The 70,394-nt window shown below is 46.6% G+C and overlaps 5 protein-coding genes and 1 long non-coding RNA gene across 9 annotated transcripts in view; 3 read left to right on the forward strand and 3 right to left on the reverse strand.

The window, feature by feature from the left end:
- Positions 1-1,261, forward strand: part of LOC128418262 (homeobox protein six1b-like) — an 8,426-nt gene extending 7,165 nt beyond the window's left edge. The window contains exon 3 of the mRNA XM_053397776.1: positions 1-1,261. This exon is cut by the window's left edge and continues 76 nt beyond it. Within this exon, the coding sequence (XP_053253751.1) occupies positions 1-195 (195 nt within the window). The 3' untranslated portion in view covers positions 196-1,261.
- Positions 1,262-2,168: 907 nt separating this feature from the next.
- Positions 2,169-22,804, reverse strand: MEIOSIN (meiosis initiator). Of its 4 annotated transcripts, none has more exons than XM_053397774.1 (14): positions 22,715-22,804; positions 20,693-20,772; positions 18,421-18,511; positions 18,112-18,211; positions 16,872-17,000; positions 16,154-16,378; positions 15,548-15,671; positions 11,988-12,091; positions 11,557-11,703; positions 9,855-9,931; positions 8,622-8,741; positions 7,185-7,441; positions 5,085-5,174; positions 2,169-3,884 (listed from the first exon to the last, which is right to left on the reverse strand). In XM_053397774.1, the coding sequence occupies exons 2-14, from the start codon at positions 20,770-20,772 to the stop codon at positions 3,713-3,715; spliced, it is 1,716 nt and encodes a 571-aa protein (XP_053253749.1). In that variant the 5' UTR covers positions 22,715-22,804; the 3' UTR covers positions 2,169-3,712. The 4 variants fall into 4 exon arrangements, with proteins under 4 accessions (XP_053253749.1, XP_053253748.1, XP_053253747.1 ...); XM_053397773.1 differs by having other exon boundaries at positions 22,660-22,761; XM_053397772.1 differs by lacking the exon at positions 22,715-22,804 and adding an exon at positions 22,610-22,645.
- Positions 22,805-22,965: 161 nt separating this feature from the next.
- Positions 22,966-25,165, forward strand: LOC128418263 (uncharacterized). Its single transcript, XR_008331687.1, has 2 exons — positions 22,966-23,806; positions 24,165-25,165. It is a non-coding gene; the product is annotated as an uncharacterized LOC128418263 (long non-coding RNA).
- Positions 25,166-36,016: 10,851 nt separating this feature from the next.
- LOC128420294 (adenosine receptor A1-like) lies at positions 36,017-37,242 on the forward strand. Its single transcript, XM_053401899.1, has one exon. The coding sequence runs from the start codon at positions 36,127-36,129 to the stop codon at positions 37,177-37,179; it is 1,053 nt and encodes a 350-aa protein (XP_053257874.1). The 5' UTR covers positions 36,017-36,126; the 3' UTR covers positions 37,180-37,242.
- An 8,255-nt stretch (positions 37,243-45,497) lies between these two features.
- On the reverse strand, positions 45,498-49,184 carry SNRPD2 (small nuclear ribonucleoprotein D2 polypeptide). The gene is made up of 3 exons (XM_053401905.1): positions 49,071-49,184; positions 46,319-46,498; positions 45,498-45,921 (listed from the first exon to the last, which is right to left on the reverse strand). Coding segments are annotated over exons 1-3 (357 nt in total). The 5' UTR covers positions 49,073-49,184; the 3' UTR covers positions 45,498-45,746.
- Positions 49,185-57,746: 8,562 nt separating this feature from the next.
- LOC128420295 (forkhead box protein G1-like) lies at positions 57,747-60,273 on the reverse strand. The gene has a single exon (XM_053401900.1). It carries the CDS (start codon positions 60,028-60,030, stop codon positions 59,008-59,010), a length of 1,023 nt encoding a protein of 340 aa, XP_053257875.1. The 5' UTR covers positions 60,031-60,273; the 3' UTR covers positions 57,747-59,007.
- Between the last annotated feature and the right edge of the window lie 10,121 nt (positions 60,274-70,394).

The raw sequence follows: 70,394 nt of genomic DNA on the forward strand, positions 1-70,394 counted from the left end.
GACGAGAGCTCTCCCATTGACAGCCCTGCAGCTCATGCATCCAGCCCCTCACTGCTCTACTCTGGTTTGCCACTTTCGGCTCCAGCGGGAAACTCCATTCATAACGTCCAGAGGGTAGATTTTCTGCAGCACCAGCCGCTCCACAATAGTCTCCTGGGGCCCCTCACTTCTACCCTTGTAGATCTGGGCTCCTGAAACTGAACAGTGGAGCACCCACTTCAGCCCCAATGGACTGTTCCTTTGTTCTCCTTCCATACTTCTAAGCACTCTCCTGCCCAGCCAGCACAGGAACTCACAAAGCATCTCCTCATCTCCTCCTGACCTTTAGGGGGCAGTCATAAGAGGAGGAGGAGGCCTATGGGCACCTGCAAGGCCATGCTATTGCCCCCACAATTCAAAATTCAGATTTTGACAAACAAACCACTCCAGAATCCCATCAGATCTCCACTTTCTGCATTGTTAAAAAAAAAAGCAGCAAAACTTTGTGTTGTTATAGAAAAGAACATATTTCTGCTAAAATCAGAAACCACTTCTGTGAGAAGGGGGGATTTCAAGCAGATGGGATTTCTGCTCTCAACACATTCCCTGATCCCACACCCCCTGGAAAAACTCCCAAATCTTGCTCCCCCCATACACTAGTTGATCATGAGGGCCCAGCCTTCCTACCTTATAAAAGAGCGGCATGTAATGCGCCTGATGGCAAAGCAAGGGGAGCTCTGTCCCCATGGGACCAAGCAAAGGTGAAGCAGTTAGCAAAGCAACAAAATCGGTACGAAGCAGAGTACAAGTGCATGCAGCAGCTTAAACTGGGAAGCGCAGGAGCATCCAATTAAGAAGGTTAATTAGGGCTTTAGCCTAGACAGCTGAGCACATGCAAACACTTACCCTCTGGAGACAGCAAGAGCAATTAAAGCACCTTGCAGAGGTTCCAACAAGCTTAATGACTTTGACAGAGGACTGTAATGAAGCACTTGATAATTTTGTGGGCATCCGTATGGGAAATAATGGCCTACTGAGCCTACATTATACTTACAGCCATTCTGGGAGAGGAATGTTAAGAGACAGAAGCTCTTTTGTAAGAAGGTTCAGCAAGAATCAATCACTGGAGTTGGGAGACAATTCTTGAATGTGATTCTTGGAGAGGGTGGGATGGGATCAAGGCCTGCTGTGGGTTGCTTGCTTCTGCTAGACCCTCTTTTTCTACCCCACTGAGCCATGTTACTCTGTATTGCCAATTTTCTAATAAATTAAAAATCGAAAAGGGTGGCGTCCTCTTGCATACTGACACAAAGCTGGCTAGCTCAGCTGGTTAGAGTATGGTGCTGATTACGCCAAGCTTGCAGGTTCAATTCCCATATGGGGCAGCTGCATATTCCTGCATTGCAGGGGCTTGGGGTAGATGACCCTTAAGGTCCCTTCCAACTTTATGATTCTACAAAGGCTTTTCTAGGGACTGTCTGGCACTCAAAATAAGAATCCACTGCCGACTTGCCTTCCTGCACAAACCTCGTGGCAGGTGTCACTTCCTTCCCTCTCCAAAGGCTCTACCAGCATCCCATAGTAGGGAAGACTCAACTTTACAAGGACACCATCCTGCTAGCCTGAGTGTTTTGTGCCCAATGGTGATTTAGTACATGCACAGCAATGCTCTACTGTGGGTTTTTGGAGGGTAGTTAAAAATGCTGACATTCTATACACACTTACTTGGGACTAAGGTCCATTTAACTCAATGGGGTTTTATTTCTGAATAGACATGACCCTATAAGAGTGACCTGAAAATCAGGAAGTCCCCAGAACAATTATCACTGCTGCCATGAACTCACTTGGCAAACCACTATTGTTTCAGATGGGAATAATAATACTACCTAAGCTACTTGAAGATTACAGAGATACCATTGTAAGTAAGAAGCAACTATAAGAAGTGTCCATAAATGTAAAGCAAAGACTTGGCTAGAGGCAAGCAGGTTGTGACATGAGCCTACAGCATGTTTTCAATTGCCCAAAAGCAACTGTTTGAAAAACACAGGTGGCTGCTTCATGCACACCAGTTGCTGCTGCACAAAAATTGATTGGGCCAATTAATTCCTGGGCCCGAACAAGAAATATTCTGGGACCAGTTCTGAAAGGACCACAGGCAGAAGAGGCACAGAGGCACCAAAATGGTTGTCTTAGTTTAAATCTAGCTTTTATTTTTAAATATAAATAGAGATGAGGACAAAACCTGCCAATAAATATATAAATACATAAATACAACTGTGGTAAAAGCCCATTCAAGCCTGCAACAGAATTTCAAACACAAACTGATTGTGAACAGGGGGAGGGATAATTTAAGAGGTGGGTTAAAGGATGGGTGACTGAGAAGGTTTCCCCCAGGCAGGATGTAAACCAACTACAAATGTTGTATAGACACTCACTTCATAAGTACAATCTTCCTGACGCCCTACTTTCTCAATGTGAAGCACCCACCCTTGTTAGCTCAGTATCAAGTGAGTCTTTCTGACTCCCTTTCAACCACAGACCAAAGATATAGAATTGTTCCTTCCTCAAGATTTCTGCTGTACAGGCCCATTGTGTCAGTGGGGACACAATGCTACCCAGAACAAACTTCAAACTCATTCATTTGCTCCAGGTAAACAGCAAAAGAGCACATGAAGCAACTCACTATGTAACAAAGCATCAAATCTGCTGTGGAGCAAACGAGTCCATGTGGACTTCAGAAATTGCATTTCATGCTGCAGCAAAATTTTCCTACAAACTTAAGGTACTAGGAACTAAACTGACTGGGCAGGATAAAACTTACTCCCTGAGCTAAACTCTGGTGAAGGGGATGGCGAGTTAAAATCTTTGGCAATAAATATGGACCTGGGGTTTTGAAAAACAGGCACCCAACTTTCGATTGTGCTAGACATGGTGCTAGTCAGGGTTAAAAAAACTTTTTTTAAAAAGCCACGCGGATCCTTTTTTCAAAATCAAACACATTCATTTCAAATGGAGTAGTGCTCCTTGGCTAGGGGCAGGGAACTTGTGGCCCTCCAGATTTTGCTGGAGTGTAACTTCCATTATTCCTGACCATTTAGACATTTGGCTAGGACTAATGGGGGTTACAGGACCTAACAACAGGAGGAGGGCCACCGGTTCCCCACCCCTGTCCTAAAACAAAGGTTAAGTCCCATGTAAACTGCCAAAACTTCAGTTGGCCAAGCATGGTCCTACCACCCAGGCCCAGGGATTCCCTTCCCCTTGCCAATGTCGCTAACATTATGTTGCAGACCACCAGAGGCCAGCTTTGGTAGCCTTAAACACAGTGGAAGCCATTGTGGGTCTCTGGTGGAGTATAACATAAAATGCATGTGGTTACTGGGAAAAGTCCACCTGTGCTTTTCCTTCTCAGGAACCACCTTCTGGAAAGCCAGAGGCACAGCAGCTGATGTGGGGTGCAAGCAGCAGAAGGGGGCAGAAAACAGGGGAGTGTTTATGTGCTACAGGTGGCAACAAAGGGACTCCTGTCTCCTCCCTTTTTTTCTACACCCCCTACATTACTGTCCCAGCCAATGGGGTGCATGGAGCCCCTGTTGTCTGGCATGTTGGTGAAAAGGGGGAGGGAGCACACACTTCATTCAGCTGGAAAATTCTGTAACCATTGATAATAGACCGGAGTAAAGGGCCATCTTTCCCATGAATGGATACGCCATTACCGTTACAGTGCGAAGAGTCAGGGGATAAGCTTGAGTAAAGAGAGGTCACCAAAGGTCTGGGAGCCATGGAGGGATTTTTCAGCGAGCAGCATGTGGAAAGGTTTGGGAGGCTCTGGGTCCTCCTCCCCACTGGAGAAGTCGTCCCTCACGATGCGATTATTCAGGCGGCTGAACCGCCGAGCTTTCATGCTGGAAGAGATGCAACATAAAATGATAAGCTTATCACTCAAGTGCTTATTTCCGGCCGACAATTCATCTGTAATCGCCAGATTGCAGTGAACGCGGCACATAACGAAGCCACCATGTGATGGCTGCCATTACAAGGTGACAAAAACAAGGCGATGTGAATTGGAACGCAAGGGAACTTCACTTATGCGGCTTGCCATGAAGCGACAGGGGGTGATAATCATAACACGACCCCTCCCCTTGCCGATTAATGAGTGCCTGCTTTTAGAAAAATCAAATATAAACAAACACTCGTTAACCTCCCTGTGTGATGGAGAGGATGCTGCACAGTGGATCATAACATGATAACAGCTCATATAACTGTTATATGCGCTCAGGTTACCAAATGACAGTAGCACTTGGAATTGGAATCCCTTTCTTTTCATGGTTAAGTTCACAGGGAGATAGAAAGGCAATAGAAAGGCAACGCTTCCTACCAAAAGGATCCAACACCGTGAGATATACATAGGAAGCTGCCTTAGACCAACCCTCACGATTTGTCTATCTAGCCCAGTCCTGTCTACTCTGACTGGCAGTGGCTCTCCAGGGTCTTTCCCATCCTCAGGGAGAATTCTCTGTGGCAGCCCCTTAAACTGGAGGATTCCCTCTCCACAGGGATTCACCCGTGCAGTTTTTGCTGGATGCTGAATCATAGAATTGTAGAGTTGGAAGGGAGCCGGAGGGTCATTCAGTCCAAACCCGCCTCCCCTCAATATGCAGGAATCACAACACACGGTCCCCCATCCAATTTGAAACCATACCAGAACCTGCTTAACTTCTGCAAATGTACTTCCAGTTTTATCACTGCACCACTAGGAGGACTTTCTGAAGACTCGCCTGCTCACCCTGGCATTTGATGCCTGAGAGTGACATTTTAGGACCCAGCTTATTCTCTTGACTGCAATCTGTTTTAACAATTTTTTAATACTGTATTTCCAAATCTTTGTAAGCTGCCCTCGGACCTCATGGTGACAGGTTGGTAAGGAAACAACAACAACAGGTCCTTTTTAAACTGCAGGTGCTGGAGATTTATCCCGGACATTTGGCCTGCAGAACAGGAGCTCTACCACATCTGTGTCCTTGAACCACAGTGGTGACCTAGAAACTGGACTACCCAAGGAACAGCCTCATGCCAGAGTGTGTTTTGATCAGCGACAGACATACCAATATGGCTTCCGCTCTTGCTTCGTCATCATACGCCACAGCTGGGCCAGCTCTCTCGTAGCAACTGTGGAGGCCATGCCTGGGCAAGCGCTGCCAAGAGAAAAGACGGTTTGGTCATCCAGATTCACAAGAGGCGGGCGCACGTGAGGCTTTGCCAATGTCCCCATGTTCCCTTGAGGTTTCAAGAGAAGCAGGTTGCCTTGGCAACCCCCTGCCAGGCTAGCCTTTTGCTCTCCATAGAGACCAGTGTTTAAAAACTAGCATGCGCACACACCTGAATGAAACCTAAACCTCCCTCCCCACCCCCGCCCAAACGCACACCTTGCCAGCCCATGGCTTGTGCAGAAGATATTCTTCCCTTGAAGCACCTAGAATTTTATCATTAAATCAGCTAGCAGGCAACAGAAGAAGTGCAACCCAATCTAGGCCCGTTTCCAGAGACAGCTTGTGATGTTGCAATTTTCTTCTCCCTGGTTACAGGTCTTGATAAAATCATTGGCATCTCAACTTTCATATAGGGGGGATTTAAAAATAAATGTATTCAGGGTGGCTGAGAAACACACAAGCACAGCCTATGCAGGTGCTGAGTCCTAGAAATTGGGCCTTTAATACAAGTCTCAAATTCTTGACTAGGGGACAGATTTGTAATTGCAACACAGAGTTGTGCAGTTGACAGATGCAAGGGTGATTGGGGTAGGAAAAAGTGTTCCCAGTAGTCACCCCAACCCAATTATGGGAATCCCTCTCACTGCACAGAACACTCTTTGGAAGCTTTGAACAGTCTACCTCTTTGCTCAGGGTTAGGCTGGGGAAATTGACATTAAAAGGTAAAGGTAAAGGGACCCCCGACCATTAGGTCCAATCGTGACCGACTCTGGGGTTGCGGCGCTCATCTCGCTTTATTGGCCAAGGGAGCCGGCGTACAGATTCCGGGTCATGTGGCCAGCATGACTAAGCCACTTCTGGAGAACCAGAGCAACGCATGGAAACGCCGTTTACCTTCCCACCGGAGCGGTACGTATTTATCTACTTGCACTTGGACGTGCTTTCGAACTGCTAGGTTGGCAGGAGCAGAGACCGAGCAACGGGAGCTCACCCCGTTGCGGGGATTTGAACCGCCAACCTTCTGATCAGCAAGTCCTAGGCTCTGTGGTTTAACCCACAGCGCCACTTGATTAAATATTATTCTGCTCTGTCGGGAAGGACAGAATCTGCACTGGGTGTTCAGAATGGGGCAGGCAAAAAAATCTAAAACTGGAACAACAATGGGATATCAGCTCCTCCCAAGGCATGACAGATGACAGCAACAACCAGGGGAAAGAAAGACACAACATCTTACAAGGTCAGGAAGAAAAACCACGGACAGAATAATTGCCACACACAGGAAGAACAAGGATATACCAGTAGTTTGAGCTTCTCACTTGTAGTTTTAAAAATCATTTAATGAGTCAACACAAATAGAAGTCATTAATATTGCAGTTGTTGTATAAGGGATTATTATTATGACCTGTGTGTAATGGAAATTAATGAGATTTTGGAACACAGAAAAAATAATAATAATCAAATCTAGCACATGGGGCGGGGGAGGCATTTTATCTAAATACAGTCATACCTCGGCTCCCAAATGCCTTGGGAGTCGAATGTTTTGGCTCCTGAACCGGAAGTGAGTGTACCGGTTTTCGAACATCCTTTCGGAAGCCGAATGTCTGATGGGACTTCTATGGCTTTCAAGTGGCTGCAGAAGGCAGGAGGCAGTTTTGAGATGAATGAGGGTGAACCAACTTAAACTTAATCCAGACAAGCCGGGGGGGGGGGCGTTGAGAAAGCTACCAGTTGAAGATGGATATCATGTGAAACTGGCTGGGACTGCACTTCCCCTAATAGACCAAGTTTGCATTCTGGGCTTCCTCCTGGATACTACATTATCTGTGGAAGTAAAGGTGGTGGCAAGGGGTGCCTTTTATGATCTTAAACTGAAAAGCCAGATGCAATCCTAACTGGATATGGTGGATCTCGCTACAGGGATTCATGCCCGGGTTCCATCCAGACCGGCCTAGATTTCAGTCTCTCCGTAAGAGTTTGTTGCCCTCCAGTTCTCACCGGATGTAGTGCTTGCGGTTCAGGCGGCAGAACATGATGAAGCCGTTCACGCACTTCTTTTTCAGCTGCAGAGGAGATGCGTTGCTACGTTTCTCACAGGCTGCTGGCCGGCGCCTTTGCCTCCTGACCACCTTCTTCATCTTCTTCTGGCAGCTGACCTGAGATGGCCTCACCCTCTTGGATGGTGGTGTCCAGGTGCTGTCGCTGTTCTCATCACTGGAAGACACTGGGAATTCAGGCCTGGCGGTGGCCGTTTCCTGACAGGAGAAGGCGGAAGGGGAGTCAGGATACTCAGGGCAGGAAGAGGCGTGTGGAATTGCACCATCTGGTCCAAATGATCTGCACACCGCTGAGAGGTTTTACTACAATCTAGCGATGTGTAAATTTTGTTAAATACAGTCGTACCTCGGAAGTCGAACAGAATCCATTCTGGAAGCTCATTTGACTTCCAAAATGTTTGACTTCCAAAGCGTGGCCTCTGATTGGCTACAGGAAGCCCCTGGAGCCAATCAGAAGCCCCGTCGGACATTCATTTTCCAAAAGAACATTCGAAAACCGGAACACTCACTTCTGGTTTTCGATTGTTCAGGAGTCAAAACGTTCGACTCCCAAGGTGTTCAGGAGCCGAGGTACGAGTATAAATAAAGACAGAGTCTTACAATTCTTGAGCCTTTTTTCTGGGTAAGAAAAATCGTACTAAATGAATTAAACCCTAGTGTTCTTGTAAAAAAAATAAATCACTTTGCTAATCTGACATCAAACACAAATAGAGTTCCCTTACCCAATTATGTCGCAGTTTTAAGAAAACTCTAAAAACACAATGAACTGTATTTGACAACTGACTTCAGTTTCCTGTAAACAGTATGAGATGGTACAGAAGTGCAGAATTATACAGGGCTAATATGTGGTGTTTGTAACAATCCCCAGTGTAAATTTCTGTAACAGGAGGTGGGAACCTTAGGTCTGGGGACCAAATGTGCCACTCAAGGTTTCTCTCTATGGACCTTGGGACTTTCCCTAGGTTACAACTCACCCACAGTCATGCCCCTCTCAAGCCCTGCTCTGTACCCTCCTTGACTGTTTTTGCCTGGTTGGAATGTGCCCTTGAACTTTGATAAAGCTTTTTGTTTGCCTGGAGGAAAGAGGAGTGCGTGTAATTAGGACTTCACTGACCCAAATGACCTTTTAGTGGAGCCTCAAATTGAAAGAAGAATACAAGGTCGAAACAACAGAGAACAACCAAGTTCCTTATTTGGGATGAATAAATAGAAGTTGATGCCTTGCAGGTGGGGTGTGTGTGTGTGTGGATTAACTATATGACCCCCAAATGTATAGGAGAATTAATGAACCAGTCAATCACGCTTCCAGTAATGGAAGAGGAGGTTCCCCTACACACACACAAAGTTAACACCCCCATCTCTACAACCTTCTTCTCACCTCTTGAAGATACTGTTTGTTCCATAAAGATGTTCTCCCATTCATTCGTGACACGGGGCTGGAATTGCTTTTACCTGTTTCGTTGTAGGAAAGGTAGCAGTGATCCAGCGTGAATGCTGACTGCAAGAGGAGAAGGAAGAAATTAGAGGTGGGGACCTTTGCAGACAGAAACTTAAAAGGAGAGGTGGTGCACAGAAAGAAAGATCATAATTAAAGCAGTTTTTCTTTGAAAACAGAGGTGTGTTTTCTATCGCTGCAATATGATCCTAGCCTAGATTCCACCAGCCCTTAATTCCTTGAAATTAAGCCGCATAGTTTGGCCCAGAGCAATGTAACTGCCCATGGGGTGCAAACACATTGGACAACTACAGAGACTGCATCACAAACCACATAAATCAGAGAGATGGGTGTATTCGGACAGAAATGAAACAAATATTTAGATTACTACACATACGTCATTTCTAGGCAGGCCAGTTTGCAAGTGTCTGCAGAGAGCTTTCACAGCAAGTCATGCAGAGGCAGGTTGCTGATCTATTGCCCATGCCCAAGAAAGTTGGGAGGAAGAGACTCTGAGATTTAGCTATAAGGAAGACAACCAAAGCCAGCCCTCCATGGACATAAGCAAATGAGCCTCCCATGACAGACAAAGGGAATGATTACTTAACTGGGCCACTGCTTTTGGATAGGCACCTAAGTGCCCATCCCCAGGGGATGTCACAAGAGGCCCCATCATCACCTTTTCCAGGAACTGCACCCTGAAAAGAAGCCATAATGACCACAGGATGAGAGAGAAGAGTTTTTCTCCCTCTCTCATAACGCTAGAACTGGGAACATCCAGTGAAGCTGCATGTTGCAAGATTCTATAAGACGCACCAGACCACAAGGCGCACCTAGTTTTTGGAGGAGGAAAACAAGAAAAAAAATATTCTGAATCTCAGAAGCCAGAACAGCAAGAGGGATCGCTGCCCAGTGAAAGCAGCAATCCCTCTTGCTGTTCTGGCTTCTGGGATAGCTGCGCAGCCTGCATTTGCTCCATAAGACGCACAGACATTTCCCCTTACTTTTTAGGAGGGAAAAAGTGAGTCTTATGGAGCAAAAAATAAAGTACTTCTTCGCACAGTGCGTGGTTAAATTTTGGAACTCACTCTCACAAGGTGTATTGATGGCACAACTTGGTATGAAAAATGGAGGAAATGGATGAATATACATAAAGCTGAGGGGCAATGCACTTACCTTTCTCAAGAGGGTTCCTGAAAGGGCCTGAGAAAAACTGCTAGACTGAGGGGACAGATACACATCTTCAAATAACACTGCAGGATAACAAACAAGGTTCCACTAAATCTCAAGCAAGCACTTTCAAAGAAGGTTATCCATGTTTCCTCATCTCAGATGAGCTTCATCCCAAACTCAAAGCAGGTGCGGAACCAATCAAGTTCCAGTTTTTTAATTTGCTCTCAGGTTTCCCTCTGCCTCTCTCTCAGTGTGTCACAATTTACCCAAATGTAAATCCCACCCCAAAGGGTAATATTGTGACTGTTGAAGCAATGAAATCTACTGTAGAGGACTGGGAAGTATCCAAGACACCGATGAGCTGCATTCTGAGAAATGCTCAGTAGTAGAATTACATACACTACGCCCATATAATTCTGTGGAGGTGCAGCTCTGCATTTCATTAACCGCCAATGCAAAACAACCTTGTAAGGTAAAGGTAAAGGGACCCCTGACCAGTCCAGTCGTGACCGACTCTGGGGTTGCGGAGCTCATCTTGCTTTACTGGCCGAGGGAGCCGGCATTTACCTTCCCGCTGGAGCTGTACCTATTTATCTACTTGCACTTTGATGTGCTTTCGAACTGCTAGGTTGGCAGGAGCAGGGACCGAGCAACAGGAGCTCACCCCGTTGCGGGGATTTGAACCGCCAACCTTCTGATTGGCAAGTCCTAGGCTCTGTGGTTTAACCCACAGCGCCACCTGCCTCCCTTAAACAACCTTGTAGCTCAGCACAATTGTTTCAGGAGAAGACAGAACCATCTCTCACCAATCAACATAATGCCTTCTTATTTGTGAAGCAACACATCTAGGGGAGAACTTGGCAAACGCCACATGTCATTTAATTACACAAAAACAGATTTCTCTGTTGCTCCTCCAGAGTATAAGAGGCAGAGGAAGAGATTGGGCCAATCAGATGCATTGGGCCAATCCTAAAGCACACAGAGATATTTATTTGGAGGAACCAGATGGAATAGTTTATTTTGTACGCTATGGTTGTAATTTGCAGTCAGGGATTTGCCTTCTATCCATGTATATATTTAATATTTAATGGAGAAGAGAAAGATGCTTTGTGTTACACATAGGTTTCATCGGAGGATTATAACTGTGCACTCTCTTCTAAAATAAGTTGATAGTGGATGGCTGCCTTAGTGGCCTGAAAACCCCAATTTGCCCCCAGTAAAATGTTCAGCCCTTATAGCTGCAGAGATAAGCTTATAAAATGGAAAGTAGTACTCTTAAAAATACTGTATATATATTGGAAACTAGAAAATGGGGAGGGGAATGATTAAGACTTCCAGAGAGCGGCGGGTGGGGGGTGGGATAGGATTAAGGGTTCTCCATTGCTCAAGAAACAATGTCATGCAAAATATATGAGCAAAGGACTTAAATAATATATTCTGTTTGTTTAAATGGGTTTTCATTGGCACAGACTTTGGATTCTCCCCTGCCTCATTTATTTATTTTTTGTAAATAACACGAAGCATTTTCTTGCATTTCTGGCTAAAGCAATTTATTCTAGGAGCTACCCTGCCTTTGAAAAATACTGTGTATAAAACTGATTTCACAGGGAAGGTGATGTGCCTACTAACCCCTCCTTGCAGGGACAGGAAGAGGAGACACTTGGAGCAAGAGGCACAACTCGGCCACTCCTTCCTGCAACTTTACCTGGGGAAAGCTCATCCTGGCTGCCGTGGAGGATATGCCTAGGAAGCAGCCGCGCAGGAGAGGTGAAAAGGGAAGGGCTCAGCCCCAAATCCGAGCAAGTGTTGCTTTGGGCCTCAATCCGAGGGGAACATAGCTGCATGCTTCCTGCTAAGGAAAGAGAGTGAGATTTTGTGCCCCGTTTCTGGAAGACTGTTGAATATTGGAAGACGGCAACCACAATGCAAAGCATGTCAGTGGCATTTCAGTTGCAATCCTAAACATGCTCACTGGGGAAGTAAATCCCATTGGATTTAGTGGGGCTGGTTCCAAGCAGACACACTCAGGAGCACACAGCATTTTGCAGCCTACAGCTTCCCTGCATCAAAGCCCCAGCACCCTGCCCTCCAGCAATGCCTTTTCCTGGGCCTTTCACAGCTTTGCTTGCAGCTTACCATGGGAACTGTTCACTGGGGACTGGGTGGAGAGCCAAGGGCTGTCTCTGGATGCTTCTTCCTCTTCTTCCTCACAAGAGGAATAATAATGCACAAGTTCTTGCCTGAAAGAATAGAGAGGGTCGCCAAGGCAGTCAAGGGGTGCTATAGCAAAATTTTAGGATGCCAGCAGTGAAAAAGAAGAGCATATTGGGGATGTGGGGGTGTGTGGAGAGGGGACTCAAGAGATATAAGGTCCTGAGTTGGGCCTTAATAATAATAATAATAATAATAATAATAATAATAATAATAATAATAATTTTTTATTTATACCCCGCCCTCCCCAGCCAAGGCTGGGCTCAGAGCGGCTTACAAGCAATAATAAAAACAAGTTGAATGATTACAACTTAAAAACAAAATTAAAATACATTAAAATATTTAAACATTAAAATATTAAAGTATAGCCTCATCGTAGGAGGAGAAGGAAAGGAAAAAAGAAAGAGAGGGAGGGAGGGAATAAAATTGGCTCCAAGCCAAAGGCCAGGCGGAACAACTCTGTCTTACAGGCCCTGCGGAAAGAAATCAGATCCTGCAGGGCCCTGGTCTCATGAGGCAGAGAGTTCCACCAGGCCGGAGCCAGTGTTGAGAAGGCCCTGGCTCTGGTTGAAGCCAATCTAACTTCCTTAGGGCCCGGGACCACTAGGGTGTTGCTATTTATGGACCTTGAGGCTCTCCGTGGGGCATACCAAGAGAGGCGGTCTCGTAGGTACGAGGGTCCTAGGCCGTGAAGGGCTTTAAAGGTCAAAAGCAGCACCTTAAATCTGACCCTTTACTCCACTGGGAGCCAATGCAGCTGGAAAAGCACTGGGTGAATATGCTCCCATGGCAGAGACCCCGTGAGGAGCCTCGCTGCAGCATTCTGCACCCGCTGGAGTTTCTGGTTCTGAATATTTTGAACATCTCTTTCTTTCTTTCTTTTCTTTTTTAAATTTGCATTTCTGATAGATTTCAACACAAGAAACAAAACAACCCCCCCTGAAAGTAATAGGAAATAGGAAAAAGAAAACTACATATTACATTACACCAGTCATTGATGGACTTTCCTTCCTCTCCTTCCATGGTTCCTTTTATCTTCTACTTCCTCTCACGTTTTCTTAGTTTCCCCAATCTTTCTCTTCTCCTCCTGTTAAGCTCTAGTTCTAACTTACGCTGCTGAAAATATTACCATCCTGCTAGGCCATGGGTAGGCACACTAAGGCCCGGGGGCCGGATCCGGCCCAATAGCCTTCTAAATCTGGCCCACAGATGGTCCGGGAATCAGCGTGTTTTTACATGAGTAGAAATTGTGCTTTTATTTAAAATGCATCTCTGGATTATTTGTGGAGCATAGGAATTCGTTCATTTCTCGCGCCCCCCCCCCCAAATATAGTCCAGCCCCCGAGAAAGTCTGAGGAACAGTGGAACGGCCCCCTGCTGAAAAAGTTTGCTGACCCCTGTGCTAGGCTAATTGTCTGGTTATAATAAATTTTCATATAATCAAAATAGCCAGTCCTCCTTACATCTTTTATCATTTTATTTTCTTATTCTAGTGGTCATGCCTGCTAACTCCACATATTCTAACAGTTTGAGATGCCCTTCTTTCATTGGCACCTTATCTGTTTTCCATTTTTGTGCTAGTAACACACGGAGCGCACCTTTCAGTGCTGCACAAGTTCCCTGTTGCTGGTTTACATTAGGGACAAGCAACTGGTTGCACAGGGGCTCAATCTGAAGCCCCGCCTTTGGGTTTCCTACGTTTCCAACATTCCCTCTGAACAAATCCTAAATGCCCCCTCTACCATTATATTATGTAATGTAGGTAATTGGACTTGCACCAGGAGGGATATAGGCAAAGGGATCTTTTACCCTCTGTGAGAGCCAGTGTGGCATAGTGGTTAGAGTGTCTGACTAGTGCCTGGGAGACCAGAGTTCAAATCCCCACTTGGCCACGAAGCTCCCTGGGTGACTGTGGGCCAGGCCCTGCCTCTCAGTCCAACCTACCTCGCTTGTTGTGAGAATTAAATGAGTAGGGGGAGAACATGAACACCACTTTGAGCTCCTTGGAGGGAAAGGTGGGATATGAATTAAAGAATTAAATGATAATAAAATAACACCCCTGCCACCCTCTATGCACCTCGCCTGCTGACTCTTGCGTAGGGCTGGGCAATATATTGATATATCATCCAAAACTGGTTTGAAGTCCAATTATCGTGATACCAGTTTCATAATTATTGACCTGGCAATATATTGCGAATTGTGTGTGTGTGTGTGTGTGTGTGTGTGTTATGCAAAAATCACACATGTGTGACAAACCATGAAGCCAACCGATGCTTCTACTTAGCTCCATACTTCAGACATGGTGATATGTCAATATATTGCAATGTTTAAAGGTAAAGGGACCCCTGAACGTTAGGTCCAGTCGCGGACGACTGTGGTGTTGCGGCGCTCATCTCGCTTTATTGGCCGAGGGAGCCGGCATACGGCTTCCGGGTCATGTGGCCAGCATGACTAAGCCACTTCTGGTAAACCAGAGCAATGCACAGAAACACCGTTTACCTTCCCGCTGGAGGAGTACCTATTTATCTACTTGCACTTTGACGTGCTTTCGAACTGCTAGGTTGGCAGGAGCTGGGACCGAGCAATAGGAGCTCATCCCGTTGCAGGGATTTGAACCGCCAAGCTCCTGATCGGCAAGTCCTAGGCCCTGTGGTTTAACCCACAGCGCCACCCAAGTCCCATTGCAATGTTTAGCTGGTGATATATCATGATGTTGAAAACCAGATATCGCCCAGCCCTACTTTTTGCCTCTGCATAGTTCCATCCTTATTTCAGACATAGTGATACAGTGGTGCCTCGCAAGACGAAATTAATCTGTTCCGCGAGTCTCTTCGTCTTGCAGTTTTTCCGTCTTGCAAAGCACGGCTATTAGCGGCTTAGCGGCTTTAAGAAAAAGGAAACAAACTCGCAAGAACTCGCAAGACGTTTCGTCTTGAGAAGCAAGCCCATAGGGAAATTCGTCTTGCGGAACGACTCAAAAAACGGAAAACTCTTTCGTCTTGCGCGTTTTTCGTCTTGCGAGGCACCACTGTATTATTGGTATATCACAATGTTCAGCTGATGACATATTGTGATTTTGAAAACCAGAAGTCGCCCATCTCTACACTTGCGAAAGAGGCCAGGCACAGCCGAATGGGAGGGAGCAGTTTAGGTGGATAGTTGGAGATTTCAGAGGAAAAGTGACAGGCAAAAACATTCCTCTTCTCTTCCCAGGGCTTTGGCTAATTAAACAATCTGTGGCAGGTATTGTTGTTTGTTTGTTTCTATGTTATGCATTTTTGTGCTTTTATATTGCCTTGTGATCCTCAGATGAAGGGTGATACAGAAATCCAACAAAGCCTATACTTTTGGCTCTCCAGCCCCTGCCCAGTTCTAAACATAAGGTCTTTGTCAAAAATGAGTTCCAGACCAGAGGTCTGCTTCAAGCTACTCCCTCGTGGGAACTCAACTTTACAAGCTGCCAATTATCCACTCTCTGCTCCTACCCCATTGGTGAATGTCCAGGTCCTTCAGAATACTGACGCAGCTCTTCGTACGCTACTTGTGCTGCACACACAGAAAACACATCTCCATCCTTGCTTTCCTCTTGGCTGCGACCCAAGTTCCAGTCTGCCAGTAACAGTGACAATGGGAGGGGAAGGGGAGAGTTGTTAGAAACTTTGCAGAACCCATTCACTCCATCCTCTGTGAGCTACAGAAAGAGAGTTTTATTACAGCCAAGTACGACTAGGAACAGCACGCAGAGAACAGCTCCTGGTGGCCTCTCCCCAAGGTTAAGGGCTCCATTTCAAGGTCTGATAAAAGTCCAAACCTGAATTTCCTTTAGAAACAACTGATATAAACTGGACTGCAGATTCTCCCCACACAATTGGTTAATCTTTAATATACTGGACACAGTGGGAGGCTGTGGAAGACAAGAGTGCCTGGCGTGCTCTGGTCAATGGGGTCACAAAAAGTCGGACACGACTAAACAACAACATCAGCCTCACTTTGGTTACCACTGTGCCCTTGCTCTTCATTAAAATCTTTACACAAAAACCGTCCAGAAAGCAACGAGAAAACCACCCCTGCAGCACGGAACAGGACTCCACCTTTGGTGATGTCCAGAAAGGGAGCGCTTGCAGGCCGGTAATATTCTGACACAGGAACTTGGAAGCTGGGAAAGAAAGGGGATTGCTTCTGGGAGGACGAAAGGAGCGCAGACACCTCTTCCACGGCAGACATGCTCTCCTCTCTGCGCATGTCAGATTGGGAAGAGCCCTTCCCAGTCTCCAAAGCAAGGCACTTGCACGCTTTTTTGCTCACCCCGCGCCGCTCTGCAGAAAGAAGTGACACAAGGGTTATTGAGAAGTGTCTCAGCGATCGCAGTCTCCTGCCCTGTGGCATCAGGTGCATTTGCTAAGTAAAGGTGAGACTCTTATGCCCATGTGGAGTAGAAACATGAGGAAACCTCAGAAGCCTTGCAGGTCCATCTGTAGCCTCAAACTTCATTGGTTCAAGAGCCCCCTCCCTCCAATACATGCTGCCCTTCTCTGAGATTGGACACATAGACCAAGTAACCTGCTTTCCCCTCTTAGCCGTGCAGTGCAGGTACTCCTTCTCCACATCACCCCCACTCCAAAAGCAAAAGGCACATTGCACCCAATCCGCAGCCTATCCGAGCTCCACTCTGGCCCCTGCCATCAGCCTCATGGGTTTGTGGGGAGGGGTCTGCTGAAGCCTGTCCTGTGAAGGTAGGAGAAAAGAAAGGCCTAACAGATTGAAACAAGAGGTTGTAGAACGCAGCACTTGCAGGAGCCTTTCTGCAACCTGATTTGCGAGTGCGTCTCCTCTTCCTAGGTTTCTTGCAGACGCCCAGAGGCTTGGTTTTCTTTGCTCGTGGTGTGGCTTCTCTCTGTCCTCTCTTCAGGGCAGATGCCGCCATCTGCTCAGACCCTCCTGTTTTCATAAATGAGATAATTGTCCATAAAGGTCTTTCAGACTTTTCAATCCTCTACATTACCTGACCCCAACATGCCTTCACTCCCTTGCTTCCACTTATTTCTCTACCTTTCCCCCCATTCCACCCTCATTATTCTAATCTTTCCACCGGTACTCTTTGTCCAAAAAGCCAAAATCACACTTTCCATCCCTCTAGTGTCCCCCTTTTGCCCTTACAGTAGAATCTTTTACTTCCTGGCTCCTCATTAAATACCCAATAAAACCTCATCTTTTCATCACATCATTCCCTAAACTGACTTCCTATCTCTATATTACAGTCCCCTTTCTTTGGTCCTCAACCACTGCATAGGTTGCAAGTCTGAAGGCAAGGCTTGTTTTCTTTATTTTTTGATTTAGGCACAGTTCCTAGGTTATGTAGGTGCTTTAATATAAGAAAATGGACTGTGTAATTCTGGAACCAGAAAAAACTCACACATGCTCATTTGTAACCCAGAAGAAAAGAGCAAACTTCTGTCAAGATTTCCTGCTTGGTCACTAGAAGGCAGTTCTTACCACAGGAGTTCAGGAGAGAGACTATTTGCAATCTTGCATTATAGGCTGCCTCAATTCACTCCTTAGCTCCTTTTGGGCAGTCATTCTCACATTACTCTCCCACCCTTCCCAGACAGTTATCTGTGTCCGATTAATTAACCCTTTTGTGGCCTCATACCTTTCTTTGTTCTTAATCCACAACACTTGCAACATACAGTGGTGCCCCGCAAGACGAATGCCCCGCTAGACGAAAAGGTTTTCCGTTTTTGAGTTGCTTCGCAGGACGATTTTCCCTATGGGCTTGCTTCGCAAGACGAAAACGTCTTGCGAGTCTTGCGATTTTCCCCCGCTTTCCCCCTTTTTCTAAGCCACTAAGCCACTAATAGCCTTTTAGCCGCTAAGCCTTTAATAGCCGCTAAGCCGCTAATAGCGCTAAGCCGCTGATAGGGTTGCTTCGCAAGACGAGAAAACCGCTAGACGAAGAGACTCGCGGAACGGATTATTTTCGTCTTGCGAGGCACCACTGTAACTTGTTAAGTTTTGCTGCCTTCTCTGCCTGCCTTTGGTGCTGTATTACCTTTCTGTTCTCCGCAACGGACCTGGAGAACCGATCTGGCCGTATCAACGCTCGCCTGCAAATGTTCAATGTAGTGGAGGACCCGGAGGAGAATTTCTTTCTGTTTCAAGTCAGACAACCCAAAGCAAATGAGAGGAAATAAAAAGAGGAATGTTTGCAATTCCTACCAGTGTAAAATTTGGGAGCAGCAACACCACAAGGCCCCATGTGCGACACATCTTAAACTCTCTGAAGAGCCAGGGCCAATTTCCAACTGTGCAAATCAGAAAGCTTCTTTGAATGCACACGGTAAATTCTGCAGTACAGTACCTTTGTCAGCCTCTTGCAGCTACTCCGCATAGGGATGGGCAACATCTGAGCCAGTTCTTTAAGTGTGTTGGTATAGTTACTGCATTTTCTTCTGTTGAGAATTAAAGGAAGGAGTCAGACACTTTCTTCAAAGTCAGTTGGTAATTTTTATTATTACTTTAAAATGCTGATGCTTGCTATCTTTTAATAGATAAGAATAAAACGATGATAACAAATAAAACAAAATCTCATTATTCATGTAGAGGCAGTTCTGCATATAGTGCTGTGGAGCAAAGCAACCTTCAGATACAGTGGTACCTCGGGTTAAGTACTTAATTCGTTCCGGAGGTCCGTTCTTAACCTGAAACTGTTCTTTACCTGAAGAACCACTTTAGCTAATGGGGCCTCCCACTGCTGCCGCGCCGCCGGAGCACGATTTCTGTTCTCATCCTGAAGCAAAGTTCTTAACCCGAGGTACTATTTCTGGGTTAGCAGAGTCTGTAATCTGAAGCGTATGTAACACGAGGTACCACTGTACACATTATTAACTCTGCAAACCTATCCTAGATACAGTGGTACCTTGGGTTAAGAACTTAATTCGTTCTGGAGGTCCGTTCCTAACCTGAAACTGTTCTTAACCTGAGGTACCACTTTAGCTAATGGGGCCTCCCACTGCCGCCGCACCACTGCTGTGCAATTTCTGTTCTCATCCTGAAGCAAAGTTCTTAACCCGAGGTTCTATTTCTGGGTTAGCGGAGTCTGTAACCTGAAGCATCTGTAACTGGAGGTACCACTGTATATGTTTCCATAGAATACCTCCCCACCCACTGTATTCAATTGGACTTACTCCCAGTGAAGTGTGTAGAGACCACCCTTTTGTTGAAGCCAAGCAGGTGTGGGTCTGCTCAGTGCATAAACTTCCTGGGCTCTGGGAATGAGGCGCCAGGCAGCTGCCTCCTTGGCTCTTGGAACCCGTAGGAGCACTGTGCCTCCCTACCTAAGCCAGGCAGAAGCTTTCTGGACTTTGGGAAGGAGGCCCCAGGCTTTAATGCTCTAATTTACAGGGAACATTTAGGGGACTAGCCTAGTCCCCCTGACCACATGCCACTGGTGAGAGGTGTGGGCGGGCTGCCAACTTTTGGGCTCGCACAAAGCTTTGTTGAAATTCTAAAGTCTGCCCCTGCATGTAGCGTATTTTTCGCACCATAGGACGCACTTTTTCCCTCCTAAAAAGCAAGGGGAAATGTGTGTGCGTCCTATGGAGCGAATGCAGGCTTTCGCTGAAGCCTGGAAAGTGAGAGGGGTCAGTGCGCACCGACCCCTCTCGCTCTCCAGGCTTCAGGAAGCTATCCGCTAGCCGTGGGAGACCCAGCTCTCCCACGGCTAGCGGAGCGCTGCATTAATCCCGAAGCTTGGGGCGTGCGGAGCTCAGCGCGCCCCAAGCTTCTGGGTGCCGGCAAGGTCTCCGCTAGCCGTCTAGACCTTGCCGGCACCCAGAAGCTTGGGGCGCGCTGAGCTCCGCAGCCCCAAGCTTCGGGATCAGCGCTCCGCTAGCCGTGTCTAGGCTGCGGATAGCAGCCTGCTTCCCGGAGCATCGGGCGCCCTGAAAGCAGAGCGCCCGGCGCTTCGGGAACACATCCGCAGCCTAGGCAACCCTGCGGGAGATCCCGCAGGGATGTCTAGGCTGCGGATAGCAGCCTGCTTCCCGGAGCATCGGGCGCCCTGAAAGCAGAGCGCCCGGCGCTTCAGGAACACATCCGCAGCCTAGGCAACCCTGCGGGAGATCCCGCAGGGATGTCTAGGCTGCGGATAGCAGCCTGCTTCCCGGAGCGTCGGGCGCCCTGAAAGCAGAGCGCCCGGCGCTTCGGGAACACATCCGCAGGGTGGGGAGCCCTGCAGGAGTTCCCCGCAAGGCTCCCCACGCTGCGGATAGCAGCCTGCCGCCCAGCGGGCGGGGCGCCCTGAATCAGAGCGCCCCTCGCGCCGGGCAGACATCCGCAGCGTGGGGAGCCCTGCAGGAGTTCCCCGCAAGGCTCCCCACGCAAGGCTCCCCACGCTCCCCACGACCTCCGGAACGAATTAAGTTCTTAACCCGAGGTACCACTGTAGATTGATAGGTAGCACTTTAATTCTGACTCTCACGGCTGTGTTGCACTACAATGCCCATTGTTCCTGACAAATGGCCATGCTGACTGGGACTGATGGAGTTGAGAGCCCGAGTGCCTCCCGAGCGCCACAGGTCTCCCATCCCTGATGTAGGGCTTCAAGCTGTTTTCTTCCTCCCGCCCCTCACCTGTCACCAGAATTCTGTTGGGAATTCTTGCCGTTTGGCTGCAACTCCTCAGAGCAAACACATCCAATCTGGTCCCACATCTGTAACAGAGAAAGGGGTGTGAGAGAGAAATACTGTTAATTCCTGATGCAGAAAAAAGGAGGCGAAGAGAGTGGGCGGTGGGAATTAATCTACAGGGAAAGGGGAAAGGGTTGGGGTACAAGGAATGGAAAAACGGAACTGAGAAGCAAATCATATTTGCTGTATATTCTTTGGAGCCAGAATGCCGCCTTTCCAGCAGGGCAAACAAATACTATAAAGAGCGCTTGCTCAATATAAAACAGGCTTGCCCAACTAGTGAGCCAGAAAACTGATAAAACTGATAAAACCTCGAACTGTGGGTGGCAAAAAGTGTTTTTCATTTCTTTTACTGGACCAACAACATAACATCACTGTCAGGCAACCATTTTAAGAGTCAGGCTTGCTCCCTCCTTTCCAAAGCACAATGCTTAACTCCTGTCAAAACATATACAGCCTTTATAATCTAACGTTAATAATGAAAGGCAAAATATAAATTTGTTCAGTGTTAATTACTGATGCAACAGTATTGCCATTTACTGTCATTGAGGAGGAAAGGGAGAGTTAGCTTTTACAAGCATGTCCTGAAAGTCTGAATAGGTTTACAGATGGGATCCACTTCAAAATGTTTGAGAAGCAATGTGTTAGGGGCCTGGGGGCTATGATAAGAGGACCGTTGGCAAACATTTTGCCGGTTACAATATATAGCTGGTGTGCCAAAACTGGCCCGGAAGTTCATAAATTGGGCAAGCCTGACCTAAAATGTTTTCCTTGCAAAGTTCCTAGTGAGAGAAGACTACATCAAAACTCTCATATCAGGTCAAAAAGGAAGCTATTGCCTTGCTTCCATTTTAGGTTCAGGGGAAGAAAAATTGACAATGTAATATATTCTGGGGGGAACTAAATTATAAAAGGGAAAGACAGAAAAATGAAAATTCCATGGTGACAAAAGTAGAAGAACAGCAATAAGAGAGGAACTTTCATGAACTTCGGATTTTTAGAAGACATCTGAAGGCAGCCCTGTTTAGGGTGACTTTTTTTTGAGGGAGATGATGAGAGGCTTCCTGGGTCACAATGGGATATCAAGGGTCACTTAACTGAAATTTGGGGGCAGGTAAATTCTGACAGTGTTTATGTTGGCATCATCTACTGGGTGGCAATAGGAAGGGATCTGCCAGAGGTAGCAATGGTCTACCGCTGGCGGGTCTATAATTATAATTATTTATTGAATCAAGACCTGATTTAAGGTGGCTCACGACAGCAGCACTACCACCATATAAATGTATAGCAAAACAAGAAGTGGGTTCCCAAAAGCACGTTTGGGTGAAAGATGGATCGAGGCTCAGATGACTAGAGGTCGAGAAGGGCTTCGATATATCATCTGTAGCAGCAACTTCCATTGGGTGCCATGTGGGGCAGAGATGTCCCTGTAAGTTTTTAATGCGGCAAGGAAATCCTCAAGATTTTGGGTCAAATGGAGAGAGGGGATCTAGGGATTAACTGAGGTGGGGGCCTCTTCCATGAAATTGAGGTTGCATGCGCACTGATGACATTTCAGTATTTGATATCCACATTTGACCTTTGAAGAAAAATTAAAATATATGGGATTAGCAAGACCCATCCTGAGGCACAGAGCGGGGGAAATTATGGGGTGTGTGCCTTGGGGGCCGTGTTTCAAAAATGTAATGTGAGGGGTGGGGTGAGGAACTAAAAAAAAGCGGGTTATATTGAATTGCGAAGGAAAGGTGGGAGTTTGAGGGAGAAGAGAAGTTACTGAGGAGAATCTAAATCTCTCCAGTGATGGTGGTATTAATAAAAGGCGTTAATTGAGGTTAAGAGTGGGCAGAATATTCCACCCACCCCCATCCCACAAAAATAGCCCCCTCTCCAATCTGTCCCCTCAGGGATACCTTCGCTCACAACCAAGCAAAGGGCTGGGGGGGGGAGGGGAAAGCGCGCGCTCGCCTCAGCCCGCGAAATTCAGCGCAGGGAAAGGCGAGAGAGCGCACGCGCGAGAAAGAGCACCAGACCCGAATGCCATCGGCGGCATTTCCCAAGAGGGAAGGGGCCCAAGAAGGGGCGGGGCCTGCGGAACGGCAAGGCGCACGTTCTGATTGGCGAGCTCGACGTGAGGAGGCGGAGCGCGTGGGGAAGCTTCACAAATCGAGGAGGGGAGAGAAAGGGAGGGAAGCTTCCCTTCAAAAATCCCCCCGCCCTCAGTGAGCGCCACAGAGCATGCGCCGGCCTCTGACGCATGCCCAGTTGCCTCAGCTGAAGGCACCGGAAGCGCTTCCTTTTGCCCTCACTCGCTGGAGCAAGTGAGAACAAGCCAGGCTGCTAACTTCTTTACTTCTTTATTTTTTGAAAGGACGCCGGTCTTGTTGCTGTGTCTTGTGGCGCGACAGCCGAAGCCTGTTGCTCCCTTTTTATCGCTAGGGAAAAGCTGCACATGTTGCCTCATATGCTTGTCTCCACACACAAATCCCAAGAAAGAAAGAAAGAAAGAAAGAAAGAAAGAAAGAAAAGAGAAAATACAAATCCCAGTGGGTCTGATGATTAGAGTTTTATTAATCACCTGCCGTCTCAAGGGGGTTCACACACAATATAGGATAATTAAAAACCCGTTTAAAATGCAAAAAACATCAACACATATGTTTAAAACAGGGCTAAAACCCTAACTATTGGATGTTTGCGGTAAAGATCCATTTCCCAGCTCGGAAAAAATTATTCAGCCTGTTTCCGGAAAGTGCAGATATCCAGATTCTATCCAGTATTTTAAAAATCTCTGCAGTTAACAACAACAACAATAGAATTTACAAGCTACCCTCCTCCCAAAGCAGTCCAAGCAGCAAACCTATCAATAACCTATCAATAACAAAGATGGCATCCCCTCGTACAAGATCTTTAGGGGAGGCTCTTCTCGCGGTCCTGCCACCCTGACAGTCACACTTGGAGGGGAGATGGGGCAGGGCCTTCTTGGTGGCTGCTCCCAGACTTTGGAACTCTCTGCCTCAAGAAGTTAGACTGGCTCCCTCCTTGCTGTCCTTCTGCCAGCAGGTAAATACTTTCTTATTCCAGCAGGCTTTGGGGAACTGACTGCTTTTAATGAAAGGGCTGGTGTTGTGTTGGTTTGTAGGGTTTAAATATATTAAATGAAGAGGTAGTTTTAATTCTTTTAATGTTTAATCATTTTTGTAACAATTCTCCCCCATACTTTAGCTGTTCCTATTTTTATCTGTTACTTGGTTTGAGATGCTGTTAAGGAGAAAGGCGGGGTTTAAATAAATATATACTACTAATCATAGAATCATACCATTGTAGAGCTGGAAGGGACCCCAAGAGTCATCTAGTCCAACCCCCTGCAACGCAGGAAACTCAGTTAAAATCATCACATTTTCTCAACCACTGGTTCCAGGGTTGCCAGGAACATTATCTCCCAGCCACCTAATACCTGGGTGAACAGGGATGTTTCCAAATTCCCCATGAAAATCGAGAATGAAAATGGCAGGCGCACTTCGCTACAGAGGAAATTCAACGAATGGGGAACCACCACTGAGAAGGCCCTGTCACAGCTCAACACACCAACCGATCAGCCTCCTACTGGAGGCAGGAGCACCAAGAAGGCCTCACCTGCTGATCATAGGGTCCCTGATATTTCATACTGGGGGGCCATGATAGTAATTCAGTGAGGACCAGCAGCCTGGAAGCCCCAGGGCCAAATCTGCCCTGCGTGAGGAGTCTTAGTTGCCCTCTCCCACCATCGGTTGCCCCTGTTGCAGGAAACTCCCCCCCCCCAAATCATTCAGTTTGTGCAAACACAACACACACACACACAACATACGCTACGCTTCTGTTATAAATCCATAGAAAATCAACCATACATCGGATCTGCACCGTTCCACTTTTATTTTATTCCAATAAGGAAGGACTACAAAATGGGGAAGGTTTGATACAGGGCAGCCATAATCCCATGAGCATACCAGCACATACACAGGAGCCCTACCCAGTTGGCATGACAACCTTGATGGCCCCAGACAGAAGACCATCAAGGTCACAAAGGACTTGCATATGGGAGTGGATTCAACATGGACTGGAACAAAGGACAATCTTCAGATCTTCCCTCTGGGGGCAGAAAATTGCCAGCTCCCCTTTGTCCTCTGGAAATGAACCAGTCAGGTGACAAGATACTCAGGTTACCTCCACAACTCCTCCCTCAACCCCTCCTTTTTGTGATGTGTCAATGATGTAGTTGTGATGTAGTTCTAGGGGTGCAGTTTGGGGGATTAGTAACTAATAAAAGTTGGGGTCTTCTTTTGTTTGGGGCTTCCATCTTGTTCCACCTGGTGGCAGGTGGGAGTCCTGTCGCGACAGTCTTCAATAAAGACCAAGCCTACTGGCTGCTGTTTTGCTCTGGTATTCCTGGCTGGTGTCCTTATTTTCTTGTCCAAGGGAGCCCTCAGATTTCTCCTTTAACACCCCCAGAGAAGTGAGAATGATGGGGGCTGTGGAAATTGGGGCTGTTTGCTTGGAGGGATGTGGGGAAAAGCCCCAATGCATCTTCCTTAAAACAGCTACTAACAGGAAAGGTTAATCTGAATTACATCAAAGCAGGACACACCCATTTAATTATTTTTCTTTCTAGCACACGCTTCTCTGGGAAAGCTAGCAGATGTGAGGCCCACCTTATCTGGAGAGTGTTTAGCTACTCCGTTAATCCGGGCCAAGGCAGCAGGGATAAAATGTTCCTAAAGCCGACATTACACCCCAGGCGCTCTGGCCTTCAGGGGAAATAATTTGCACAAATGCAGCCGTGTGGCATCCACCAGTTTTTCATCAGACAGTTTGCTTCCAGAATCAAAGAAACAGGCCCCTTTAGAGGTTGTTATTGTTAACATATTCCTATTTATTTAGTAAGTAACCTTACAATTTTCAGTGAGTGCCAGATGCAAGATAAGCGGGACTCTTTCAATGTGGGCATTTGAAGGGGAAAATATAGACATTTTTCCTATATTCCAGGGGAGAGACAACAATTTATGCATTTGGCAAGGTGGCATCTGTCCTGTGAAAGCTGTCCTTTAGCTTCTGCCAACCAGGTGGCCTCTGGATGTTTTGGACTACAACTCCCATCAGCCCCCAGCATTCCCATCGCTGGGGCTGATGGGAGTTGTAGTCCAAAACATCCAGAGAGCACCAGGCCGGCAAAGACTTCTCCCCCGACCCCACTTTTTCATTTCAGATCCATTTACAACGTTTATTTGTGTTTTAAGAGGATTGGGGATCCTCAGGCCCACAGCCCGGATGCGGCCCTCCATGCCTTGCAGCCTGGCCCTCAGGACTCTTGTCTCCCACAGTCTTTGTCTCCCTTGCTTCTGCCTGGCTGAAATGTGTCCCAAAACTTTGGTAATGTCTCTGGCTTGCCTGCATAATAGAGGGTAGAGATTCGGGGGGGGGGATATCTGCAGGAACCAGCCTATTGTACAAAGCTGCAGGGGTCAGCAAACTTATTCAGCATGGGGCCGGTCCACTGTCCCTCAGACCTTGTGGGGGACCGGACTATATTTTGAAAAAAAATAATGAACAAATTCCTATGCCCCACAAATAACCCAGAGATGCATTTTAAATAAAAGGACACATTCTACTCATGTAAAAACACGCTGATTCCCGGATCGTCCATGGCCGGATTCAGCGGCGTAGCGTGGGTTGTCAGCACCCGGGGCAAGGCAAGTAATTTGCGCCCCCTAACCCCTAACCATGGTCATTAATACTGACGGCTCTACTCTGGGGCAAACTTCGTGGTGACTACTGCCCTCCGTGGTGTTGTTTTTGCAATTAAAGGACCCCTGCCTCAAATAAAGCATCTTGGGGATTGGGGACTGGGATTTGCCAAGGGAGCTGGGAATTGCAGTTCAGTGGCGGGGCAGGAGGAGAGGGTCCCTTCCGCGTCTGGGTGCCGCGGGCCACTTTGCGCCAAGACGTGCGTCTTTGGGCGTCGCGGCGCAGCCTTCTCTGTCTCCCTCCCCGGCCCGGCTAGCCCCGACGCGGCTTCTTTCTGGCGCGGGGAGGGGGCGCCTCTGGGGCCAGTGCGTCGGCCGGCCTCCGGCGCGGGTGGGCGGTCTTGGCGCGCAGGCACTAGAGCGCAGGTGGCTCTGGCTGGCGCTTCATTCGCCTCCGGTGGCGCGTTTGGCGGGCTGCGCGCATCCAGACAGCGACCCGAACCTGGGCGGCGTGGCGCTTGGTGCCGGAGCTTCCGCCCGCAGCGCCCCGTCGGGAGACCCGGCCGGAAGGAGCCTTGAGCCGGCTGTCGGACGCGGCTGAAGCAGCCAGGGCGGCATGGCAGGCGGCAGCTCCTCGGCGACTCCACGCGGCCAGCCCAGCGCGCTGGCCGAGCCCCGCAGGCGAACACTGCCAGTCGGTGAGGAGGGGCTGCCTGGCGCGCCCTCCGCGACCCTGATGCGCGGGGACTGCGGCGAGCGCTGAGAGCCGCTGCCAGCTCGTCGGTTCCGCGAGACATGGGGCTCTGCTACAGCCTGCGCCCGAGGCTCTTCGGCGACTCCGGAGGCAGCGAGTGCGCCCCCCTCAGAAGTTGCGCCCGGTGCGGCCGGCCCCCCCTGCACCCCCCACGCTACGCCACTGGCCGGATTTAGAAGGCGATTGGTCCGGATTCGGCCCCCGGGCCTTAGTTTGCCTACCCATGTACAAAGGCGACGTTTAACATTGAATTGCTCTTCTGCTCATGTTTGATGCTGGCTCCGCCCACCACCAGGATGCGGCCCCTGAAACATTGCCCAGGACAGAATGCGGCCCCTGGAAATGCACTAGAAAGTGTGGGGTGCATCGTGTAACCTTCCTGCAAGCAAATCAGAATGAAGGCCTAGTAAAGAACCCACATTATCTAACTGATCGGTTTGCATTCCACCTTGGAGAGAAAGAAGATTCAGACTAATAGAAAATAATAGACAAACACAGCTTAAAATTGAACAGGCAAGCACACACAGCAATCCATAACAACAAAAGCCTTCCTATTGGGTTTTTTTTTATATTTGATTCTATATTTTATGGTTTTGTATTTTGTTTTTGTTCTATGAGCTGCCCTGAGACCTCCAGGTATAGGGCAGTATATAAATTCAATAAATAAATAAAAATAAAACATCTATCTATCTGTCTACATCTCTGCCATCTTGAGAATTCTTTGAGCTAAACGGTGAGGTGGAAATTTATAAGGCTGTGTGGCACAGTGGTTAGAGTGTCGGACTAGGACCTGGGAGAGCAGGGTTCGAATCCCCGCTTGGCCATGCAGCTCATTGGATGGCCTTAGGCCTACATCTCAGCCTAACCTACTGTGCTAGGAATTTTATGGTCTTAGATATATGGTAATGTTCATAACCGCACATACATAGATCAGCACAGGAAGACCAACCTGGAACCATTTTGATTCCTAAACTGACCAAATGTTTTCTCTGCAAGGTCAAAGTGGAAAAGCCTCCCCATTGTCTTTTCCTTCACAAATCCTGTCTGTGTTTGAATAGGGTGTGAGCCTGTGACCTGGCCCAGGAACTAAGTATTTATCACTACAAAAGACTGGCCAGGCTCCCCAGGAAATCCAATCAAGTAACCTGCCAGACAGGAGATAAACAACGACAGGAGAAAAACAATATTCAAATTTCTGTTTAGACCGCCTTTTCTGTGATGTAGGTGTGATGTATCTGAGGGGTGGTCTTAGGTTACACCCCTTCTGTGATGTATGTATGATGTTTCTGGGAGTGGTCTTGATCTACAGGGTGGGAATTTCAAAAGTCTTTATAAGGCCTTGCACACCATTTTTCTGGGTTCCTCCTCCTCTCCTGCGGGTGAGGGGAGCACCCTGTTGCAACAGATCAATAAAGATCAGGCTTACTAGCTGCTTTGCTTCTCAATATTCTCTGGTTGGCCTCTGTTATTTTCTCCTACCAATAGGGAACCTATGTAAGGACTCTATATGGGCTCTTGGATACCCCATAAGGGAAAAGGGCAATTTTTGTTTACAACACTACCTCGCAGGGCTGTGGGCATGAAATGAGGAGGGGGAGAGCTATGCCCGCCAGCCACCCTGAGCTCCTTGCAGAAAAAAGTTGGATATAAATGCAGTAAATTTATAATGATGGTGATGATAGCCCAGATGGGCGGAGTAGGAATAATAAAATTATTATAAAAATCATTATTATAGCCAGTCCAGGAATAAAAGGCACTATGGCGAGAGATTATGCCTCTCTGCCCTCTTGCACTCCTTTGAATTTCATTTAACATCCTGACCCCCTCACATAATGTGCAAGGTTTCATTCAACCAATATTTATGTTTATCACCAAGGCAATACAAAACACAGTTTCCCCAGAACATAGATTATGCAAACGAGAGAAAGAGAAACAAACCCAATCCTCTATGTTTCCTCACAGAAACCCACCGATGTTCCTTTTTTGCGGACATGAAATCAGGCTGGGCTCCCACCTCCTATTAATGTGTATTTATTTATCCAGTCTGTATCCACAGCTGTGCTCGGCTCTCTTCATCACTTTTAGAAGCGTAACGAGTTTAATGAGCCGTCCATTTGATAAAAGGCCTCTCACAATGGTTTGGGTGCCCCCCCTTCTCCTTCTACATCAGGCATGGTCCCAGATAAGAGATTTATAGGCTCGTTTGACGTAAAAGTAAATAACTTTAAAAATAAAGCAAATTAGAGGAGACTTGTTTGCTGACCCAGATGCAGAGAATAAACTGACGTGTTGTTCCTAATTCGGCACAGGCGCCGTGCTAGGTGTGGCCAACTCTTTATATCTTGCAGGGCTCCTGTGCTGCTAAAACCTAGGTAGAGCCAGCAAACGAGACTGTTTCTTTTTCTTTTGCAGGTGATGATTTACCTTTCATTACATCTCCCTGCAAGGAGAAAAGGTCGTTCTGTTCATTCATTGTGCACGGCTGCTGCTTAAGGCAAGAAAGCGTCGGAAGAAGAAAAAGCTGGCGATTCTCCTCTTTCTGACTTCTGCGGTACCCACTGTGATGCCTGATGACATTATCTCTAGGCAGCTTCCAACAAAATATTAAAATGCAACAATCTATTAAACATTAAAAGCTTCCCTAAACAGGGCTGCCTTCAGATGTCTTCTAAAAATCAGATAGTTGTTTTTCTCTTTGACATCTGGTGGGAGGGTGTTCCACAGGGTGGGCGCCACTACCGAGAAGGCCCTCTGCCTGGTTCCCTGTAACTTGGCTTCTTGCAGTGAGGGAACCGCCAGAAGGCCCTCGGCACTGGACCTCAGTGTCTGGGCTGAACGATGGGGGTGGAGATGCTCCTTCAGGTATACTGGACCGAGGCCGTTTAGGGCTTTAAAGGTCAGCACCAACACTTTGAATTGTGCTCAGAAACTAGGAACCAATGTAGGTCTTTCAAGACCGGTGTTATGTGGTCTCGGCGGCCGCCCCCAGTCACCAGTCTAGCTGCCAGTGGCGGTGAAGTCAAATCACTGCTGGGGTGCAAGCCTGGGCAGTGTTAATGGAGGTCCTGGGTTGCCCAGGCGACAGGACCCCCCTCCCAGTCTCGCTGCTGTGGTCCAAAGGGAAGCAGAGCAAGACGTATGGCCCCAGCTTGGCTGCCGGAGTTGCCAGAAGGAGGAAGAACTGTGAGGGGAGAGACTCCGTCAGGCAAGGCCTCTTTCCACCTTCCTTGCTCTACCCTCTAGTCTCTTCTTCTCAATGTGTATTGCGCAGTGGTACCTCGGGTTACATACGCTTCAGGTTACAGACTCCGCTCACCCAGAAATATTACCTCGGGTTAAGAACTGTGCTTCAGGATGAGAACAGAAATCGTGCTCTGGCGGCACAGCGGCAGCAGGAGGCCCCACTAGCTAAAGTGTTGCTTCAGGTTAAGAACAGTTTCAGGTTAAGAACGGACCTCTGGAACGAATTAAGTACTTAACCTAAGGTACCACTGTATTGTTTTATGGCTTGCCATTGTTTTATTGATTATAGTTTAGATATTATTTATTGTAACTGTTGAGTGGATTTCTGTTTAACTTTTATATGTTGATATTATTATTTTATACTATTCTAATGATTGTTGAATGTTACTTTTTTGATGTAGGTTGCCTATTTTAAAGTTATGTTTTATTATCACATTTTTGTATTGCGTTAGATTGTTATAAGATGTACATTTTTTGTTCTTTCAGCTTGTAAACTGGCTTGAGTATTGTAAGATAGAAAGATGGTATACAAATTAAAAATAATGGTGATGATGATGATGGTGATACGAGGCGCCATCCCACCGCCTTAGGGACTCCCCTCCGGATTTGCAGAATCCCAGAGAACTGAATGGAAGAGTTGGGGGGGACAAGCAATGGCGGGAACCCGGGACTGACAGATCCGCTGGATCCCTGGAGAACCTGGGGATTGAACCCGGAACCTTCTGCATGCAAAGCAGATGTTCTGCCACGGAGCCAGGCTGCCCAGCCGCCTGCCCATCCCTTTCCGTGGAAAATACAGGTGCTTTTGTATGCCAACCGCCACTTATCAGATCTGACTTTTGTAATCATCACAACACGGGCGCCACAAAAAAAAGGACAAAGACGCAGACGGAACAGGCAGCACAGGCTGTGGAAGTGCTTTGGGGGTCGGCTGTGAGCTTGCTTTTCCCACCCCAACCCAATCTTGATCGTTTCAATAGCAGCCGGTCCAGGGACAAAGATCTGTGGGTGAGTCAGAGATCCCTTTTGCTTCTTCATCAATGAAACAAGGATGAAAACTTTTAAGACATGGGTAGGCAAACTAAGACCTGGGGGGCGGATCCAGCCCAATCGCCTTCTAAATCCGGCCTGCGGACGGTCCGGGAATCAGTGTGTTTTTACATGAGTAGAATGTGCCTTTTTATTTAAAATGCATCTCTGGGTTATTTGTGGGGCCTGCCTGGTGTTTTTACATGAGTAGAATATGTGCTTTTATTTAAAATGCATCCCTGGGATATTTGTGGGGCATAGGAATTCGTTCATTTCCCCCCCCCAAAAAAATATAGTCCGGCCCCCAACAAGGTCTGAGGGACAGTGGACCGGCCCCCTGCTGAAAAAGTTTGCTGACCCTTATTAAGACCTGAACTAGGCTGTGCTATCCCAACTGCCCGGAGGTCTAAATTCCCCCTTTATCACTCCTAGCTTGGCCTCTTTAACGCTTGGGAAACTAAAAATAATGTTGCCCGATTTGTACTTGATGCTGGACCCAGAGATCATCGTAGGTGCGGAGGAGTTAGCAAACAGTGAGGGGAAGCTGTTAATTAAAAGTGTGGCCGGGTAAACGGTGGGGAAAGAGGCAAGGGTTTAAGCGTGGTCTTGGGGGGGTGCCCTTTAAAAAATATTATTTTTACTCTGCGGGAAAAGCAGCTATGTAGTTCGCAAAGGGCACTGCTGGTGAGAGATCGGCCGGCCACCCCTTTCATTTCCAACAGGCAGCCTGACATACAAATTAGCATATGGAACTATTGTGCCAACTTGTGCCATGGGCCTTTGCCCCAAACACCTGGCAACACACTGAGGGCGGGGGAATGCGAGGACTGGTGGTTGTGCCTTGAAACAAGCTTTGGAAATGCGACTTATTTTACTCCCCACAAATTCCCTTCCGCGCAAATGCGGAAAACCCAGAACATCCAACTACCTCCTTGCCTTTCGAGGGGAAATCTGTGTCCTGGATTTTTTGTGAAATACATAACTAATATTTATTTTGGGTTTGGGGTTGTGTGTGTGTCCTCCTCTTACGTCTTAAGAGGGATTGGCAAAAATATTTGCGTCAGATTGAAGCTGGAGATAGTTGGTTAGATCATGATGCTGATAACGCCATGGTTGCAGGTTCGAACCCCGTATGGGCCGTCTGCATGGCAGGGGGTTGGTCTAGATGATGTTCAGGGTCCCTTCCAACTCTACAGTTCTATGATTCTATATATTTGGAGGAAGTATGGGAAAGAACGGACACGGTTGGCGCTGTGGGTTAAAGCCTCAGCACCTAGGACTTGCCGATCGCATGGTCGGCAGTTCGAATCCCCGCGGCGGGGTGCGCTCCCGTCGTTCGGTCCCAGCGCCTGCCAACCTAGCAGTTCGAAAGCACCTCTGGGTACAAGTAGATAAATAGGGACCGCTTATCAGCGGGAAGGTAAACGGCGTTTCCGTGTGCTGCGCTGGCTCGCCAGATGCAGCTTGTCACGCTGGCCACGTGACCCGGAAGTGTCTGCGGACAGCGCTGGCTCCCGGCCTATAGAGTGAGATGAGCGCACAACCCTAGAGTCTGGCAAGACTGGCTCGTACGGGCAGGGGTACCTTATGGGAAAGAACGGTCCTGAAACCTGGGAGGAAGCCATCTGACCCTTGACAAATAAGTTGTGTGTCGCTGGCTAGTCAGCATAGACAAAACAGAGGCAGAAGGACAAACGGGCTGAGCTGGGACGCTTTCATGCCACCCATTTAAAGCACTAAAAAGGTAAAGGGACCCCTGACTGCTAAGTCCAGTTGCAGATGACTCTGGGGTTGCGGCGCTCATCTCGCTTTACATGCCGAGGGAGCTGGCGTTTGTCCGCAGACAGTTTTTCCGGGTCATGTGGCCAGCATGACTAAGCTGCTTCTGGCGAACCAGAGCAGCGCACGGATACGCCGTTTACCTTCCCGCCGGAGCAGTACCTATTTATCTACTTGCACTTTTGATGTGCTTTCGAACTGCTAGGTTGGCAGGAGCAGGGACCGAGCAATGGGAGCTCACCCCGTCGCGGGGATTCAAACCGCCGACCTTCTGATCGGCAAGTCCTAGGCTCTGTGGTTTAACCCACAGCGCCACCCGTGTGCTATAGACCATACCAAACTAGATAGACCAATAGTCTGAACATCTTCCCACGTTTCTGTGTTCTTCAGACAGGACCCCCTTGGGTTTCCTGGAAACGTATCAGCTTCCTTAATGAGAAGATAAATAATGGCAGTGATAATGTTTGTCGGCCACTAGCAATTTTCTGCTAGCTAGAGCATTTGAGGTGCATTTTTGGGGGAGCAATGATGCCATGATCAGTGCCTGGCGTGAATTGAGGGTGCAGTTTAGAAGATTCCCCCTAAATCCTTTTCACTGAGCAGATTCTCTATCTCTCTCACACCTCGCCCAGCAGATGAGTCCATGTGGAAAGGGTGCCATTCCCTGAATGAGGAGAGTCTGGAAAACCACAGGTACAGAAAAAGGATGAAATCTGGGAACACTGTCATATATTTGTAAGCACTTTCTGAGTGGAAGTGGAAGAATCAGCCGCAAAGACTCCAGTTTTAAGGTGCCTTTGGTGCAGACTCTGATAAACCAGAGTCCTGGTTTATCAGAGAAGTTTTGGTCAGTCAGTGCAAGTAAACTGTTTTAAAGGTTGTGTTTTATATTAATGTAACCCAGCCTGAGACCTTCTGACGAAGGGCAGATAGTAATATATAATAAGTAAATAATAACATGCCTCATTCCTGGTGTCGCTCGGGAGTTGTAAGAAAGAAAGAAACAAAAAAATCGGTGCAGTTTTGAAAGGTTTCGGCTGCCATCTTGATTTGATATGGTGTCCAACAGTATCCAGGCAGAGACAGAAACCTGCTATTCGACCTCAGGAACCATCATGCAAAACTTGGTTACAATATCTTGAGAGGCGCCCCTAATATATAGTACCTGGCATTGCTCAGGAATGCTGATAAACCAAAAAATTCAGTGCATTGTGAAAAATCAGTGCGGTTCTGAAAGGTTCAGCCCAGCACCACATCGATTAACAATGGCACCAAAACACAGAGGACAAACTTCTTTCTCGATCTCAAGAACCAACATGTGAAACTTGATTATGGTCTCTTAAGAGGTGTTCAATTCATAGGAAACATGAACAGCTTTCACAATATATAGTAGTTGCAGTAATAGCAGACCCTACAAGTGTCCCTGTTTTCCAAGGACAGTGCCGTATTTACAGAAGCCGTCCCGGTTTCTGATTTGATTCCAAAATGTCCCACTTTTCCTTAGGATGTCCCTATTTTCATCAGAGAAATGTTGGAGGGTATGGAGTTATGCGATCCCCGAGCCAAGGAGATAAGTAACTATGCAACCTTTACCAGACATCTGAACATGCCCTGTATAGGGGAGTTTTTAAAATGTTAATGTTTGATTGTCTTTTTATATATGTTGGAAGACGCCCAGAGTAGCTGGGGCAACCCAGTCAGAAGGGCAGTGTATAAATATTATTATTATTATTATTATTATTATTATTATTATTATTATTATTAATTACATGTGAACCTCAGTTTTCGAGCATCTCAGAAGCCAAATGTTTTCTACTCATATTCTACTCATGTAAAAACACGCTGATTCCCAGACTGTCCGTGGGCCAGATCCGGCCCCCGGGCCTTATTTTGACTACCCATGCACAACACCAATCTTAGACCTGTGGTGGTTTGATAGCACTTCTACCTTGCAGAGAAAAAAGTACAAAGTGCAGCTCTGTCTACAGAAATGCATACACTGTAAAGTGGTACCTCGGGTTACAGACACTTCAAGTTACAGATGCTTCAGGTTACAAACTCCGCTAACCCAGAAATAGTACTTCGGGTTAAGAACTTTGCCTCAGGATGAGAGCAGAAATCGTGCTCTGGCGGCGCGGCGGCAGTGGGAGGCCCCATTAGCTAAAGTGGCACCTCAGGTTAAGAACAGTTTCAGGTTAAGAATGGACCTCCAGAACGAATTAAGTTCTTACCCCGAAGTACCACTGTATTATTATCATTGTTGTTGTTGTTGTTGTTGTTGTTGTTGTTGTTGGATAGGTAAATGTAAAGGGACCCCTGACCATTAGATCCAGTCGCGGACGACTCTGGGGTTGCGGCGCTCATCTCGCTTTACTGGCCGAGGGAGCAGGAGTACAGCTTCCGGGTCATGTGGCCAGCATGACGAAGCCACTTCTGGCGAACCAGAGCAGCGCACGGAAACGCCATTTACCTTCCCGCCAGAGCAGTACCTATTTATCTACTTGCACTTTGACACGCTTTCGAACTGCTAGGTTGGCAGGAGCAGGGACCAATCAATGGGAGCTCACCCCATTGCGGGGATTCGAACCGCCAACCTTCTGATCGGCAAGCCCTAGGCTCTGTGGTTTAACCCACAGTGCCACCCGCGTCCCTTTTTATTATTGGATAGGATGTCCCTATTTCCCTCAGAGAAATGTCGGAGGGTATGCAATACCTATTTATCAATTGACTGAACTCTTCCCCCCTTCCCTGCCCCATTTCACAGACTCCTGGACTTCCTCAGGACTCACAAGGGCCCAGCAACCTGCAGAGTCCGGTGAGCTTTTCCCTAACAGTGTCAACATGGCTGCTGCTCCATAATGGCTGCCTATGACCATTCGCTGTCCATGCAGCAGCAGCTGCTCCAAGCCATGAACGCCACGTCGCCTCCGGCCCTGGACGTCCCCTACTTGCTGAGTGAGAGCCTGATCGCGCTGTTCTCCATCGTGGGCAACGTCTTCATCTGCGCCGTCGTCCTACAGAGCCGGAAGCTGCGGGCCATCGTCACAAACTACTTCCTCGTCTCTCTGGCCGTGGCAGACGTCTTGGTTGGGGCAGTGGTCATCCCTTTTGCCCAATTTACCGACCTGGGTTTGCCACGCTACCGGTCGCAGCTCTGCCTCCTGATGTTGTGCATGCTGCTGGTGTTGACGCAAGCCTCCGTCTTCGGGCTGCTGGCCATCGCCGTCGAGAGGTATATCTCCATCCTGAAGCCTTTCCAGTACAAATCCTGGATGAGCCCCCTCAACGCCCTCCTGGTGATCTTGGCGTCCTGGGTGCTGGCTCTTCTGATCGGCCTACTGCCCATGATGGGCTGGCACAAGCCCTTGCCAGCCAGCGGGGAGTGTCTCTTCAACGACATCATCACCAACACCTACATGGTCTACTTCAACTTCATGGCCTGCATGCTGGCTCCTCTGCTGGTCATGATGGTCCTGTACGGGCGCATCTTCCTGGAGGTCAAACAGCAAATCCGCAAGGTGGCCGAGGGAGAGGTGGACGTCAGCGCCCAGGAGAGGCGGCGGATGATTGTCCGCAAAGAGCTGCAGACGGCCACGTCGCTGTTCATCATCCTCTTTTTCTTCACTGTCTGCTGGCTCCCGGTCCACATTCTCAACACGGTCATGCTGCTCTGCCCCGCCTGCCCCATCCCGAACCAGCTCATCCTGGCCTCCATCATCCTTTCCCATGCCAACTCCGCCATCAACCCAGTCATCTACGTCTTCCGCATGAGATCCTTCCGGAAAGCCTTCGAGAGCGCCTTTTCGGGCATCTGCTCCTCCCCCGCCACAGATGCCTTCTCCACCTCCAGGATAACGCCTTCCAACGTCTCGGAGGTGCCTCTTCGGAATCTGTCTTTGCCGGGGAAGTGAATGCAGATTCTCAGCTTGAGGATGGTGGGGGTGCAAGGCAGGAGGCCAACAGCAGGTGGCGCTAGAGCCAGTGGCAGGTTGTACGCCGGGAGGCAGGAAGGGAGGGGGTTGGCTGAGGGTGACTGAGGTTGGTGGGGCAGTGTCCCTGTTCACCCGAACGGGCTAGTTTCCGCTACAACTTCCTGATGTGACCGTCCACCTGCAGAACAGAGATGGGCAAAGATGTCGAATTTCACTCCGTTTCCAACCTTTCCCACCTTAAATTCTGCTCTCTACATTTCCACAACAGCTAGCGTTTTCCATTAAGAAGTCCTCACGAAAATTCACCAGCATTTTAGTGAAAATTTCCCTTGCATGTACACGTTTTGCATGCACCTTTCCCTCACAGATGCATTTTTGCAAGGTGATTTCCCTCAACATAACGCATTTTGGAACATCATGGTCACTCCTCTGTCCCTTAATATGCACACTATGATATGGGCATTTTTGTGCCGCGTGACTTTTTGCATTGCAAAATTCAGAGAACTGCAAATTTCAAAGGATGGCTGGGTTTCAGTCCACATTTCAGAAAGTACAAGCTTGCTTTTAAATGTGAAATGTCTCCAATTCCCTTCCCATCCCTAAGAGCGCTCCAGGTCAGGGTTCCAGCCAGGCCAGTCATGCCCTTTCCTGGACACTCCCTTCCACTTAATTCCATTTTGTCCCTTAAATAATAATAATAATAATAATAATAATAATTTATTATACCCCGCCATCTGGTTGGGCTTCCCCAGGGCGTTCCACAGGGCGGGTACCACTACCGAGAAGGCCCTCTGCCTGGTTCCCTGTAACTTGGCTTCTCGCAGTGAGGGAACCGCCAGAAGGCCCTCAGCGCTGGACCTCAGTGTCCGGGCTGAATGATGGGGGTGGAGACGCTCCTTCAGGTATCCTGGACCGAGGCTGTTTAGTGCTTTAAAGGTCAGCACCAACACTTTGAATTGTGCTCAGAAACGTACTGGGAGCCAGTGTAGGTCTTTCAAGACCGGTGTTATATGGTCTCGGCGGCCGCTCCCAGTCAGCAGTCTGGCTGCCACGTTCTGGATTAATTGCAGTTTCTGGGTCACCTTCAAAGGTAGCCCCACGTAGAACACATTGCAGTAGTCCAAGTGGGAGATAACCAGAGCATGCACCACTCTGGCGAGGCAGTCTGCTGGTAGATAGGGTCTCAGCCTGCGTACCAGATGGAGCTGGGAGACAGCCGCCCGGGACACGGATTAGACCTGTGCCTCCATGGACAGATGTGAGCCCAAAATGACCCCTGGGCATGCTCAGTCGCCAATGGGGTGTTTTTGGGTTTCTAAACCTCCCCCATTGCCGTTTAGAAACCATAGGGTTTCTCTCCCCCAAAAGACTTATGCAAAGCTTGGAAGTTTCTCCAAAGTTCCTCTCCCCCTTGAGGACAGGTTGTGCTGTTTCAGCTACATCAGAATATACGCGTTTTGCTATTGGTACATAGAATATGAATTGTGCGCTGCGGGAAGGTCTTCCATCTGACATTGTTTTAACTGGACAAGTCCCTTGATTTGTGTGCTGGGGGGCGGCTAGGATTATGGGGAGGTGGGGAATGGCACCTGCTCCCTTCCCACCTTTCATTAGTTTTATAAACCGGTTGCTGCATGAGATTTGGTATCTACGTTCTCCACAAGAGGGTGCTCCAAGACTTCGCACACATTTAAGTCCCCAAGCCCCATCCTGTCCTGCCCATCGCTACATTTAATTCCTGAAGAGAGAAAGCAAGAGCACCAGCTAGACTCAGCTGGAGTGAGGAATCAAAACATTTCCCTGTGTATGTTGTTGAAATGCTATCCTGAATGGGGCTGTGCAGACATGCCAATTTCAGGTTCTCTTGGTTTCTGATTTTTCCAGACCCAAATTCAGTCTCGCCAGAGTGGTGCGTGCTCTAGTTATCTCCTGTTTGGACTACTGCAATGCGCTCCATGTGGGGCTACCTTTGAAGGTGACCCGGAAACTACAAGAGACCACATAACACCGGTCTTGAAAGACCTACATTGGCTCCCAGTACATTTCTGAGCACAATTCAAAGTGTTGGTGCTGACCTTTAAAGCCCTAAACGGCCTCGGTCCAGTATACCTGAAGGAGCGTCTCCACCCCCATCATTCTGCCTGGACACTGAGGTCCAGCGCTGAGGGCCTTCTGGCAGTTCCCTCACTGCGAGAAGTGAAGTTACAGGGAACCAGGCAGAGGGCCTTCTTGGTAGTGGCACCCGCAAACTATAAAATAAAAAACTATTTTACGTTTAAAAGACAATGCTGTATTGCTTTAATATTCGGTTGGAAGCTGCCCAGAGTGGCTGGGGAAACCCAGCCAGATAGGCGGGGTATAAATAAATTATTATTATTATTATTATTATTATTAATACCCCACCCATCTGGCTGGGTTTCCCCAGCCACTCTAGCCGGCTTCCAACAAAAATATTAAAATACAATAATCTATTAAACATTAAAAGCTTCCCTAAACAGAGCTGCCTTCAGATGTCTTCTAAAAGCCAGAGAGTTGTTTATTTCCTTGACATCTGATGGGAGGGCGTTCCACAGGGCAGGTGCCACTACTGAGAAGGCCCTCTGCCTGGTTCCCTGTTACCTCCGCTTCTCGCAGCAAGGGAACCACCAGAAGGCCCTTGGCGCTGGATCTCAGTGTCCGGGCAGAATGATGGGGGTGGAGATGCTCCTTCGGGAGCAACTTCTGCTAAAGTGTATAAAAACTACACATGGCATGGCGAAAGCAGGCAGAGGTTTTTCTCTCTCATAATTCTAGAACTCAGGGACATCCAAACTGAAGGTTGGAAGATTCAGGACAGATAAAAGGAAGTTCTCCCTCATGCTGCGCAGAGTTAGATTATGGAATTTGCTCCTGCGAGAGGCAGCGACGGCCGCCAACTTGGAGGGCTTTAAAAGAGGATTTGATAAATTCATGGAGGAAGAGAGGTCTATTGATGGCTACTAAGGAAATCAGCCCTGAGTGCTCACTGGAAGGACAGATCCTGAAGCTGAGGCTCCAATACTTTGGCCACCTCATGAGAAGAGAAGACTCCCTGGAAAAGACCCTGATGTTAGGAAAGATTGAGGGCATAAGGAAGGGGACGACAGGACGAGATGGTTGGACAGTGTTCTTGAAGCTCCCAGCATGAGTTTGCCCAAACTGCGGGAGGCAGTGGAAGACAGGAGGGCCTGGCGTGCTCTGGTCCATGGGGTCATGAAGAGTCGGACACAACTAAACGACTAAACAACAGCCGCAATGGCTATGGTGCACCTGCATTGTCAGAGGCAGTGATGCTTCTCAATACTAGTCTTTGGGGACTACAAGCTGAGAGGCTCGTCTTGTGCTCAGGGTCCCCAGAAGCATCTGCTTGGCCACCTGAGAACAGGACGAGATGGACCACTGGCCTGACCCTCTTCTTATGGTCTTCTCCAGTGCTTTGGGCTTCAAGCTGGTGAGAGGTATCGATGGGTCCAGCCAGGACCTGGCAGTTCTCAAGCTTCCCCTTATCAGCCTCCTCTCCCTTTCGTCCTGAATTAATCATCAGGAGTCCGCTGTCTCCCCATTTCCTGAACATCAGTTGTCGCCTCTGCAGAAACCTCTGACTTGTCGAAATTGGAGCCCCGTCCTGCGCTAAACCCGAGCTGCAATATTGAGCTGGATCTCCTTGCTTGGATGGATGGATGGATGGCCGGGCTGGCTGGCTGGGGGAGGGGGTGGGATGTTGGGGGGAGAGAAGAGAGATATTGGCCAGAGCCTCTTGCTCTAACAGGGGACTCTGAAACACTTCCAAAAGGCTTATTCACTATGGGCCAATTCACACCTTGCAAAGCAGAGAAGTCAACATGCTGTTGAGAAAGGTATCCATTGCCTCAAGCCCAGGATCATTTGCAGGAAGTCTGCTAATCACCGATTTCCATAGATGTGCAGAAGTAACTTACACCATCTGCATATCGGATATATTTCCAGGAACTGCAGTCTGGGTGGTCTCCCCTTTGGCCATCCCCACCCACAACCTGCTTGCAAGTCCAGAGTGCACTTTTTCCAGGATGCGTACTGTATGCTTGTGAAACATGTATGCTTGTGAAACATAGGCCACTTGTAAACACCATCTCCAACTCCTTGAAAGATTCCATCACCGGTGTCTGCAGAAAATTTTACGCTTAGGGAGACAGGCGAACTAATGGCAGTGTACTGGAAGAAGCAAAGATCACCAGTGTCGAAGCAATGATTCTTCAACATCAACCTCGTTGGACTGGTCATGTTGTGCGGATGCCTGCTTATCGTCTTCCAAAGCGAAACTATTCCGAACTTAAAAATGGAAAGCGTAATGCTGGTGGTCAGCAAAAGAGGTTCAAAGACTCTCTCAAGGCAAATCTTAAAAAATGTGGTATAAACACTGACAACTGGGAAACACTGGCCTGCAAGCGCTCCAGTTGGAGAACAGTCTTTACCAAAGGTGTCATTGGCTTTGAAGACACTCAAACTCAGGGCGAAAGGGAGAAACGTGCTAAGAGGAAGGCACAGTTTGGCAGATCCACACCGTGATCAACTACCGCCCGGAAACCTGTGTCCCCACTGTGGAAGGATGTGTGGATCCAGAATTGGCCTCCAGTCACTTACGGACTCACTGTTAAAGCCGTGTTTTTGGAAGACAATCTTCCTCAGCTATGAGTGATTGCCAAAGAAGACCACTCTGAACACCTGAGGGGCACTGCTGAAAGTAAGTAGGCACAGCCAGAGTTTCATCAGCGGCTGGATAGGAAAGAAGTTGGTGACTCTATTTATCCCATCCCGAGTCTCTCGATAGAAATATCCTGAGTGTGGAGGAGCCAGTTTTTGCTCCCAGACTCCAGCTACCATTTCCTGCTGCACAAGTACCACCTTTTTCCCCTGTGCGGAAGGTTCTTGAGTGATAAGCAGCTCAAATCATGCTCAGCAACCTTCGAGCTCAGCATCCTCTCGTCACAAACCACCACCCCCCTTCATGGCTTCGGGTGCAGAATCTGAGTTGGGGCGTTAGAACAGAGTAGTGGGGCTGACTTAATAGATCAGCTTTGGGAAGTTTCAAAATTCAGCAGTTAGCATTTACTGGACTGTTACACCCAGAAAGCACAAAAGCACATCCATTATTCAGACATGTAAGAAAAAACCTGGAACCATCAGCGCTTACCTGTGAATGCCAAAATTCACCAGAATCAGACATGTAATTAATTAACATTTCCAGCTTGTTAACAGTTCCCACTGAGCTTCAAAATTCCGAGGTGCATATTTTGTGTTTCATCTTCAGGGAGAAGTGGTTAGTTTTTAAGACCTGAGCAATATCCCAAGTCTTTCTTAATCTGATGGGCCTCTGCACTCCTCGTTCAATGCAGTGCCTATGAACCTGAAATCTTTTCTCAAATCCCTTCCTCCGTATCTACCATGCTGAAAAAAGTACAGGGCACCCCAAGTAGCCTGGTTCCCCCCCCCTTCCAGGCACCTTCTGACGATTCGTCCATCTGTCCCTGTATAAAATTCCCCAGTGTAGCAGCAGGTTTGTGCTGCTGTGCCCCGTCAACTGATTGCCCGCCCCTAGGGGGTAACCGATACTTTAAGTAAATTTGTTTTTAAGCAACGCTGGAGCTCCGTCAGACACGGCTCGTAGGACGCACTAGGCGGTAAAAGGTTTGCCCTGTATCAAAGCAAGACAAAGTCACTTTCAGAAGCTGGAGCGGGTTAGGGTTTCACCTGGGGGCTGGGAGGAAGCCAGCTGGGCTAAGGAATGAGCTCATGCTGACATTGGGAGAGGAAGAGATGCACACACAATAGAGAGGAATAGATACCAGGCACAGCCATCAGCACAACAAGCAGGCTGAAATAATATGGGGAGACAGCTTTGGGGTTTAGGAACAATCCTAGCTTTCCTCAACCTGGTGCCCTCCCAGATGGTTCAGACTGCAAATCCCGTCAGCCTCAGTAAGCAGGGGGTTACAGGAAGAACAGCCCCAGCGCGTCATGTTTTATGAAGAGTTACAGTCTTCAACTTAAGAGGCAAAGGGAAATGGCTGCAGCTCAGTGCTGGAGCATCTGATCTGAATGCAGCAAGTCCTTTGCTCAGTCCCTGGCATTTCCCAAGTAGGAGACTGTATCCTGTCTAAAACCCTGGAGAGCTGTTGCCAGTCAGTGAAGACAGCATTGAGGGAGATCAACTAATGGTCTATATTAGGCAGCTTCCTGTGCTACTAAACTGAACTTGGGGGAACATTTTTCTAACTCAATTTTGTATTTAAAAAAATACAGAGAATATTTTATTGTCTGTTCAAGTTTCTAGCCCCCAGGTGTGTGGGATGCCCAGTTGGGGAGCACAGCTTTTAATCTTCTAGCTTAGGAAGGCTTTTCTTCATTGAGATTCTGCTCTTATATTGTTTGCCTTCAGGACTGATTTATGGCACTTTCTTGTGCTCCGTTGTGTATTTTGTTTTAATACTCTGTTCAAAGCTTTGGGAGCCCAAACAGCAGTATATGAATAAATTGTGGTAAAAATAAATTGCAATGGCCACTTCATTTGTGTGATTCTACAACACTCACCAAGGATGCTATCAAATTTTTAAAGAATATACGATGAAATAACGATGCTGGCAAACTGATGCAGAAGCATTCCTCCCCTGCAGTTGTTGTTGTTGTTAATTAAATTTGTACACTGCCCTATACTTGTAGATCTCAGGGTGGTTCACAACATAAAATTACAATATTAAAAACACAAAATACACCATAAAAATAAGAACAAAGACAACCCAATAATCCCTCCATCCACTGCTGCTGATCAATGCAACATTTATGCAATGTTTTGGGATATGAATTTGAAAATTCCCAAGACTGCAAATTGGTGCAAATTTTGTTTCAAGTACAGCTGTACCTTGGAAGTCAAACGGAATCCGTTCCGGAAGTCCGTTCGACTTCCAAAACGTTTGTAAACCAAAGGGTGGCTTCCGATTGGCTGCAGGAAGCTTCTGCAGCCAATAAGAATCTGTGGAAGCCCCGTCGGACGTTTGGGTTCTAAAGAACATCCGCAAACCGGAACACTCACTTCTGAGTTTGCGGCGTTCAGGAGCCCAAACATCTGAGCACCAAGGGACGACTGAACAGGCATATTGTATTATTCCGTCTCTAGGTTTCATTCTGAACAATACATCTTAAGTTTTTAAAAGTCTGGGGATATTTTTAAGGAATGAGGAAAACAGAAGTGAAGAACCTTTCTCTACCTTTTAGCTAAAACCTACATGCCTCAACAGCAGGCTTGTTCCAATCTCTAGGACTTGCAGGCAGCTCTGTCCAAGTCACTGAAGCCACCAGGGCCCAGAACACAACTTCTGTTCTCGTACCAAATGAAGATGTTTTGCTGCACTTGCTGGTCAGCTGTAGGGAATGCTGATAAGGTGTGGGGATACAGATAGACCTATATCAGTGGGAGAAGTCAAAAGCTTTCAGTTTGGGGAGTGGCTTCTTTTCCTACCTAATGCTCTCAGCACAGAGGACGTCAGGCTCCAAGCGTGTACCGTATTTTTCGCTCTATAGGGTGCACCGGACTATAGGGCGCACCTAGGTTTTTTTTTGGGGGGGGGAATAAAGAAAAAAATATATTCCCCCCCCAGCCCCTAAGAGCAAAGAAGCCAAGACAGCCAGCGGGATCCACCCCGCTGACTGTCTTGGCTTCCTCTTTAGCCACGCACAACCTCTCCAGCCGGGCTGGATCCCACTCACTGTCTTGGCTTCGTTTTTAGCCGCGGGGCTGGGGCTGGGGAAGCCCGACCTTCCCCCGACCCCAGTCCCCAGAACAGGTCCGGGAGCGGCGGCAAGGTTGCGTGCAGCCTTGCCGCCGTTCCCGGAGCTTGCGGGCTGGGGGAGCGCTCTGAAGGTTTGCGGATAGCTGCCTGAAGCCCGGGGTGCGCAGCGCTGCGCTCCCCGGGCTGCAGGCTGCTATCCACAAGCCTTCGGAGCCCAGTGGGCACTCCCGCCGCGCTCAGAAGGTTTGCGGATAGCTTCCTGAAGCCTGGAGAGCGAGAGGAGTCGGTGCGCACCGACCCCTCTCGCTCTCCAGGCTTCAGTGAAAGCCTGCATTCGCTCCATAGGACGCACACACATTTCCCCTTCATTAATGGAGGGGGGAAAGTGCGTCCTATAGAGCGAAAAATATGGTAACCCACAGCTCAGCTCCCACCAGCCACAAGATTCCCATTCCCTTCATTGCCATCAAAAACTTCACCAGGCAGAAGAGCCTGTGCCAAACAAAAAAGCAGAAAGAGGATTTTAACAAAATGTTTATTACAAAAGAAAAGGTCATCAGGCAACATATACGAACATAACCAGGTGTCTGGGGATTGGAAATGTCATTATCACCTCTATGAATAGCAAGAAGCCTTGCACTTTCCTTCATTGGGGTACTGTATATTCTTTGCTCAAAAATACTTTTAAATGCCTCTTGTTGGTTTCTTGATTAGACCACTTTACTGGACTAGGCTCTCAAGCACCTACAGCCTGCTGACAGCCTATTATTTGCCAGCGATTAGGGGGTTCCGCAGCACCACAATGACCGAATCTCCACGCAGGAACATCTTGGAGATGTAGCGGTCCTTGTTGACAGGTTTCGATTTCTTCTTGCCTTTCCCACTCTTGGGCACCTCTGTCCACATCTCCTTAACGTTTTCCAACACCATGTTGCAGTGCCTGGTGGGGAGAGGAAGCTGTTACCTGGATGCAAGGCTCTCCCTTTCCTGCTACCAACAAATGGGGAGGGAACAAAACATCCCTCTCTCTGTGACCAAGAAACAACCCCCATTCTCTAGACTAGAAGAGTCCAGAAGAACCTCAAAGGGGAACTATTCAATTCCGAGTGCACAAATTATACTGTTGTTAAATTTATAAACGGGTTACCGCCGCAGGAATAGGATGGGCACTATCAACACACATGCCAGTTGACAAAGACCAGGGTAAAGAGATGCATATTCATCATTTGCTGAAAGCTCTGTAATTGTTCAATGGAACTGGAAATCTGCCACTTATTTTGAAAGTCTGAACTCGATCTGGCTTTATTTACTTCCAAGCAAACGACAGAGGATCCTACCTGTCAAAGGCTTTGACCCGGCCAAGCAGTTTCTTGTTGTTTCGGCAGTTGATTAGCACCTGAGTATTGTTTTTGACGGACTGGGTGAGAACAGAGAGGGGCCCCGTGTTGAACTCTTCCTCCTCCCTCTTCTGGAGCTCCTCTGGGGTCATCTCACTCTTGGGCTTGTTTAAGAGGCTCCTGAAGAGGAAGAAAAGAGAAAGGCACTTGTCAAGTCCCGTAGGATAACTATGCAGGCATCTGGTGTACGACAACCAGCACCAACTAAATGCGACTTGGCAATATAAAATATGTTCTAGTGCAGGGGTCTGCAACCCGCGGCTCCGGAGCCGCATGTGGCTCTTTTACACCCTTGCCGCGGCTCCGGGGCGGATACTAGCGAGGGGAGGAGGCGCATTGTGCGCCCCGACACTCCCCACTGTGGCGGGCGCTGTACTGGCTGTGACTTCGCATGGGGGCAGTGCGTGCGTTAGTCACGCACTGTCCCTATGTCACCTTCCCGCCCGCTGTCAGATCGCGGCTCCAGAGATATATTTGTTTTAAATGTTGCAATGGTTTTGCGGCTCCCAGTTTTTTTTTCCTTCGGAAATGGGTCCAAGTGGCTCTTTTTGTCTTAAAGGTTGCAGACCCCTGTTCTAGTGGTTATACGCCTCATCCTTTCACCGCAAGCATGGAAGAAGCACTGTGGTGCAGGGGCGGTGGAAGGAAGAAAAGAAAGATCCTAACTACCAAGAATCATTATTCCTCCACTCAAACATTTTAAGGCAGTAGACACAACCCATCGAAAGTCTCCTGTGCAGGGGAGCGATGAGATTAGTGTGGAAGCAAAATCTCCGCTGCTCGAAACTAACAGGGAATAAAATCATCCTATTTGTTGTGTTGTTGTTGTTTACCCACCCTTTACCCTTTACCCATCAACAGGAGTATAACATCTAGATCAAGGGAAGTAATAGTGCCACTGTATTCTGCTCTGGTCAGACCTCACCTGGAGTACTGTGTCCAGTTCTGGGCACCACAGTTCAAGAAGGACACTGACAAACTGGAACGTGTCCAGAGGAGGGCAACCAAAATGGTCAAAGGCCTGGAAACGATGCCTTATGAGGAACGGCTAAGGGAGCTGGGCATGTTTAGCCTGGAGAAGAGGAGGTTAAGGGGTGATATGATAGCCATGTTCAAATATATAAAAGGATGTCACATAGAGGAGGGAGAAAGGTTGTTTTCTGCTGCTCCAGAGAAGCGGACATGGAGCAATGGATCCAAACTACAAGAAAGAAGATTCCACCTAAACATTAGGAAGAACTTCCTGACAGTAAGAGCTGTTTGACAGTGGAATTTGCTGCCAAGGAGTGTGGTGGAGTCTCCTTCTTTGGAGGTCTTTAAGCAGAGGCTTGACAACCATATGTCAGGAGTGCTCTGATGGTGTTTCCTGCTTGGCAGGGGGTTGGACTCGATGGCCCTTGTGGTCTATTCCAACTCTATGATTCTATTCTATGATTCTACCCTAAGGTGCCAGGGCAGATTACAGCAATCAAAACACAATATTAAAAAACAGTTTTAAAACAAGTTAAGAGTCATAAACTCTTAAGGTGGTTCTTTTAAAATATGCACCCAATTACTTTCCTACATGGCGCCCTTTACCAAAGTACAGTGGTACCTCGGGTTAAGTACTTAATTTGTTCCGGAGGTCCGTTCTTAACCTGAAACTGTTCTTAACCTGAAGCAACACTTTGGCTAATGGGGCCTTCTGCTGCCACCGCAGCACGATTTCTGTTCTTGTCCTGAAGCAAAGTTCTTAACCCGAGGTACTATTTCTGGGTTAGCAGAGTCTGTAACCTGAAGCGTATGTAACCTGAGGTACCACTGTAAAGGCAAGGTGGTTGGAAACATGCTAACGCAAGACCCCTCCCATCTGAATCGGCAAAATTATATCACTAGCCACTGGGAAGCATCTTGGAAGCAGCCAAATAAGCCAAGAGGGAGGAACCAGGGGACCCTGGGCGTGAGGAAGAGGCCAGAAGCTGGATCAGACCAAAGCAGGGAGAGGGAGGCAGCGAGCCCCAGCATTCTGCTCTTAAGGCGGCCAACCAGCTGCTAGTAAATGAAGCCCACCGGCAGCGCATGAAGGCTGTGACTCCCCCTTCCCACTTGCAAACGGCCAAGGTGCACGAGAGAAGGGGCGGCAGAGAAGAGGATGGGGGCGGAGGGGGGGAGAGCTGGGGGCAGCCTTTCCAAAAAGACAGCGGGAGCCATTTAATTCCACGAATGCTTTGTTAATGACTGGTTTCCACCACTCCCCCCACTATGTTTTTAGCTGCTCCCTTTCTCTCTTTTTTTGCAGGTAGGTAGCCGTGTTGGCCTGCCGTAGTCGAAATAAAATTTAAAAATTCCTTCCAGTAGCACCTTAGAGACCAACTAAGATATCTGAAGAAGTGTGCAGGCACACGAAAGCTCATACCAATAACAAAATTAGTTGGTCTCTAAGGTGTTACTGGAAGGATTTTTTAAAATTTTGTCTCTCTTTTTTGTAAGCCTTCTTGAGTCCCTGTAAGGGAAGACGGTGGGACATAAATAAATATGACAGTAATTATAATTATATAATTATCTTAAACAGGCGCGCCTATTCGAATATTTACGGTACAGTGATTAGGACCCCCCCCAAAAAAAATCCTGACCCACAAGAAAGGGGACCTCCCCACCTCCCCAAAAAAACGGGGTTCTTCTCTTCCACCCCCCCTCCCCGGCCCGTCCTCACATGGCTGGGCCCTTCTCCTCTTCCTAGCCGTCGACTCGCGCGGCGAACTGCTCCGTCGCGGCTTTGCAAATGTGAGCGCCTTCCCGGGCTTCCGCTTCCGGGGCATTTCCAAGCCTGCCCGACCGGCCCTTCTCGGCCTACCGTCTCTATGGCTTTGCGACTACGGCGCGCGAGAAGAGGCAAAACACCCCGCGAAACGGCTTTGCCTTGTCTGCGGGCTGTTTACTCGCTTGGGTTCCAATGCGTTTCCCTGGGGGAGAAGCCCCTGTTGGACCTTCTTTTCGAGTAAATCTGACCTGCAGACATTGTACTTTTTTGGGGAGGGGGAATGCATCATAATAATAATAATAATAATAATAATAATAATAATAATAATAATAATAATAATCCATTTATAATGGAGGAAGGGCGTTCCTAAATCTGTCAATCCGCAGCAAAAATAAAGGGAAAGGATGCTTGCCCTATTTCAAAAAGTGAAAATCCGGACACAAAGGTTGTTGAGTGTTTTTGAGCAAAGTTGTTGAGCTTGCTTTAGTTTTTCCTAAAATCTCTCTCTCTCAAAAAAAGAAGTTTTTGAGCTACTTTTAAGGAAATTCGCCAAAATCTAGTCTTCCGACATGGGTTACCATACACCTGGATTTTCCCGGACACTGCTTCCGACTGCAGTATTCCTTCTATGTCCGGGAAATTCAAGACAGATGACAACCTTTATTATCTTTTATATTTATATTCCAATTTCCCCTTTAAAAAACACACCAAAAAATACCTCAGGTTGGCATATGTAGCTTTTCCCCGCTCCTTTGTTTTATCTTCTCGAGAACCCTGAGAGGTAGGTCAGGCCCAAAAGAGAGTGGCTGGTCCCAAGGGCACACATCATTGGATAGGGATTTGAATGCGCCCAGCTCAGTGCAGTAAACTCCGCACAACGCTGGCTTTTTCAATGAATTGGCTGTTAATGAAGGAGCAAGCAAGCTTTATCCAAGCACATAATGGCAAAAATATATATATGCTTATGTTGGTCAAAGCAGGTGCCAGCCTAAAAAGGCTTTCACAGGCAGGAAAAAAAGCTTACGGTATTCTCCACCAGTGAGTAAAGGTAAAGGGACCCCTGACCATTAGGTCCAGTCGTGGCCGACTCTGGGGTTGCGGCGCTCATCTCGCTTTACTGGCCGAGGGAGCCGGCGTACAGCTTCCAGGTCATGTGGCCAGCAGGACTAAGTTGCTTCTGGAGAACCAGAGCAGTGCACGGAAACACCGTTTACCTTCCCGCCAGAGCGGTACCTATTTATCTACTTGCACTTTGACGTGCTTTCGAACTGCTAGGTTGGCAGGAGCAGGGACCGAGCAACGGGAGCTCACCCCGTCGTGGGGATTTGAACCAACGACCTTCTGACCGGCAAGTCCTAGGCTCTGTGGTTTGACCCACAGCGTCACCAGTGAGTACCATCGCACAAAAAAGGGCTATATATATTTCAGATAACAGTATCTTGTGAATAAGGGCTGTGGTGTTTGTGTCCTGCTTGTGATGTATGCAGTGCTTTTTTTTTTCGGGAAAAAAAATGTTCAGGGGAGCCCAAGAAAGTAAAACCTCTCACTGCCTCCATTTCTTCCCCATCTATTTTCCAGGAGGTGATGGGTCCAGTGGCCATGATCTTCTTTTTTTGATGTTGAGCTTCAGACCACATTTTGCGCTCTCCTCTTTCACCCTCATTAAAAGGTTCTTTAATTCCTCCTCACTTTCTGCCATCAAGGTTGTGTCATCTGCATATCTGAGGTTGTTGATATTTCTTCTGGGAATCTTAATTCCGGCTTGGGATTCATCCAGCCCAGCCTTTCGCATGATGAATTCTGCATCTAAGTTAAATAAGCAGAATAATAATAATAATATTTATACACTGCCCTTCTGACTGGGTTGCCCCAGCCACTCTTGGCATCTTCCAACATATATAAAAACATAATAAAACATTGAACTTTTAAAAACCTCCCTATACGGGGCTGCCTTCAGATGTCTTCTAAATGTTGTATATTTAACTTATCTCTGTGGCTCGGAGGTTGCATAACTTTACCCTCCGACATTTCTCTGATGAAAATAGGGACGTCCCAAGGGAAAGCGGGACATTCTGGGATCAAATCAGAAACCGGAATGGCCTCTGTAAATCTGGGGCTGTCCTGTCCCTGAAAAATAAGGAAACGCTTGGAGGTCTTCTATTCTTCACACGAACTCGCAGCAGCTTTTCAGAGTTTCAACACGGAGTCTCCCCCAACCTACGTTGTTGTTTTTCAAAAAAACTTTATTGGTTTTCCAAAATTTTTAAACAGACAAACAAACATACATCTTAGCTGTACTTGATCCAATCTTAGTAACATTGTTCCTCAAATCCCCCTGGCTGAATTTCAGTGTATATCATTGTAACAGTTTCCCAAAACCTATTTTCTCATAAAATTAACTTAATCACTTAACCTCTTACTTTGTTTTCATTTTGACTCTAAACATATTATTCTCTAAAATTACATAATTAAATCCTAAACCTATCTGGAATTTGCAAGTTTTTCCAATTAAGCTATCTTAGCATATTTAACTAAACAGTCTTTAAATTTTATCCATTCCTCCTGGTACTCCTCCTCCTTCTGGTCATGGTCTCTTCCAGTCAGGTCAGCTAGCTCCGAAAAGTCCATCATCTTCATCTGCCATTCCTCCACTGTCGGGACTTCTTGTGATTTCCAATTCTTAGCTAACAAAATTCTAGCTGCAGTTGTGCAATACAAAAACAATCTAACATCTTTGTTGGGCAATTCCAAACCTATTATTCCAAGAAGAAAGGCCCCTGGTTTCTTAATAAATGTATATTTCAACATTTTTTTCAATTCATTATAAATCCCCCAACCCTACGTGGAAGTGCTGGGATCGAACCTGCAACCTCCTGCATGCAAACCACTGAGCTGTAGCTCTTCCCCAGTGAAATCTGCTTAAACTTGTTTTGCAACGGCCTTTGCCTCCCTTTTTATGAACGGTGCACCCGAGGGGCACGGAAGTGGCTGGTGCTTTGTGGATGAGTTGAGGACCATAAAAGTCAACAGGTGCCAGCCAGCCAGCCAGGCAGAAAGAGAGAGAGAGAGACAGAATTTGTGTTTAATCCACAGAAGCTTCTTGTTACCGTCAGCTGCGTCCCCATCTCGCATGTCTGCATGTTCAGACAGCTCCCTCGAAGGGCAGGCGCCTGTTTTGCTTGTGTCCCTCTGGCGTGGTGCCGCAACAGGAATGGAGGATGAGGGGCACTCCCTGCTTTGGTGGGAATCTAAGGAAGACTGGGACTATGGTCTAGCTGGGTAAAGAAACGGGCATTCATCTAAAATATGTAAAATTATATCAGTAATGGCATCTAAGGACTGTGGGTGACCTCAGACCAGTGGTTCTCTTTTTTTAAAAATATTTTATTTGATTAAAAATATATATAAACAGACAACAAACATCAATTCAAAACCAAATACTGCGATTACAGTGGTACCTCGGGTTAAGAACTTAATTTGTTTGGAGGTCTGTTCTTAACTTGAAACTGTTCTTAACCCGAGGTACCACTTTAGCTAATGGGGTCTCCCGCTGCCGCCATGCGATTTCTGTTCTCATCTGAAGCAAAGTTCTTAACCCGAGGTACTATTTCTGGGTTAGTGGAGTCTGTAACCTGAAGCGTCTGTAACCCGAGGTACCACTATACTCTGAATCTCCTGACTTCCCCCCCATCCCCTCCATGGGAATGGGTCCAAGTAAAAATAATTACAACTGCATGTCAATATTTATCCAGATATTTTTCTTTCTAAATTGTCCATAGTTTCCGTTACTTTACAAGTGTGATTAAAATCCTGTTTTAACCTGCTTGCAGTGGTCTCATATATAAATTATAAACTTTTCGCATTCTTTTTTAAAATTATTGTCTTCTTGATTTCTGAGCTTCCCAGTTCGTTTTGCTATTTTGGCATAGTCTGTCATCTTGATTTTCCGTTCTCAGACCAGTGGTTCTCAAAGGGTGTCGCACACCACACAGATGTGGCGGGAGAACATGGCAAGTATGGTGGGAATATTCAAGGGCAATCAAATAAATATGAAATAAGGATTTATATCTAGATGTTAGGATGATAAAGAATGTTAGAGATGATAAAGAAAACAGGAAAACAGGAAGACACAATGAAAGATAAAGGAGGTGCTGTGGGATTGGTGGAAGTCAATGTCTTCTTCTTGTTGTTTATAATATAATATTAACTTGTAAGATATGGATTTGTTTTTGTTTTTTTGTTGCTTTCTTTAGTTTTCGAATGTTGATTTTTGTGTATTGTGTATTGTTATTTTTTGATCTCTTTCGTGTTGTTGTGTGGAAAATACTAATAAAAGTTATTTAAAACAAAACAAAACAACAAAATATTTAACATTTCGGTGTAGTATCTCTCTATCCCTGTCTTCTCTATCGCTATCTGTATCCATACAAGCAGAAATAGTATTCACGTCTCTCTCTTGAAGAGCATTGGCTATTCTACAGTTCTCCACAAACAAGGATTTTCAACTCCGACAAATATGAAAGATTAGAAAAGAAAAAAGGCTTATTTGTGTGGATGAGATGAGAGTTTGTCTGTCTCAAAACAGACCTAATATAAGTGAGATTACTTGGCAAAAGCAATCTCACACCTCCCATATGTACTTAAGGTACATATATGTAAGAGGTTCGTTTATAATTATATTTTGGGAAGGATTCATGTTCTGACATCCCTGCATTATTTTATACTTTCTGGGTGTCCCATGACCATATTATAAATTAGGTGTGTTCTAGGTTAAAAACCAAGCACTGCTAGTTGCTCCTTTTTGTTTCCCAATGTATTTCTTATCAATCAAAAATTCAGTGTAGCAGAAGCAGATTTTTATTCTGAAAGTGTGGCCCAGAGGAAAAAAGCTTGAGAACCACTGTCTCAGACCATTTAATTATCCAAGCTTGGTATAGTAAATTTTGGTCAAACACTGCATTTGGTGGGGGGGATCATTCGTAATATACTCCTGGTAATTTTTGTGATATACCAATGGCATGAGAAGACTTGGTCTATTTATTTGTATCCATTTATTATTCCTATGGTCCTTGTTTATAAAACCCAAGTTATTCAAAACTATACATACTCCTAGTACAAGGCAGCAAGAAGTCACTATAGTTCAGTGCCGTATGGTAGAGCTTTATTTTATATACTGCTACACCGGACATACAATCTTACATGTCAGCAGCTGAAAGAGTTGGGATTCAATTTGTCTTCTTTATTTTATTTCGTTGTGCATGTGTTGTTTTTCTCCTTTCTGCATATATAGAAACACATTAAAACACATTAAAAAGCAATGACTTCTCAGGGTTTGTGTGAAGGTGACTGCATTTTATACTCTGAGGTTATAAAGATTTTTGATTTCTGTTTTATGCTGCCTTTACGTTTCAACATGTTGGATATATAAAGCTCTTCTAAATGGTCACTGTTTCTGAGGAGGGGATTCAAATGCACACCAACAAATGTAGGTTTGTGCAGTCAAAGTGGGTTAAAGCGCTTTGTTGCTCGATTTTAACAAATCCACGTTAAAAAACCCCACGCAAACTTGTCGTGGTTAAGAGAGTGATGGGGGATGCTCCCCTGGAAATGTGAAGTGAACAATTGATTAACGGGAAGATGTATAAACATCCCACAAGCAAAGTGAAATGAGTGCTCATTGACCCGCAAACGGATCAGAATGAATGTTCAATAAATTGTTCCTGTTGTTTAATTCCTGCCTTCTTCCCAGGCTGGGACTTGAGGACAGCTTAAACAAATTAAAGATAAAAGTCCAGAAAGCTAAAAGAAACATATAAAAGGTAATGGTTTAAACATCTCCAACTGTCAGACTTTTAGAAGACACCTGAAGGCAGCCCTGTATAGGGAAGTTTTTAATGTTTGATGTTTTATTATGTTTTTATATCTGTTGGAAGCCGCCCAGAGTGGCTGGGGCAACCTAATCAGATGGGAAGGACATAACAACAAGACATAAACCTATTAAAGACCAGATATAATCTAACCTCTGCATAAACCTTGTGCAAGCAAATCAGGATGAATGCTCAATAAACAAATTCCTTCCAGTAGCACCTTAGAGACCAACTAAATTTGTTATTGGTCTCTAAGGTGCTACTGGAAGGAATTTATTTTATCTTGTTTCGACTACAGCAGACCAACACGGCTACCTACCTGTAACTAGAAATATGGAAGGCTCAATAAACAGGTCATCTGTTATTCAAATAGATCCATTTGTGTATATATTAATGAACTGGGCAGTTTCGTGAGGCCGGTCAGCCTAAAGAACGTAAGAAGACACTGCTGAATCAGGCCAGTGGCCCTTCTGGCCAAGCATCCTGTTTTCACAGTGGCCAACCGGATGCCCATGGAAAACTCAGAAACAGGATCCGAGCATGAGAGCCCTCTCCTCTCTGCCGCGGTTTCCAGCAACTGACATTCAGAAGCATCAATGCCTCCAAATGTGAAGGGAAAATATAGCCATCGTGGCTAGTAGCCATCAGTAGCCCTATGCTCCATGAATTTGCCTAATCCTCTCTTTAAAGCCACCCAAGTTGGTGGCTATCCTCCTGTGGCAGGGAGTTCCATGGGCTGTGTGAAAAAGGGCTTCATTTTATCTGTCCCAAATCTTCCAGCAATCAGCTTCATTGTATGCCCATGAGCTGTAGTATTATGAAAGAGGGAGAAAAACTTTTCTCTGTCCACTAATAATAATAATAATAATTAATAATAATAATTTTAAAAATACACAGTATTCCAAATGTGGTTGCAGCACAGATTTGTATAATGGCGTGATTACATTGGCAGTTTATTAAATCTTGATCATTAAAATATAACCTAAAATTGTCGTTTAAAACCTGAATTATTTTGGTAGTCCAGCTTGTTCCCTAAGATTTAATATATATTTTTAACTGCCGCTATATCTGAATTGTCTCTGTTATACCCAATTGCAATTCAATATATTCCTGTTGTGTTTTATGATTTTCCTGATATTGTAAGTGAGCCGGAACTGGTCTGTGACCCTAATAATAAAATTAATTCATTCATTCGCATTGGCAGTTTGATTTTGCGTTCCTTTCCTAATGATCCCTGCATCTCGATTCCTTGATCCTTGTACTGGCCAAAATGAAATGACACAAACGTTCGCAATCAAACATGGCCGTCGGGTTTGGGAAACGAATGGATCAGTATGTATTTTTATTGTGGGATTGATTCACGCATGTAAAACTCACTTGTGGTTCGCGATATTGGATGTTCTAAGGTGCATTCCACGGAGTTTCTCTCTCCCATGCAAACACAATTAATTTCAACAAAATTACAGGTCTACTGATCACACAGTTGCTGTGCATATCGCATGTTTATCGGCTTTATGGACATAAGACATGCTTGACGGATTTCATCCTCTCTCTCCCTCCCACCCCAATTCAAACTAGCGCACAGTTTGGAAATAATGTAGATAAGCAAGCAAAGCACCCTAAAAATTAGCCTCAGCCTGCACATTTGAGCTTTTCCATTAAAAATAGCCATGAATAAGAAGATTTATTGTGTCCTAAAACATTAATTGTATTCTCTTTTGAGCATATCATCTGTCGCTTCTCAGCCAAATCTTAAACAGACATGCACATGAAAGTAAAAATCAGAATACGTAGTTGAATGATATAAATTGCTCTTGGCTCCCTCAGGGTGTGATGTTTCCAAGCTAAAGTTCTTGCCGCACATTAAAAGTTTGTGTTTTCTCTGAATGAAGAGTCGTAAAACACACAAACACATATGAATAAAGGATAATTACACACACACACTGTAGGAATTAATTAATTAATAATAGTACTATTACAATCACCGCAAAAACTTTGGAATAAATACACTATAGAAATTGATTGTCTCTAAATTCACTTCCAAACCCACAGAGCCTAAAACCACAACCCTTAAATCAATGGGACTTGATTGTTTTGATCCCTTGTGTAAATGTGTTCAGGGCTGGGGTATCAATTATCAAGCGGCAATTAAAAGCACAATTAATTACTAGGAATTAAGTCCAGCAGAAATCTGGGTATACTGGAGCCCGATTCACAAAGCAATTTAATCCAGAAGGGAATTTGCACATTCTGACGCACTCTTGCGTGCAAATCCTACTGAGCACATTTATAGTAGGATTTTCCGTCAAATGCTTAGAACTGCAACCTTACTGCATTTTCTCCAGTACCTCAAATTCTAAGGATTGGATGTGCTGCTCAGAGACAGCAAGCAAGCATCAAGCAATTACCCTCCATCTCTGTCAAAACGGCAGATTTTTAGCCTCTCCCAATTAAGCCGATTGGCAGGTTACGCACAAATGAAATGCTTCACATAATTAACTTTAGCAATTCGTTGACGTGAGCTGTGGTGATGGCCAGACAGTGAATTCGCTAGTTTTTTTGGGGGGTTTTAAAGTTACATTTGCAAAGAAGGCAAGTCTATGACTGTCCACCAGCCATTGATAATTATAAATTACATGTCCATGTTTAAAAGCAGTGCGCCACTGATTCCAAGATGCTATAGGGACAAATCCACAGTGGGTGCAGATGCCCTCGTACACTGGCTTGTGAGTTTTCTTTCAGCATCTGAGGCTAGCCATTTCTGCTGGAGACATGATGCTAGACTAGGAGGGCCTTTGGGCCCGATTCATAAAGGCATTATTGCACTGGTAATCTCCCAAGTCCAGAAACATGGGGCACTTTGTCCTGTGATGATTCCAGTGTGTTGTGTGAACCACTGCAAGTTGTATATTCTACCTGTTGGCTCCCTGCACTGCCTGCAGAGGTGCTCAGGTGGAAGGGACGACGACATACCTGCCTTGCCCTGGAATTCTTCTTTCTTCCAGACCATGCTCTACAGCCGCAGATGAGAAGGCTTGACACTCAGCGCAATCAAACTGTGTTTTCTCCTCTATCTTCCATCCCCACCCTCTGCTATTAGCTTACTGCACTGAAGAAATTTATAGTCTAAGCTCCTTGGGGGATAGGGGTCTGGTGGTTCCACACACCCACACCCCTCAGAAAATGCCATGCACGTTGATGCTGCTTATGAGTTATCAATAAAAAAAGCAACCCCCAAACCTGCCACACAAAGATGTCCGAGATCCATGGGCTCTTCAGCCCTTAAACATATTTAGCACAACACAAGTCTTGCTGATTGCGGTGGCTCCTAAACCAATGTGCCCTGTAAGATCACACAGCCCAAAGGTTGTAATCACAAGAGAGGCTTAATGGCTGAATCACAGCAGCCCAGCTAAGTTAGAACTTTGCTGGGTGAAGGATCAGGCATGCCTTATTTCATGCTCTGCAAAGAAGCAGGCAGCTACTGCTCTTCATTTGTGCCTGTTCAAAAGTCCGTCTTATTATTCAGTACGTTGATCAAAGGCATTGGGACGGTAGAAGTCGAGTCCAGGCAAAGGGAAAATGTGCAGAATTTATGGGCATCAAAACCGACTGGCACCCGCTGGGGCAATTCTGTCTTGCTTGGCATTCAGTGTGCCAGTCTTGATGCCAAAGGTCGGCAGCAAAGCCGAGCTCGGACCTACACGGGAAGCTTGCTGACTTGCCTTAGCCCTCAAAGATTTTCTCATAGTTCAGGTTAGCGAGAGGCATTCGAAGAAATTAGTTCACATTGGTAAACGTTGATAGATGTCCTCGCTTTCACCAGAAAAGACAGCAAAGGGTCAGAAGGAAACACGTGGGGTGAAAAGTCAACATATCTCCAGAGTTTATCACGGACCACGGGTGGAAAACCAATGCAGCGCACAGCACAACAGGAGGCTGACTGGGTTCAAATATTAGCAGGCAGGAATTAAAAATAATAATGTTTCTTTCAGGGAAGAAGAGGCTTGAGGGGTATACAGTCAAGGCAGGCTTGGATGAAAAAGAACGCCCTGATTCTGAAAAGCAAAGTAGCTTGGAAGCTCTGGAGAAAGCCGCCCGGGGAAAGCTGGAGGACCTCTTCCGAGGAGATCTCTGGTGGCTTTGGACGGGAGCACAGCCTGAGGGCTCATTGGCAGGGTGTGATGTCTCTGAGAGAAGATGTAATTCGCCTGTCCGGCCAGGAAGTTGACAGAGCAGGAGTCCAGGCAGTCGGCTGAGGAGAGGCTGCAAGGGATGGCCGAGGCCAACATTGCTGTGGCGATCTGCTGGTGGTTGCTGTAGGAGCCATCTACTTCCACCTGTATGTGCCCCGCTGGAGGAGAAATAGCCTGGTGGGCGAAAATGGAAGAGTAGGTGCCAGGGGGATGGCTCAGGTAGGCTGAGGAGGCACCGTAAAGAGGTGGCAGAGGCCAGTAGAGAGATCCGGCCAGGGCCACCCCGGCCGAAGCCAGCCGAGCTCCTCTCCTGAAGGCCAGCTTGCTCCGGGAAGTGGACGGCCTCCTGCGCAGCTTTCCGGTGGCGCCTCCGATGAAGACGTCCTCACTGGAAGGGTCCAGCATCCAGTAGTTGCCCTTGCCAGGGTCGTCGTAGTGCCGGGGCACCTTGACGAAGCATTTGTTGAGGCTGAGGTTGTGGCGGATGGAGTTCTGCCAGCCTTGCTTGTTCTCCTTGTAGTACGGGAAGCTGCCCATGATGAACTCATAGATGCCATTGAGAGTGAGGCGCTTTTCTGGGCTCTGACGGATGGCCATCATGATCAGGGCGTTGTAGCTGAAAGGTGGCTTCTCATGTTTTCCTCTCCTTTCGCCAGAAATATCTTCTTTTCTCAACCTCTGCCGTTCCTCACCAGCGGCTGCTGCTGCTGCTACGACGTTCTCGTCTTCCCTCAACAACGGTGATGACAGTGGTCCCTTGGGAGCGCCGCTTGAGGCCACATCTTGGAGTAGGTTAGTGATGCTGAATGGAGATTTCAGGACCCAGCTGTTTGTGTTTAACCCTTCCATCGCTCATCAGAGAAGGTGGACGTTGCTGGGGCCTCCCCAGGTCCGGCCAACAGCCCCAGTCAACCTGGCCAGCAAACCAACTGGATGTTTTGCTTAACGCCGGAGGCAAAGGAGCCACTCCCATCTCATCCACTGCCATCGACACCACCAAATTCCCTCTCTTTTTGAGCCAGTCAAAGTGGCCCGGCCTCTTACTCTCTAGCCAATCCCACCTTTGTGACTCTGATGGCCAAACCCTCTCCAAATCCTCATTCATTTGCGGGCGGCAGCGGAAACAAGATTGCAGTTCTCCGGCTTTGATTACCCAGGCGGCCACTGACACACACTCTGCTGAAATGTGCACTTTGTTAAGTTCATCGGGAAGAAAAGTACTGATTTGGTCCAGAGGCCAAGCGGAAATTAGCGTTTAATAGTCCATCACTGAAATCTCAAAATCATACTGCTGTCAACTGCCATCTCTAACACGCTGTTGATTTAGCCGTGATGATGACATTTCCTTTCTCGCCTCCCAAAGAAGTGCAAATATACTATTCTGCCCAGATTAACATAAATATGATGATGGCATTCACTGCTCCCCCATCTTTCCTTCAAGGAATCCAGAAGTGTACACACAGACACAGAGACACACTGAAATTTGCTGCCTATGGAATGCACTGCCACAGGACTATGGGTTTCAATGCCACAAGATGGCCTCCAACCCTGGAAGGTTTTAAAAGGGGATTAGACAAATTCACAGATGAGAAGGCTGGCCGTGATAGGTGCTCCCTACCTCCCGTATCGGAGAAGACGTGTCTCTGGATGCCAGATGCTAGGAATCGCAGCTGGGGATAATGTTGTTGTCAGGTGTGCGTGCAGGAGCCAAGCCCTGTGACCAGTAGGACTCTGCAGGACTGGGGCCTTCCTAAGTTTGTTCTGGAGAGCCAAGGCGTGGCCTCACAGGTGAGGCTGATTGGTAACTCACAGCACCTGGTGGCAAGAGCCGGGAAGGGATATAAAGTCAGCATTTCCCTTTGGCTCTTTGCCACAGCAACACGCTTCCTTCCTTGTTGTGTTTGGCTTCTTGCTTCCTGATCCTCGGACCTCGGCTTTGTGACTCCTTGCTTCTTGATCCTCGGACCCCTGACTTCATGGCTCCTTGCTTCTTGATCCTCGGACCCCTGACTTCGTGACTCCTTGCTTCTTGATCCTCGGACCCCTGACTTCGTGACTCCTTGCTTCTTGACCCTCGGACCCCTGACTTCGTGACTCCTTGCTTCTTGACCCTCGGACCCTTGACTTCGTGACTCCTTGCTTCTTGATCCCCGGACCCTTGACTTCGTGACTCCCTGCTTCTTGACCCTCGGACCCCTAACTTTGTGACTCCTTGCTTCTTGATCCTTGGACCCCTAACTTTGTGACTCCTTGCTTCTTGATCCTCGGACTCCGGGTTACTTGTGGGGCCTGCGTGGTGTTTTTACATGAGTAGAATGTGTCCTTTTATTTAAAATGCATCTCTGGGGCATAGGAATTTGTTCACCCCCCCAAAAAAAAATATAGTCCGGCCCCCCACAAGGTCTGAGGGACAGCGGACCGGCCCCCTGCTGAAAAAGTTTGCTGACCCCTGACTTGATTCTATGAAATATCCATGATACTGTCATCTTCCCCAGACTGAATGTCTTGTATTTTAAAGAGCAATAGAAGCAGCAACTGATTATTGTTTGGTGTACGTATTTGCTATTGTTAATTGCTTATTGATTGATCAAACAGCGATGTGGCAAATTCCTGCCCCGTTTTCTACATTGACATAGCACAGTTCCTTTGCCTGAATCTTAAATGCATTGCTTGATATAAAACCCAGCATACAGAACACTACTAATGTTTTATAAGATACTTTGGGGAGGGGGGTGGGGAGACAGAATAATAATTTCCCCATTGTTAAAAAATATCTACAAACAAGACAGTGTCTGACAGTATTTGCTTTCCAGCTCCCAGGGGACAGATTGAGTCCATTTTGCAAAATAATCCCTCCCCGTCCTGGGCTTAAACCATAGTGAATAATTAATTGCCTGAAATTCGACGATTATACTTTCTCAAGAAATATGAACCTGTATATTTTAAATTATGCCTTTTGAAATACGATAATGTTGCGTATCCGTGTATTTGTTTTCACACTTTTAGTCTGCCTTTTCTGCCACATGAGACATAGCACCCGCCGTTCCACGAAGTGGTTGGTAACTATGAAAATAGATAAAAGAATATGTAGCTAAAACAGCACATCAAACAACATTGGAAGAACACATTTAGAGCTGCAGAGCCAACTAGAAAATTATTTGAAAATGCACAGGAGCGTCTGCAATGGTAATTGCCAATCATTCAGTGATGCAGGAATAATTGTACTCGCTCTTTATGGAGCATTTGTTACAGTTTGTTTGCAGGGTGGTTATATAACAAGCATTCATCCTGCAATAATCTCTATTTGCTTTCGGGGGTTGCATGTCTTCTGTTAATAATTTGTTCATCCCACTTTCAATGCGTTTCTCTTTCAGTTTCCAAATCACAAAAAGTGCATATGTTACAGAGAGTCAACAGAGCATTTACTCCAGTTGCACAAGTCTGAATTCATGGAAAGCATTTTAATCCCTCCCAAAAATAGTGACACTCAGAGGCACCCACTGTCCTGTTTTCCCAGGTCGTGTGTGATTTTCCATATTACATCATAATTAAACAAACAAAACCAGGTCTCTGTGCAACTGTTTTACACTGTTTTTAATGTTGTATTTTAATTTGTTGTAGTCCGCCCTTATGTTGAAGGGTGGGTAAATAACAACAAAAAATAAAACTTATAAATTATTTTTCCAAAGCATTTTTTAAAACAATAGTTATGATTATTTCCCCAAAGCATTCTGATTTTATATGCACTTTAGAACTAGAGCACTTCTGTGAAAAGCCAACTATTTAATTGCATTCAGAGTTTTTTGTTTTTTGTTTAAATGCTACTCAGTGGATTTTTAATGTGTTTTAAATACTTCCATCAAATATTTGGGAAGAGAACATTTTCTTAAGCTGCTTTCTGATGGAGACGTAATTCTGTGAATGGGTCATTGTGATATCACAAATGGACTGTTGGAAAGATTTATTTGTTGCAAAAAAAGATTTATTTTTTAAAAAGGGTATATCCAGATATAAATTGGGGACTGATATTATGACAGGCTGATATCTTGATGACACCAATATCATATGGACACTGGAAAAAAAGCCCCCTTTTAATATCTTAAAACAATGTATTTGTTAGAAAATGTGGAATTACATGCAATCAAAATTCCACTGCACAGACAGTAAACCATAATTCATTTAATTAAACCCTGTACAATTAAAGAAACATTTAGTTTTATTTAAATCTAGATTTTTTTTAAAAAAAGCTTGATAATTCACCCTACTTACTCTAGTTCTTTTAAAATACATTTTGGACTTTTAAAAATCTTGATAATTTCCCCCCAAATTAACGAGCAACCCTCACGTTTTCCCATTTTTTGCCTGGTTTTTCTCCTGCTAACATTCCGAGGGTTTTCCTTTAACAGCTTTAACAACATCCTGGACCTTTAATGTCTTGAATAGTAATTTTTGCATCCCTATGGTCTCATAGTCACCATTCTTACTACAACAAATTATTAATTTATTTCATAATACTTATACACCGCTCATTTGTAAACAAAACAAACAAAAAACACAAAACCCTCAGAGTGGTTTACAAAAAGATGAGACAATAAAATCAAGAACAGACACAAAAATAAAGTGGCAGGCAATTTATTACGGACCAAAACTCCTACAAATAACCAGGCAAAAGGTATTCAGCGAATTATGCTCCGATTATTTTTACAGAGAAAATCATTCCCACTATCTCTAAATACCTGGACATAATCAACAGTTAAATAACTACCCTGTTCTGTTGGGCTAAAGGAGATGTCCGGATCCTGTGTCCTCCGAACCATGATCCTGCAAGCCGGATTGGTGAAACCCGTGAAAAATGTGTTTTAAAAGCAGTTTACAGCATGGGAGTTTGTTCAACATAAACATGTTAGAGGTTTGGGCTTGCATCACATCACTCTTCAGCTCCTAGTCATGGCATGTCATCCACTGTCAATCAAACCGAAAGGTAGGGTTTGGACGCAATCTAAGAGAACTGGAGGGGAGGGGAGCACACTGGAGTTAACACTGAAACCTGCAAATAATAATTGCCTAAATAGCTCTTGTAAAATCATTATTAAAAGGTTTGATCAGGGAAAGAAACAGCAGGAATAAAAAATTTTCCACATTGTTTTTAATAAAAGTTACTGTTTGAATATTTGCTTGAAACTTTTTTTAATAAATGACAGTTATTCTTCGAAGGGGACAAAAGTATATACCGTATTTTTCGCTCTATAAGACGACCAGACCACAGGGCGCACCTAGTTTTTGGAGAAGGAAAACAAGAAAAAAAAATATTCTGAATCTCAGAAGCCAGAACAGCAAGAGGGATAGCTGCGCAGTGAAAGAAGCAATCCCTCTTGCTGTTCTGGCTTCTGGGATAGCTGCGCAGCCTGCATTCGCTCCATAAGATGCACACACATTTCCCCTTACTTTTTAGGAGAGAAAAAGTGAGTCTTATAGAGCAAAAAATGCAGTAATTTAAATTAAATAACCGTTTGCAGTTAGCTCTTTCCTGTGTTGAAAAAGAAGAGGAAGGGATTGTAAGTGCTGGAGTGGAGCTGTGTCTCTTGAAAGGGAAACAAATAATTTTATTTAAACAAACAAACAAATTTCGGCAAATAAATAAGGAATAATAATAATATCTTTATTTTCATTGTACAACCTGTGTACAAGGAAATTAAAAAGCAGATCATTCTGAATAAAGAATAGGAATGAATTTTACATAGCTGGCCACATATACTATGAACCTAGCTTTAATACAATATTTACAACCCTTCAAATTGTGTTGCAGAGCACCGTTTGAATGGTCCCGAGAACAAAATTCTCAGCTTCTTGTGAGATTCACAAGTCTTTATTGCGGTCTTTGTGAAACTAGTCAACTTGGGAACCTAAGAACAGAGAGATAAGAGATAATAAACTGCCCCCCCACCAAGGCAAGGGATCTGTTCTGCTATTATCAACATTTTCACATCCCTAACAAGTACTTACAAAAAAATTGTATCATTTCTATCTAGGACAAGAAAAAAATCTTGATGCTTCTGAAAGCAGCTTGTTTCAGGACTCAATATGTTTCCTGTAACCCTTCCCTAAAGATCTGTTTTTGTGTGTGTATCATTTTCTGTTGTCATGTGTATAACCAGGAGGTTATAACAGTCTCAGGCTTAAGGCATCTACTTTGGTTTTTTTATCAGCACCAAAAGATATGCCAACTTGTGTCCAAAGAGGGAAAAAACACACCCTTAGGGCAATTCCTGCTGACCAAACACTGGGCATTCATTATGATTTGATTGCAAGGAAATGGTAGTTTAAATGAGCATTTACTCTGATTTGTTTGCAGGGAGGTTAGATGACATTGTGTCAAAGCAAGAGTTATCCCACAGTTTGCATTCCACCGTCAGTTTGCTTCATTGCAAAAAGCAAATCTGAGCGAAGCAGCTTTGTTGCACTAGACAACTATAATTGTGTGATCTGAATTTGCTGGCGTGTGATGGGATCTCTGCTGTATATAGCGATATACTCTGGACATGCCCTTAAGAGTGAACAAATCCTGCGTCCAGGCATTATTTCCAAATACCAGAACTGAACTGGAGTTTACAATCTTTCCACACAAAAACCAGTTCCTGTATCTTCATTTCAACAGTATGGTTTTGCAGAGAAGGGAGCCGTTTTGTTATCGCTGTTCTTAAAAAAGCTGGGGACCAGAAATCCTCACCAATCGACTTCAGATCACTCTACCAAGTAGATCCCATCTATGTCTTGCTATTTCGTGTGAATGGCAAAGATTCCTTTACCTCCACTAATTTTCCATCGTCTTTATGACGCTCTGCTCCAAATCCCTCACACCTTCTCCTCCCACAATTCGGATTTTCCCATACGAGGGATGCTCCGAAAATGAGAGGGCATGAGAAAATCCGGAGTGAGGGAAGTGTGGAAAGGCTGTGGGAAGACGGTTTCTTTGTTTTGTACTTGTTTTTCTTATTTTCCCCCCCTTGTGTGTTTTTATCTTGCATTTTTATATTTTGAACCACCGATGGAGGACGGTATACAAATAATAAATAATGTATATGTTATGTAGTGTGTTGAATAGGATCCAAAAGGCAGCAGTCTGCTTGGCCCTAGAACAATAGGATTCAGAATGCAGCGGTCTGATTGGTCCTAGAACAATAGGATCCAGAATGGAGCAGTCTGATTGGTCCACAGGAGCCACCCAATCCAGATCCAGGTGGAAGTGAATCCGCAACCTGATTGGCCTACAGGAGAATTCCGGAATTAGCCAATCACGTGGGGCCCATTGTGTAAATAATGTATATAAAGCAGACATTCTGGGGGAACTTCCATTCCTCCTCACCACTATGAGTTGAATAAAGAGCACGAAATCCACTCTCGTCTCCGGGTATATTTCAGTATAATAATAAAATTTGGAAGGGAATGCCACATGGCCAGCAGAGAAATAATGGAGGCACGGGAAGTTCCCTGTCCGCAACAAACAACAGTGTGGATGAATGCCTAGACTACGTAGAAGAGGACCCACGAACACGAATGTGCCTTATCTTCAACAACAACGCCACATGAATTAGTGCAAGCAGCAGTGGGCGCCATTTTGATTTGTCACCACCTCAGGCCCCCAAATGGCTTTCAAAGGCCTTGAGTTGAACGACGTGCCGTTCCAGCCCCTGAGTTTCTTCACTGGCCATCTTTCCCCCACTGTTGTTGTGGTTGTCACCATCAGATCCTTTCACTTCCATTAAAAGCGCCGCTTTGTCAAGTCCTGCCAGCCCTTCCGCTTCTTTCAGCTCCTGTCAGGCCCCGGCCATCTTTCCGCACTTGGCGGCCTTCCTGCTCCCGTCTCTCAGCATCTGGGCAGCTGAGGAGGCATGGCCGGGCTCCCGTCAGCCGGGATCAGATTCCTGTCAGAATTGGCAAAGGTTTTGGGCCTCTTCACCTGACGCCCGCCTCCCAAAGCCCTTTCTCTTCGCTACTACTGGCACAAAATGGAGGGCGGCGATTCCGCCACAGCGCCTAGTGCTGTCTTATTGTGCGCCGAGTCTCTCTCTCACGTGTCGTGTGGGAGCCATTTGGGAAACAAGGCAGAACGCGCTGGGGCTAAGATAGGGTGGCCGTATTTCCAAAAGTGAAAATCCAGACAAAAAAGTTGTTGAGCTAATAAAAAATCGTTTCTGAGGTATTTTTGAGGAAATTCACAAACTAACTAACAAACCCCGATATTTTTTCTTTCCAAAATCGCCAAAAAATAAAATATATACAGTTTTTGAGTTATATTTTTAAGGAAATTTGCAAAAAAACAAAAAAAAACCCCAACACTTTCGATATGTGCTACCATACACCTGGATTTTCCTGGACATTTTAACCGATTTCTGAAAATTCCGCCCAGATGCTATTTTCGGCAGACAAATCCCGGATATGTCCAGGAAATTAAGGATGTATGGCAGGCATATCCTTCAAGTGCCATGTTAACGATGGTCCTTTTGTGGAGCAAATCATTTTTATTTCCAACTTATTCTAGGAGGCCTCAACATGACATTCAGTGTAACTGGGTGTCAGCTCTCGGGCTCAAAGGCCTCATAAGTTATTCTCATTTTATTATTATTTATTCAATCTGTATACTGCCCTATACCCGTAGATCTCAGGTCGGTTCACAACATAAGAGCACAGGGTTGTGTTTTTCCCCCTTTTTCTTTCCTTTTGCCATCTTTCAGAGTCCCAGCATTTCGCCTGGACTTCAACATGGGGGACAAAACCCCCCAAGAAACGTCCCCTAAGTCTGGCCAGGAACTCCCATAATTTGACGTCAGTTTCTCATGACACAACAGCTTCCATGTTTCGCTGCCTCAAGCAACTTGCGCTGACAAGTTTGCTTCTTCTAACCTTGCCACCCTAAACCCTTTTCTTTCACTTTGGTGCCTTGGGCCACAGAAAAGGCCATACATTCAAAGCACAGTGGTACCATTTTAAACCAGCGGCGGCTTCACCCAAATATTTATGGGAACTGTGGTTTGTTAAGGGTGCTGAGAGTTGATAGGAGACACACACACCCATATTCCCCTCACGGCGCTACAGTTCCCAGAGTGGTTTAACACCCACAGCATAGCTGTCAAGCGTCCCTTATTTGGCGGGAAAGTCCCTTATCCCAGCGCCGTGTCCTGCTGCTGTTCCTTATTGATGGATGTCCCTTAAATTTCCCAGGTTTCAAAGGAAGCAGCTCCTCTCCCTCCCTCTCTGCCGGCCAGGGAGGAGGGAGGCTCCAACTGTGTTGCTTGGCTGCCCGGCCTGCCCCACTCCGGCCTCCTCTGACCAGCCTCGGCCCCCGGGAGCCCCTCCCCGCCGGGTCTAGCGGGAGCCTCGGGCCCTTCCACCGCCATCCTCCTCGCGGCCGCCGAACTGAGCGTCTCTGCCTGGGGCCTCCCCTCTGCCCGTCACCGCCGTGCCCGCTAGGCCGTACTGCGGCTGTGCCGCCGAAGGACCCGGATGAGATGGGCAGCCTGGCATGGCCTATGAATTGCTGAGGAGCCTTGAGAGGAGAGCGAGGGCAACCATAGAGAAAGCAGTTCAGAGAGAGGAGGAAGAGGAGGAGGCGGAGGCGCGGGCAGGTGTTCCAAGGGCTACAAGGGAAGGACCGCAAGTGCTTCTCCCATAGATTTGTAGTGGTAGACTAGCATAGATGGTCTGATCTGTGGGTTTACTTTGGGCGCTATTTCCCCCCTTTCCTCCCGCCCCACCTGATGGAACTGAGAGCTGCAGATGGAGCACGAGAGAAAAGATACAGAACTGCAGCAGCATCTTCGTAGCTTGGACTTTGTTTTGCGCGAAAAGTGGTTGCTGCTTGTAGTTGTTCAATTGCAGTGTTTCATCGGCTGGTGTCTTGAGCAGCAACCTCTGGAAATGAAGGGCTAAAAACCGGCGCTGCTCTCCAAAATTATCTGGTCCCTTTTAACTGGTTGACTAAAATCCCTTATTTTGGCTGCTGGTCCCTTATTTTCAAGGCTGCTGGTCCCTTATTTTCAAATCTGTAAGTTGACAGCTATGACCCACAGGGAACTCTGGGAGTTGTAGCTCTGTGAGGGGAATATGGCTACCGAGTTTGGTAGCCACATATTGTGACTAATTCTTCAGTTATCTTCTGAGCCCTCTTAAGTTTCAGAGTCGGTTTCTCTGCAAGAGCCAGATACCAGACTAATGTGGCACTCGAGACCTTCCTATCTTTCTGGCGCATAACACATTTTCAGTTTAATATAGACCCAGCTCTGGAAACGTCAGAGCTTTATTACTAATATTATTTTTGCATCACCCACGGTTGAAACTCCACACAAAGGAATGAAATATGCGGAAGGATCAAAGGCAGCTGAGGAGGGTGGCATTTATGCCTCAAATGCCTATCTCTATTCTTTTTTGAGAGATTGGCATCAGTGCAAGGGAATGATCATGCGGAAGGAATCGCCGATGTGGTGTCTTCGTCCCTGCAAGCGGCTCCTATGGCGCCCATCAAAGTTCTCAGTACATTTCCTCTGAAAAACAATGGTCGCCTCTTCCTCCTCAGTCCTCGTTTGCTAACGAGGCCTCTCTGATAACACATCCCCTTGAACAGGTCCATGTTTTACCAAACACAAGGGTTGGAAATTGAATACCAGGGTTGTGGCGGCCATTTTGTGCAATGCGCAAGGCAGCCATTTTGTTGCTGGCGCCCACGACTCTTTCTCAAAACCCCACAGGGTTGGCGTATGCATGAGAACAGAGGTTTCCGAATGAGCAAGGGACCCTTTGCGCTGCCATGCTCAAATGCAAGCTACTTCTGGGTGTTCAGTGCGGCGCCAATGCTGCCATCCTAAACACATTTACCTGGAACGAAACCTTTTTTTCCGGTTCGAGGGCCACATTGCCCTGTTGGGAACCTTCCGGGGGCCGCATGACAAATGAAGGTCTCTGAAATCAATCCCTAGAGCATCTCTAAGAAGCGCTGGCAAATATTGCTCTGCCTGAAACCGTAGAGAGGCACTGCCGGTCAGAGTCAACAATACTGAACTAGATGGACTTAGTATGGCAGCTTCCTATGTTCTTAGGAACTCAGGGAGATTTATTTTGCCTAAACGTGTCGACCTGGCTCCACATTCCTCTAGCCGTGTCTGTTATATCAGGACTACGACTCCCATCGCCCCAATCGCTTGCTATGCTGCCTGCACATA

This window comes from Podarcis raffonei, chromosome 8 (assembly GCF_027172205.1).
Source record: "Podarcis raffonei isolate rPodRaf1 chromosome 8, rPodRaf1.pri, whole genome shotgun sequence".
NCBI lineage: Eukaryota > Metazoa > Chordata > Lepidosauria > Squamata > Lacertidae > Podarcis > Podarcis raffonei.

What these genes read in the sequence shown, in the direction of transcription:
- LOC128420294 (XM_053401899.1), top strand. Translation starts at nt 36,127, where the DNA reads ATGGCTGCCTATGACCATTCGCTGTCCATGCAGCAGCAGCTGCTCCAA.
- MEIOSIN (XM_053397772.1), bottom strand. An exon ending in CAACAGAATTCTGGTGACAG is followed by an intron (nt 18,512 to 20,692) that starts GTGAGGGGCGGG and finishes AATTCTCAACAG; the next exon opens with AAGAAAATGCAGTAACTATA. An exon ending in GCTGCAAGAGGCTGACAAAG is followed by an intron (nt 18,212 to 18,420) that starts GTACTGTACTGC and finishes GACTTGAAACAG; the next exon opens with AAAGAAATTCTCCTCCGGGT.
- LOC128420295 (XM_053401900.1), bottom strand. Translation starts at nt 60,030, where the DNA reads ATGGAAGGGTTAAACACAAACAGCTGGGTCCTGAAATCTCCATTCAGC.
- SNRPD2 (XM_053401905.1), bottom strand. An exon ending in CGGGTCAAAGCCTTTGACAG is followed by an intron (nt 45,922 to 46,318) that starts GTAGGATCCTCT and finishes TCTCCCCACCAG; the next exon opens with GCACTGCAACATGGTGTTGG.